General features: G+C 39.9%; 3 protein-coding genes across 3 annotated transcripts; 1 reads left to right on the forward strand and 2 right to left on the reverse strand.

Moving 5' to 3' along the window:
- Window positions 1–16,144: 16,144 nt before the first annotated feature.
- On the reverse strand, window positions 16,145–37,029 carry CYB561D1 (cytochrome b561 family member D1). Its single transcript, XM_075195966.1, has 4 exons — window positions 36,946–37,029; window positions 24,599–24,737; window positions 18,911–18,948; window positions 16,145–18,474 (listed from the first exon to the last, which is right to left on the reverse strand). Exons 2-4 carry the CDS (start codon window positions 24,732–24,734, stop codon window positions 17,971–17,973), a joined length of 678 nt encoding a protein of 225 aa, XP_075052067.1. The 5' UTR covers window positions 24,735–24,737; window positions 36,946–37,029; the 3' UTR covers window positions 16,145–17,970.
- A 4,197-nt stretch (window positions 37,030–41,226) lies between these two features.
- Window positions 41,227–51,755, reverse strand: SYPL2 (synaptophysin like 2). The gene is made up of 6 exons (XM_075195965.1): window positions 51,146–51,755; window positions 50,989–51,057; window positions 46,055–46,185; window positions 44,373–44,571; window positions 43,270–43,461; window positions 41,227–41,648 (listed from the first exon to the last, which is right to left on the reverse strand). Exons 1-6 carry the CDS (start codon window positions 51,209–51,211, stop codon window positions 41,517–41,519), a joined length of 789 nt encoding a protein of 262 aa, XP_075052066.1. The 5' UTR covers window positions 51,212–51,755; the 3' UTR covers window positions 41,227–41,516.
- A 14,056-nt stretch (window positions 51,756–65,811) lies between these two features.
- PSMA5 (proteasome 20S subunit alpha 5) lies at window positions 65,812–71,642 on the forward strand. The gene is made up of 9 exons (XM_075195967.1): window positions 65,812–65,942; window positions 66,429–66,495; window positions 67,421–67,547; window positions 69,672–69,739; window positions 70,009–70,116; window positions 70,244–70,302; window positions 70,430–70,532; window positions 70,913–70,999; window positions 71,432–71,642. Exons 1-9 carry the CDS (start codon window positions 65,914–65,916, stop codon window positions 71,507–71,509), a joined length of 726 nt encoding a protein of 241 aa, XP_075052068.1. The 5' UTR covers window positions 65,812–65,913; the 3' UTR covers window positions 71,510–71,642.
- The last annotated feature ends 447 nt before the right edge of the window (window positions 71,643–72,089 follow it).

Genomic DNA, 72,089 nt, shown 5'->3' on the forward strand with positions numbered 1-72,089 from the left:
GCGAAGTCTTGGATACGCGCATGGGAGGAGGTGATCAGGGGGGAAGAGAGGCGACGGTCATTGGCCGAACGGAGAGGGCGGGATGGAGCATGAATAGAGAGGAGGGTGGAGATGTAGGGTGCAGTGGAGTTGGCAAGGGCCTTGTATGTAAGAGTGAGAAGCTTGAAGAGGATTCTGTAGGGGAAGGGGAGCCAGTGAAGGGATAGGTAGAGGGGGGAGACAGACGAGGAGCGGCGAGAAAGGAAGATAAGCCTAGCAGCTGCGTTAAGAACAGATAGAAGGGGAGCGAGATGAGAGTGGGGGAGGCCAGTAAGGAGGAGGTTGCAGTAGTCCAAGCGGGAGATGATCAGAGAGTGAATAAGACACTTGGTTTCATCTTGGGAGAGGAAGGGCCGGATGCGAGCGATGTTACGCAGCTGGAAGCGGCAGGATTTCGCAAGAGAGAGAATGTGGGGGCCGAAGGAGAGAGAGGAGTCGAGGATGACACCGAGGCAGCGAAGTTGGGGGACAGGGGAGATAGAGGTGTTATCGACAGTGATAGCGAGGTCAGAAGGGGGCGAGGTGTGAGAGGGAGGAAAGACTCCCTCTCACACCTCCTTAACCATCTAGGTGCCTCATCCATGTTAGCCATTTGAAGTGAGTACATGGAAAGCTTTTGTGAAAATCAGAAACTTATGCTAAAAAATAAGAACAAGCAGTCCAGAATCAGCTACCTCCCTTCTCTCATCTAGATCCCAGCACCTGCAATCTACACCCCCAACACCTTCATAATCAATATCCTCACAAGTGATCAGAGTTAGTCCTGCATCCAAGTTTCTAAGGTGAGATTACTCCTCCCCTATCTAGGACTCCTCAGAAGAATCCTTGAGCGTTAGACCCACTGCTGCTGCTCCTGCTGCTGGGGGTGGATCTTCAACCCAGAAGCAGACCAAGAAGAAGACTATTAGTAGTTTACAACAATTAACTGTTAAACAATCCTTTGCAAGAGGAAGCAAGTATGAAAGCTGTCACCCAGTCGCAAAGCGGATCACAGATGTCATGGCGAATATGCTAGTATTAGATCTGCGCCCAATATCCACTATTAATGCAGCTGGTTTTAAACAGTTACTTGAGGTCTTCTGTCCCCGTTATCAAATTCCATCACGACACCATTTTACTAGAAAAGCTATTCCTCACCTCTACCAGAAGGTTCGTAAAAATTTAATTATTGGGCTACAAAATACCATTCTACCCACTGTACACTTAACCACAGATATGTGGACAAGCGGAACTGGGCAAACTAAAGATTATATGATTGTGACAGCCCACTGAATTGGTGATTCGCCTTCACCAGCAGGGACAGCAGCAGCTTGTACACAAGAACATCACATTTTTCAGAGGCAGGCTACTCTGTGTATCATCTGCTTCACTAAGAGAGATATTATTATTATTATTATTATCATAGATTTGTAAGGCACCACAGTGCTCCACAGCGCTGTACAGTAGGGAAAACAAGGACATATATAAAACAGGACATACGTAAAACAAAAACAGACAAGGCAGACAAAATTAATGGAGACATGAAAACCAAGGGTATGGAGGACCCTGCTCATTAGAAAGCTTAAACAAGAGGAGCAAGTGTTGCTCAGAGTGGAGATTGGGATAGTTGTGAGGGTGCATTACTGTGAATAGTGTTATCGAGGATAAGGTCACCTCTAAAAAAAGAGATGAATTTTCAAAGAGCATCTAAAGATTTGAAGGCTGTGGGAAATTCTGATTGAGCGTGGTAGGGGATTCCATAAGTGGGGAGCAGCACGGGAGAAGAATAGAATTTAGGGGGAATATACTTTAGTCCAGCGCAGTGGAGAATACTTTCCGTGTTATGCAAGGTGCTGAAACCACTCAAAGTAGACACCTGTGAAGAGAATGCAGACACTGTTAGCTTGAGTCAAGTGATTCCCCTAATTAGACTTTTTGAAAAGCAGCAAGATAAATTGAAGGAGAAAATTAAACAAAGCAATTCCGCTAATTATGTTGGACTTGTAGATTAAGAACTTTATTCGCTTCGCCAGGATCCAAGAGTTATCGACATCTTGAAATCGGATCATTACATTTTGGCAACTGTGCTTGATCCTAGGTTTAAGAGCTATGTCTTCTCTTTCTTTCCAACTGACCCAGATGCAATGAGCTCCTGGTCAGCAAGCTGACAGCACAAGTGGTACATGACACAATGACGTCTCCTCCTTCAGTTTCTCTGGAAATTGCTGCTAGGAAAAAACTTTCTCAAGACACCCAGTGGTGATGCAGATGAGTCTGCACAACGTTTTGACATTTGGTCTGATCTAAAAGAATTGCCCAAAAATCGTGACAGTTCTGTCGTAAAATGACCTACAAATTCCATGAGGAAGTCCATTACCGGCAATTACATTAAAGTACACAGACTTCTGTGATGGTGAATTCCAGCGGGGATGAATTAGTATTATTTGAGGATGATGTACACATGGATGAGGGTGAATATGATGAGAGTGTAGATTGCAGGTGCTGAGATCTAGCTGTGAGAAGGGAGCTAGCTGATGCTGGCATTCTTGGAAATATTTTGGGTAGTTACCCTTTACAATGCAGCGCCGCTTGAAATTTAATCGCCGAACACGCTGAACACACGGGTGTTGAAGAACCCGCATGTTCATACATTTATCCCTGGGTGTCAGGGCTGGAAATGGGTTACAGTTACGACTGACTGAAGAATCGGACTGCTACTGAAGGACTGTGAGGATCAGCAACTCTTCTTCATTCACCTGGAATCCCTATGGGTTTTGTGGATCTCCGTGCACATCAAAAGTGGGTTGACAGTGAAGCAGGACCATTGCTGGCAGCATCAGGAGAGAAGCAACTGCAGCCCAGCATCAAGCCCAGAGTGGAAATTCCAGGGTTGGCTTCTAAAACACCAGTATAGGGATGTACTTGTAACCTTGTGTGGTCTGTGCCACTTGTTGCAGTATGACCCTGTTAACTTTTGCTTAACTTAGTATTAAGTATTTCTTTATCTGGATATTTGCCTGGGTGTGAAACTATGTTCCCACGTCCATGGTTCTAAGAGCAGGTGATAGACTGAAGGTAGCAAGGTAAGTGCTCAAATGGGGGCCTTTGTCGGAATAACTCGGTAAATAACCTGTGGGTGTCCCAGTACCGTGTCAATGTGGACGCTCTATGCAAGTTGCAATGACTCATTACACTTGGTGATGAATGTCTACTGCGCATGGACCGGCTGGAGCCTCCCCATACAATGTGACTGTCCATCGGCTGTTCTGCTGTGTGTACAGACCAAACTCAGCACTCGCCATGGGCCGAATTGGCGTGTGTGCATTGCAGTCATTGCTCAAAAAAAATCCTTATGGAAACTAGTTCTCTGTTATAATATTACAGGGGTTCAATCCTTTCCTTAGCTGATGTCTTTCTTGATTTAACCTTGTGGTTGGTCCTCCAGCACCCTCATTTTTTGTCACTGGCTGTGGGAGAAATGGAGAAGATCCAAGAAATACTGCATGGAGCAGCCCCCAGGGAGAGCGGGCACATTAGAAAAATATTTTTGTAGGTGGCAGGGTGGCTTTAAGGCTGTGACATTTTTTTGTTCATGGAGTGTAAATATTCAGGTGTACCTATGCCTAAGGCTCCTTTGTGTTCAAGTTTTCCAAGAAAAGTCCACTTTCTTTACACATGAAATCTTTAACTCAAAAAACTTATTTTCACAATATTCAGATTCCTGGTGGATCTAAATGATAGACAAGTTAGAATAGCTTCCTATAACTATCTTGGCATCCAACACAATGTATGGGGTGTCCCAGTTTTCCATGTGAAAATTATGGAAGCCATACTTATAACAGATCAGTGGATAGGCATTGTTGCAGAACACCTGGTAAATTTAATGCAGAACACAAAAAAACACAAAAAGTGTATTATTAGGAATGGATATTAATATTCCCATATTCATACAACACTATATAGTTAGAGGACTAAAAGTAAGTTCTTCTGTCCGGCTAGATATATTATAGTTACAGCATTGTTTCAGTTATGTTGCATATAAGTATTAATAATCTTAATAAAGAAGTGACTAGGTGGTTCATGTGTGGCATGAAGCTGAATTTCTATAACCCACTGTTTTTCTTATTCTCTGGGATAAAAGTCAACTCCATACACATAGCTGCCAAATCTAAATGTAAGATCCAGGGACACTTTGTTGTTGGGCAGAAGCAGCTAAGCACATCATAGTGACTTTAAAGTGCTAACATTATGTTCAATAAACATGATTATGTTGTATTTTTTATTTTAAATATGCCTCCTCAATAATAACAAAATCCAATATAAAAAATAAGATTTGTAGTTTACACCTAATCAATAGTGAAAAATAGGGATATTTGCTGGAATAACAATTCAAAGAGACAAATATTTAAAACCTGGCACTATCTCTGGATGTAAGGAAACTACGCAAAAACTACAGGGAAGAAACTCAGCTGTGTCCAGATCAGATTCATTTTAATTCATGAAAAAAAATCAAGGAGGGTCAAGCCTGGGAAATGTTTAGGTTGTTCCATACAGGAATGATCCTTTGTGCAGGGCAGAGTGCCGATAAAGTTTTACATGCTCAATCCCAGATATTGCATGAAATAGTGTCCGACACAAAGAATAACTAGGTGGATGAGACTGTTGTGGGTGCCAAAGAACTGTGGAGAGACAAAGTAAATCAAGCAAAGCAGCTTCAATGACCACCCACAATCTAGTGCCAGAGTGAGCATGCATCCAAATGCATTGCCTAAGGTGGGTAGCATAGCAGTATATATATATATATATATATATATATATATATACACATACACACACACACACTATGCCTTCCTGTTTTTCCAAGTTCACAAAGCAACAAGCTCCAAAGAGACTTCCATGAGCATTAGTCCAAGTGGAGCAGTGACCCTAGTCATTAGTCAAAGAAGTATTTGAAAACTGCAACAACTCTGATGGATGTCTGATCAAGAATAGACAATCGGCTGAGAAGGGTTGTCTGCCATAGCTAATCAATCAGGACAGGATATGACTAGGCAAATTAACACATCACTGTGAGCACATACAGCTCATTCCTTCCTTGAAGTTCAGCGGGACATATCCCTCTTGTTTAATACACATGACAGTGTATGCACAATAAAGAGTTATTTTATAAGATCCCATCAATATACAACACAAAATATGCAATAATATTTGATCTTTTAAACTTGCCATGTGCTTCGCTGGCAAACACCAATATAGTCTTTGCAGCTATGATGCTGATCCATTCACTAGTACTAATAATATGGGTACCTTTAAATGATCATCACCTGGTGGCATTTAATAATATATAAAACACCACACATCAAAATCCATGTAATACCACCCATTAATCCATACAATTACTCCATTAATGCTGTGGAAACCTTGGTTGGTCTTGTAGGGTATCTTAGTAAGTCTGTCCAAATGCTGCTCAATATTTGTGATTCCTACATTATCCCATAAAGTAAAGGGGTAGGCTGCCATACCCGGTTAACAAGGACTTGTGTAGGTACCTCATGATTATGTAGCCAAACGACGACAGTTAAACTCAACTCAGGCAGGACATTTTGCTCAAAGTATGTATTGGTAAGCATCTTCGTTACGTCAGCAAATTTTGAGTTTTAGATTGTTGTTCCCAATACAGATGCCCAGTCACAATGGCCATTCCTAGAGGAATAGTATTAAATGCCAATTTAAAGAGCAAATGGGCATGGGACACCACTGATCACCCCTTGATTTTCCCCCATTGACCTATTGATAACCATGGAGGTAGTAAGTGTTTTGGAGAAAAATCTCATCAGACCAGTAAAGACCTCACTGAAATCCCTGTGGTCTAGTATGTTGTATAGATAGGGCCATGAGACTGTGAAGAAAACTTTTTGTGCATCTAAACTGAGGAGCATATAGGGGGCTGTAGGATGTAATGACAATGTCACCAACTCTGCTAGTTGTGACTTCCCACAAAGCCGTCTAGGTGCACTGTAAGAAGCAAGGGAAGTATGGCCTGAGGCCTCCTGCCCATAATTTGGTTAATATTATTAACTCCGGTTAAAAAGAGTGATTGGGCATATGATGTCATTAATTTGAGGTCTTTACCTGGTTTGTGTATGAGAGTAGTACTTGCCTTGTTAAAATGTGAGTGGTATGGTCGCGACCTATGGTTTTTTTTTAAAATTCAAACTATTTCTTATTGCAGAGTTTTATAGTATTCATGAGTGAAGTCATCTGGCCCGGGAGATTTGTTTGCTTGATTGCTAAAAACATCCACGGTTTCCTGAGCAGTTGTGTCTGCTCCAACGTGTTTTTGTACAGTTGAAATTTTAGGAAGTTGTGCTTCCTCCAATAATTTCTCCATTAATAAGGGAGTTGTGGGCTTCTCTTTCTGTAGGTTAAAATAATATTTGTGAAACATGTTCACTATTTCTCCCAACTTTGTGTGAAGTCTATTTGATTGGTCATGTTTAATTGCTACAATATGATTTTTATATTTGACAGTATATGTCATATTGGGCAGAAGTTTTCTGGCATGGTTTCCCCACCTATAATTTTATTTCTATAATCCAGTTCAGTTTATGCCAAGGAAAACAAAAAGCTCTCCAGAAGCTGGCGTGCATGTGTGTATCTTTCCAGAGAATTGTTACTTGGACCAGTGGTGTATACAATGGCTATAAAAGGTATCCACCCCCTTGGGCTTTTCACATTTTGCTGTATTACAACATGTATTGTCCCGAGTCTGTTTGGAATGTTCTTTTGTCTTCGTTTTGTATTCTTTGTTTGGAAAAGCTCTGACTACCTGGGGGAGGTCATAGAGACAGGTGTATTTATGCTTTAATCATTTGACACACTATAACTGCACACAGGTAGACTCTAAAAAGCTGCTAATGTGACTAATGAAGAAATTTGGTTACTGCAGCGCAGTAATTAATGTGGTCAAATGGTTTGATTACATTTTTTTGGCACATTATCGAGTACTTTGAGTTGAGTACTTTGAGTTGAGTACTTTGGTTGATTACAATTGCATCTCTTGCCCTACTTGAAAAACAGTAGTTAATCCATCTATCTTTGACATCCCAGTGAGTATCCTGGAGATATATAATATTTAGTTTTCTTCAGATATGTAACTTTTTTCCTTTTAATTGTAGTATTTAGTCTACATACATTCTATGAAGGGAGTGTGATATATTGAGGTGTATGTATAAGCATGTTATATTTTTTATGGTAAACTGCATGGCTAACCAACCCCTTCAGCCATATGTTTGATACTATTTACACTGATCCAAAAGTCAAGGTCTCTCTCATTCGAACATTCAGTGTGGCCTCTGCAGCGGCTAGCTGAAAGACTTTAGCCCGGGGGGCAAGCACACAGCACTGGCCAAAAGTAGTGGCACATTCTATAAAAAGAGATAATTTATTATTATAAATCTTAAAAGAATTAAAATAAATAATACATCAAAAAAACAAACCTTACTTTTATTGCATTTTATTTTAAATGTTTCTTTTTCCTACAGCACTTTTTTTCAAATACATAACCGGCTGATTATAATGGGGTTTATCAAAATGCAAAAAGCCTGTTTGCTTTAAAAACTTTGTTTGCCAGCAAATGGGCTTGTTTTTGCTTCACCCTATTTACCAAGAGGGTATTTATTTGTTTTAGGGTTAACGAAAACAAATAATATTAGGGGTGCTACTGGGAGGAGGAGCAGCACAATAGGTGTTAATCTGACACCCTTGCCCAGAGCTGGATTAAGGCTCTGGGGGGCCCGGGGAACTTTAGACAGGGGGAGGGGCCCTATGTTGTAACATGGTTATCATTTCAGACAAATACACAAGCAAAACTGTGTGCACTATAGATGCACACAGCTCCGACTTCACAAGCAGTACAGTGTGAAGCGGAACATACCTCCCAACTGTCCTTACAGTCATACCAAATCCTGACTAAGCAGGACAGTCAACAAATCTGCCCCACCAGATTCAGGACAGTTGGCAGATTGTCCTGCTCTCTCCTACCTGTTCTTGCCACTTTCATCATTTGTGGCTGCTGGTATCTTTAGCTCAGATGCTGCTTGTCTGGATCCTGGAATGTTGGATGCCCGATATGGAAAAATAATGGGTACACGAAAATTAGAAAACTCCAACCAGCCCCAGTATTAAATCAATAGCACTCAAGTTTTATAATTAGGTCTCCCTCCAGCCCCAACATTAAAATAATAATATTCATATTTGCTAAATAGATATATTTCCCTCCAACCAGCCCTGACATTAAATTAATAGTATTCTCATTTCATATATAAACCTATTTCCCGCCTTCCAAACAGCCCCAGGCCCAGCAATAAATTAAATAGTATTTACGTTTAATAAATATAACCATTTCTCACAACCATCCCTGGCATTAAATAATTCATATTCACATTTAATAAATAGCCCTTCTCCCCAAACTCAGCCCCATATTAAATAGCCCCAAAGCACCCCAGCATTAAATTAAAGCTCCTGACACCTCACCTTAAATTAATAGGCCCCACTAGTAATTGAAATAGTCTCACCTATAGCCCCACAAATAAAATAATTAAATGGGAGCTATTAGCCCCCACCTGCACACCACCATTAAATAGACTACCTCCCACACTATATTAAGCCCCCCCTCACAAACATTATATTAATATGCTTACCCCCTCTCACACACATTAACATACCCCTCATACATGCCTTCTATTAGCATATCCCCACCTTCCCATCACACACATACACGCACATTATATTAACATTCCAGCCCATTACACACACACAAACATATTAACATATCCCCCATCCATTACACACACACACATTATTTTAATATACTCCCCCTTCTTATTACACACACACACACACACACACACACATTATATTAACATGCCCCCCTCCCCACTTACCCTGTTCCAATCATGCACGCTCTGTAAGTCTAGCTGTTCGTAACACACATGGGATGGCACCTGTCATGTGGTGCTTGTCCCATGTGACACTGGTGTTCCCACAGATAGGCAACTCATAGGGGAGGAAAGGGATACGCATCAGAAGGATCCACGTTCAATATTAACGTTGCTGCTCCTGGAGGAGGGGCCAGCCACCAAGTAATAGAGACTTGGGCCGGTCCCTACACCAGCCCAATATAGTTTTCCTTCCGTCTGTCCGACCAGTGGTATCTGCTCCCCGGCCCAGACTTCCCCTGGGTCTCTGCCGTGTCTCCACCTCTGTAACCCAAGAATAAGAGAAGTGTCCAAGTGGGCAAATAAGCACTGAAAATTATTGGATTATTAAAAAAAGAAATGCTTCAATACATTTTCTTTTCTCTTTCCTACCAAACAAACATTAAGAAATGCTATAATGATCGATCTAGACTTCACAGTGAACTTATTGAAGATTTTATGATTTTACCATAACAACTTATTATCTCAGGAAAAGTAACAAATTAAATGTAACAATATTGAGCCTTAGAGATAGGGGTAATAAAAATAAGGCGCACATTTCTTCCTTTACAAACCATGTTGCAATGCAAGCAGTGCAAATGCATTTATTTTATTTTGCATGTATTGCATATAGTGGTTGCTTTTGCATGTAGCAAATAAATACTGAACAGGTTTATTTTTACACTACAATTTAGAGTTGAGCTAGGATACGATCCGACCTGTAAATCTGTCTGCACATTTTAAATGTGCACCCCCCCAATGCCCAATGTAGTGTAACTTGGCATTGCCAAAGTGCAAATTCGCTTTTATTTATTTTTTTGCTGGGTTCCTAAATCCATGAGTCCCATAATATATAACCTGACATTCAACTGAACTGATTATTATTATTATCGTAGATTTGTAAGGCGCCACAGTGCTCCGCAGCGCTGTACAGTAGGGAAAACAGTACATACATAAAACAGGGACATGCAAGGTAGATAAAAATAAACGCAGACATGAAAACAAAGGGTATGAAGGACACTGCCCATTAGAGGGCTTACATTCTAAATGGAAGAGGGCACAGCTGAAATAAGAGAACCAAATGTGGCTCAGAGTGGAGATTGGGACAGTTGTGAGGGTGCATTAGTGTGAATAGTGTTAATGAGGATAAGATCACCTTTTCAAAGAGCGTCTAAAGATTTGAAGGCTATCGGAAAGTCTCATTGAGCATGGTAGGGGATTCCATAAGTGGGGAGCAGCACGGGAGAAGTCTTGTAGGCGGGAGTGAGAGACGGTTACCAGAGACGAGACAAGGCGAAGGTCAGAGGTAGATCTCAGTGAGCAGGAGGGAGAGTATTTTGATATGAGATGAGATGTAGGTAAGGGTAAGTAATTTGAATTTAATTCTGGAGGACGCAGGAAGCCAATGTAGGTATTTGCAAAGTGGTGCATCAGATGTGGGGCGGTAATAGAGGAAGGTCAGTTTTGCAGCAGCATTTAGGATGGATTGAAGTGTGGATATATGGGTATCAGGAATGCCAGATAGGGAGGTTGCAATAGTCAATATGTAAGATGATAGGAGAATGGATAAGAGTTTTGGTAGCATGTTGAGTAAGAAAAGGGGGTATTCTGGCCATATTTTTAAGGTGGAGTCGACAGGACTGGGAAAGAGTCTGGATGTGAGGAATAAAGCAGAGGGTGGAGTCAAGTGTGATACCAAGACAGCGGGCTTGGGAGACTGAGGAAATTGTGGTGTTATTGACAGTGAGGGAGATTTCAGGGCAGGTGGTAAGATAATAAGCTCTGTTTTGAACATGTTGAGCTTTAGGTAGTTTTGGGACATCCATGTGGAGATAGCAGAAAGACAGTTGGTTATATGAGATAGTAAGAAGTAGAGTGGTCAGGGGAAGACATATAGATTTTGGTATCATCAGCGTAGAGGTGGTATTGGAGGCCGAATGAGTGAATTAATGCCCCAAGAGAAGAGGTGTACAATAAAAAAAGTAAAGAGCCAAGAACAGAGCCTTAAGGGACCGCAACAGATAGTGAGAGTGGAGGGAAGGATGTGCCAGAGGTAGAAACACTAAGGGAGCAGTTCGATAGGTAGGAAGTGAACAAGGAAAGAACTGTCACGAAGGCCAATGGAGTGAAGGGTGTGTAGGAGGGTGATCAACATTATCAAAAGCAGCAAAGAGGTCCAGGAGAATGAGTATGGAAAAATTACCCTTAGATTTGCAGTAACTAAATCATTGGTCACTTTTAAGAGAGCAGATTCAGTGGAATGTTGGGGGGTGAAGCCTAATTGCAGAAAGTCGAGAATGGAATGAGAGGAGATAAAGTGAGACAGGCGTTTGTACACTAATCGCTCAGGTAGTTTGGAGGCAAAGGGTAGGAGAGAAATAGGGCAGTAGTTGGAGATAGAGGCTGGATCGAGTGATGGTTTCTTTAGAATAGGTGAGATGAGCGCATGTTTAAAGGAGGAAAGGAATGTGCCAGTGGAGAGAGACAGGTTGAATGTGTGAGTTAGAGGTGGGCATGCAGTGGAGGAGAGGGAGCAGAGAAGTTGGAAGGGAATAGGGTCGAGTGGACAGGTTGTAGGGTGAGATGATAAAATGAGTTGAGACTTGGTCTTCAGTTACTGGAGAGAATGAATTAATGGTGGATTGGGGAGTTTAGGTAAAGGTGGGTAGAGTGAGTGGAATTTAGCATGAGGAAATATTTCATCAAATGGTGTAAATTTTGTCTTTGAAGTAGGTGGCAAAATCATGGGCAGCGAGGGAGGAAGGAGGAGGAGGTGCAGGTGGGCAGAGAAGTGAGCTAAAGGTGGCAAAGAGGCGACGTGGGTTAGAAGACTGGGTAGATATTAGAGATTTGAAGAATGTTTGTTTGGCGATTGAAGGGGCAGTGCTGTAAGATGAAAGGATGCATTTACAGTGGAGGAAATCGGGATAGAAACGAGATACTTTCAGTGGCGCTCTGTGGTACGGGAGCACTTTTGCAGGTAGCGGGTCTGTTTGTTGTGCCATGGCTGGGGTTTGGATCGTCGGAGATTATATCTAATAAGATAAGAGAGAAACCCTAAAGTCCATATAAATGTGCAAAGACGTAGTTCTCTACCGTGTAGTTGAAGGTTTGGTTTTAGTAGCTGGTGAACTGGGGGGAGTAGTGGAGTTTGACTGTTAGTGACCTTGTGGACTACGACATTGTATTCTTGTTGCTGTCCAATGAGAAATGTTTTTGAGTCACTGCGACTGAATATTCTTCGAAGATTTAAATTCTGTTGTCAATGGTCAGATGTACCCAGTTAATCTGTGGGGTGTCTATTTCATTTTGTAAGATTAGGCTATAATTAGGTTTGTCTTCAGATAATTAAGGCTCATGCTTTCATTTGTTCTGGTATGCATATAAAAATGTAAATTATTTCTACATCCTGTGGTGGTCAGGTGGCAACTGTGGGGGAAAGAGAGCATAGTGACGCAATCGCTTCAGTGTTGCTCTGTCACTCGCTGTGCAGTGCCACAATTTTCAGCATTGCGCAGAAGAGGGAGGGACACTGATGAGAAAAATTGTGTCATCCGGCCCTGCCTCATCTCATTTCAGTAATGAAGTGTGTGGGATCTGGGAGGGAGGCCTGCTCTTCCAAAGTGAAGGAGTCTCTGGGAGAGTAGGCAAATGAACCTTAGAGACCTCTCTTCCAGCATTGCTATTTGGCAGAAGCCTGCAGCACTGTATGTTTATTCGTCCAGCTGGAGTATATTTTAGACAGTCAGGATGTTTAGAGGCAGAGGGCAATAAGAAGCTGGTCAACTGATTTATGTGCCTTGTTCCTACCCCTTCTTGGGTGGTAATCGGTATCCCGATGCTTGGGATACATACACCGACTAAACCCACAAAAAAAACCAGAACAGTCAAATCACGACATAATTAAAATCTACACTTACCTTTACACCGCCGGAGGACATTACCGAAAGAACTGCTACGTGACTGCTGGAAAATCCGAAGATGCTGGATTTACATTTAAAGAGATATGTTAATGTTAGGGTTAGATTTAGACAAACACCGCTGTTGTCTGTGACGTCAAAATAAACCTCCGACATCCAGCATCTTTGGATTGTCTAGCAGTCGCATAACAGTTCTTTTGGTAATGTCCTCGGTCGGTGTCAAGGTAAGTGTATATTATAATTATGTCGTGATTTGACTGTTCGGGTTTTTTGGTAGGTACAGTCACTGTCTGTATCCCAAGCATTGGGATACTGTACCCAACCCATTCTCTCCTCCCATTCAGAAGGACCTTTATCTACTAGCATCCATCTGCTTGTGGAGGGTACATTTGTATTTGATGAGCTCTGCTCAAGATCTTTTCTCTCACCACAAAATTGCGGGAGATTCGACTCAAAATGCCTGCATATTAGCTAAGCTCCTAACCCATTCCCAACGCTTGGTTTTTTAATAACTTTCTGTCGTAGTAGTAAAATTACTTTGTATGGGCTCTGTAATGTCCCTTTCCCACAGAATGGGCTGGGCACTACATACTGATTATGAGATAATGGTCTGCATTGCAAACTGGTAATCTTATACAGCTCGGTGTTGACTATAGATCATGAGATGTGGCCCTGCACTGCATATTGGTCGCTTGAAAGGAATGCATTTAATGCTTGCCACACTGGCGAGATTGGGTTGTTTTATTTTTGTATGGTCACAGCTCTTCAAAGTTAGTTTCTCATAAATTTCACGGAGTGTCATTTAAAAAGCAGAATGTCCTCGTTAGTAATGTTGCACACCGTGATTTCCGCTGGTGCACTTACATTTATGAAAAACTACAAGAGTTTGACAGTAGAGATGGGCGAGATTCAGCCAATTTGTGAAGATTTTTTAAAATTTTGCCCAGTATTTAACACCAATTGGGGATTAAGGCAACCCCATCCCCATGTAAAAAACAGCATTTGGAACAATGCCACTCTACTCTATTATTTCTTATGAAAGTTGGTCCCGCACTTAGGTTTATGGCAGAGCCTATGGTCCTCTTAAGTGCTGTTTCACAAAATCATCTGTTTAAAGTAGATAAATAATTTAAAATAACAGGCAGCATGCACCCCTTCCCAAATCCTCATCCTGCCCCAGTGCTAGACAACCAGGGCTATTACCGGGAGACCACAAGTATAGAAAACAAAAAACCAAATAAGACAGCAAAGGTCTGGAGTCTTTATGGCAGCCCAAAAACCAGCGTAGACGCCAGAGGCTACCAATTTCACTCCTAAAAGTTGTAGGGCTCTATCTGACTACCCCTGTGAGGCTGGCCTCTAAAACTGGCCATTGTACCCAAAAAAAATAAAAAAACACAGACACAATTTTGAAATAAACTTTATTTGAAAAACAAATATTCCACACACTGTTACAATGGGACAATTCTTAGTCATTTAAGCTTTATATTCTTTTCTGTTCAATATATTATTCAGAGAAGAACACTACACTACAAAGTGCAAAATACCTAAAATTGCCTCATAGGAGAAGCTGGGTGGAGCGAGGGTATTCCTTGTTGTGTATGGAGTACACAAACTGCTACAAACATAAGAAGACGCAAACGCCCTCCATAATTTGAAAGCAGCAGTTATAGCCTGGCTGTTTACAGCTTATGTGGGGAGACAAGCAGCATATCCCTCTGAAATCAGCACCAGGCTTGACAGGTTACATTGTAGCAGGGAGCCTTGGCTTGAAAACTATACATTGTACACAAAACCCTTCAGATGTGATAGATGAAGATTTATCACAGTCTCCACAAACTCTATGATGTTGTGTTTTGCTCATGCCAGACTGCCAAGGTCTCTGCACTGATGCAAAACTTGAATCCTTCAACCAGATCTGCTCCCAGAGGCAGTCGACTGGAGTACCTCGGGTAACTAGCTCAGTCCTCGGTTTACACACAGATTGTGCGTTGCGGAGACCAAAAAGAAGGGAAAGCCGCTGCAATACAGAAAATAACAAAACACTACCTGACCTACCTATACTAGAGACAGGAAAATATGTAGGGGAAGAAATGGAGCTGGCTTATGTATACTGTCTCTAACTAAACTGGAAAGGGAACCTACCATTGAAATGACTACCATGGAGGATTGAAGAAGAAAAAAAAGCATAGTTTATAAATAATTTACTTGTTAGCTGGAGATTTAAGCTGACATGTATAAATTTAGTGTTAAATGATTTGAGCCTCACCTGTCAAATCCTCCTAAACTCTGTTTTCACTACAATGAAACTTGGCAGGCAGTCACTTTACTTTGTTCCAATAATGTACTAACATGATGCAAAACATTTAACACCTGTGCTACAGAGTCCCTGGTAGGTTTAATAAGAAAATAATAAATGTAATATAATAAATTAGATTTGCAATCTCTTGTCTTGCTAGCTCGGTTTTTCAGGTATCATACTGTCCCTAATGGTCATTCCCTTTTCCTACTAAACACTATCCCTAACTGCTTCAAACAGACAAAAGTGGGCTATTGATGCTCCAGCTTCAGTGCCACTAGTTAGTGATAGAAAGCCTCTGCTGACCGACACGCATCACCTCCATTCCTTCCATACTTCAAATCAAATCTTGTGTGTGCTGACATCAGCATGTATGTACAAGAGAAACCAGGGTTGATCAAGCAAATTAATCAGTCATTTTGATAAGACCAGCACCTTTAATCACTGAGCCTCTTTCTTTTTTTTTTTAATCAAAGAAACTGGTGACTGCTGAAACCTGAAACATTTTGGTCCAAAATTATATCTCTCTATGTATATCTATGGGAGACCAATGTCATTAATCAAATGCTGGCTACACACACCTGCCTGTTCTATCAGCAAACTTGATAGATTTTCATTGTGCTATTATGATTGAAAACCTGATTATATTAGGGAGGATGAAAAATGTATTTGCAGTCATCAGCCAACCACATTGTATGCGAGTTCCCTGTAATCTGGCAATTTGGAATGACACCTGAATGTGTGTAATTTAACCCTCCACATTCCTGCAGGTGACCGAGTGTAGTAGGATATCTCAGATGTCTGGAATGAAAATTAAAACCTCCTTGGTAAAAGCTATTTCAGTTATTTCATCTACCAGCGATTGAAACGAGAGCCTCTTTTTAGAATAACAGATAAACACATTAAATGTTTGTTTGCGCACGAGAAGATAATTCATAAAGACAATTTTATTTTGATGATAACACAGAAACCCATAGACATTATAAATAAAACAGCTGGTAAAAGAGCTAAATAAATAACAAGTACTTATCAGATATAAGAAACATATTGTAGCCTCTTAGCGGAATTGCTTTAGAACACATCTTGTGCTTTTATAGACAAACACACATCAATATCCTCATAAACAGTACTGTACCTGAATACATCAGACATAATGCATCTCTGCACCTCGCTGTATGCACCCGAACATACATTCGTACACCTGCAGAGCTGCGTCAGCAAGTCAACCGCTGTCTTTCAACATGTACTTACCCTGCTCAAAGTAAAATATGTACCATTATATATACGATATATATCACTTATGCAAAAACATTGGATTATTTTTGTAGAGCTACTACCTATCATATTTGCAGTGCACCGAATTAAACTCAAATAAATTTATAAAGTGAATTACAGGTATGGAATCTATTATCAGTAAACCCAATATTCAAGCGTTCTGAAACCAATTGCTGGTGTTTGATTATAATGTCATACACCGAGACATTATCACAAAGTGGTTCCTCCGACAATCACTATTATGAGCTCTGATAAAGAACCTAATGAGGGGGGCAGTGTAGGGATGTATAAGACATGCAATGCAGTATATTTGAGGCATGGTGCTCCAAATTACAGATACATCCCATATCTGGAAAACCCCACATTCTAAGCATTCTGGATAGATCCCAACCCTGTATACACAGCCACACTCATGTGTAGCCAAAAGTTTGGTAATGGTCATCAAATAAAATATGTAAAATTCACCTATATGATCCATTCTACTAGATTATAAAATATCTTATATTCATATCCTTGTAAATAAACTTTGAAAGGAACTGTATTTTAATTAAATCAGTGGTGAATGTAATATAGACTCAGGCCCAGGGACAGGCTCCCATATTTGGCTGCCTTGGGCTGAGTGACTCGGATACCTGCATTTTTTTTCCTTTAAAATGTTCCTAATAGGCTGCTGAATCGAGTCTTGCCCCCCAGGCTAAAATGTGTCAGCCCTCCCTGCTCAGGCCTAACAAAAAGTTAGACAAATCCAGAGTCATATCATTAAGTGCTTAATTATTAGGTCCACCGAGGACGGAATACATTTTTAATCAGCCGTTGCAAAGGTAATACTACACTTGAATGTGATAGTATTCTGAATGTAAAACAAAGGAATAACTGTTCACTCACACACACACACAAACAGAACAATAACAATTTAGTCAGTAGTATTACCCGATCATCTACTGCAGAGAGCACACACTTAATCTTTGAAGAAACTGCAGACATTATCAACATAACAGTGTTTTAGACACCAAAACAAAAATAGAGTTTACATACGTATTACGGGAGATGAGGGAAGAATTTGAGGCACTGCCAAATATACAGCAATCTTCTTTTTGTTCACATAGCTCCAACTTTTACAGTACTATAGTGTAAAACTGAACACATTAAATACAAACACTAATATATGTGTATATATATATATATATATATATATATATATATATATATATATATATATATATAGTAGTGGTAATGTAAGTGGATGGAATTTAATAGTTCTACAATGAAGGCCTTAGGAGAAATAGCGGTATGGCATACCCCCGTATACACCACCATTTGGGCCACTGCATATACATACACACACGAGTAACATAGAAAACAAATAGCATTGGGAAGAATAAAGGCCTGTATTTAGTTGTGTGATGTCTCAATTTGCCGTTATTTCTAAAACTGCAAATTTTATTTGTCTCTGCCTTGTAAAGAAAGGCACTTCCACAATTCATATTTGAACTTTCTTCTTTGGTAGGTATATGTCTAGTACCTGGTTCATGATTACCAGTGCAGGATAGAGAGGCAAGGCAAGGCAAATATACCACACAGGTCCCTTAATCTGTGCCTGAAACCAGTCTGAACACAAACCTAGGAGGACAGTAGATGTCGCCAGCAGGTATACCAAGAGACCACATGTGGCATGGTACAACTTTAGTCGTGATACTGCTGTTACTCGGGCCAGCCGTGGACAGAGCAATGCAAGGCCACACACTGCCTGACAACACGTGGTTACTGAAGTAAGTACACCTAGGATGCTGTGCCAAGAGGTTAGATGTGACTGCTCACTGCGGTTCTTGCTGCATATGATAAAAGCCAGACCTGCTCCTGCCAAAATAGGCACACACAGCTGCACAAGCCAATGCAGGCGGGTCTTCGACTTGCGGGAAAGGGGGCAGAGAGGGGAGGTTTCCGGGGACAACAGTAATACTGCTTCAGTCATACATAGGCAATACTGTAAAAGAAAAGATACACGTTTCAATAGATAACGGGGGAAAGGAAGAAACTGAACATGAATAGAAAAAGTGTGATGACAATCGACATTTAAATCTAAAGATGACCCAAAATGAAATATTTATTATTCCCATATCATTACAGACAGTGTTGTAAACCATTTAAAGACATGGATTAAAAGTTTGATGGGTGCAAGACAAAGGAGCCCTCCATGATCAAATTTTTATGTGAAATATATTTAGTCCTCATTATTATATTACACGTTTACATGTGGCAATACAGTTCAAGATGAAATATTGTTGTGCAACAGAGAAAAGGGTAACAACTAAAGGCAGGTTAGATTAAAATATGGAAGGAGCATATCAATCTCAAAATCAATGAGAGAATTAGAGAGAGAAATATTAGAAACAATATAATAAAGCAAATGTAACACTTACAGCAGCAGCCATGAACACAGGATGCCAGGAGAAGAGACCTGGAGGGAGTAATAACAGGAAGAAACATGAGGTGCAGTAATTCAGTGTTTTCTGGTAGACACCTACCCTGTTTGTCTCTTTCTGTCCTATTTAGGGTTTTTTCCTCTGTTCTAATGTCCAGTTTAGTGAGAAATCATGTTACATCATAACAGGGGCCCTTATTTGCCTTTTGTGATGCTTGGCTGACCAGGTTGGGGTGCCACCCCTCCTCTGGCTTTTCATAGAAGAGAGAGTGTGTGCTACATTACAGGTCTTCTCTGATGGGGCCATGCAGCATGAGGATATCACCACCAGAAAAGGATTCTGGCTGTATTCTCAGCTACTCACAGAAGTGAAATGGGCATCCCAACCTGGTCAGAACTAGTATACTTGCACTCAGTTAGTCAGTTCTCAGGAGCCTGAATGTCTTCCAATCAGATGACCATTTGACTGTAGACAAGCAATCATGTGATGTGGACAGCTCATATGAGGTGAGTGTTGATAGATCAGCCAGCATTTAAGTTGCAAAGTACCAACAGAGCAAACCCTGTTTTAGGGAGGTTAAGAAACACTTGTGTAACAGAGAAAATCAGGGTAGATAAATCAAGAGCATGGCTATGCAAATAAAAATCCAACAGCTGTGCCTGTCCGATTTCAGGATTCCTGTGAGGTATGGACAATGTTTCTGATTTCTATTCCCAAATTTATTTTTTTTTTTCATTTTTAGTGCTGTATCTCTATGAACCAATTTGGTCAGCATTTGTGTGTTCTATCCTTTAAAGCAGGGGTAGACAAAGCATGCTGGGACTTGTAGTTTCACAACACCTGGAGTGCCGCAGGTTGCCTACCCCTGCTTTAAAGCATAGAATGCTTAGGAAAGCAGTAATTCTCAATTTTGCATCTCAGTGCAATATAAAACAACATACCATATGAGTAGTTTTCTATTACATGCTATATTTTATCATTTGTGATTTTTGTCCTTCCTGTATCAGATCGCCATTGTACACTGACAATTTACCTTGGCAGAATGAGAACTGTAGTTAATTGTACATAATCAGTACACATGCGTATTGACTGACTTGAGATAAAACATTTCCTACTCATCCAATGGTAATTCTATACAATCTGACTATATAATTTTGATTAGGTTTAATTGTATGTTTTCACTTACTGAAAGATTTCTGTATAATAAATCAATGTGTGAATATGACTAAACTTAACGTATGCGAGAACCTTAGGGAACCCACACAATGATTTTTTTTCTTACAATTCGGACGTATTCAGTGAGATCAAGACACATGGACCTATGCCGCTGCTTGACCCGAGAGTCAAGTGTGAGGCCTATCATTCAATATGGCCAAATTGGAGAACATGCTGTTGGTCATCTCTTTGTCAAGAAATTAGATCACTTCTGGCTTAATTTGAGCATGTTAGTGCAATCAGAAGTTGACTACATAAATGGCCAATAATTGTCATTTTTTGACTGCATTCACCTCTATGCTTGATAATGAGCCTTGATAGGACTATTATATGCCATTGCCTCGTTTGGCCACCTGTACAAATGTAGCACACAAAACATTGTTCAGAAATTCGATTCTCAGCGTTTGAACATTTTGATTGCCCAGTACTTGAAAAGTTGTATTGCTATGTGTGGTTAGATTACATGATCATAAATAATCTCTTTTTTGCTCATTCTCATTATATAAAGTTTATCAAATTTAGATTGTTCCTCGTCTGTACAAATTGTTCAATGAAAATATGACTTGTGAAAATATCTTTCAATTGAAAGTCATAGAATGCTGTGTGTGTATAACTTTATATTGTGGATACTTTGTAGATTTCTTTTTGCTCTGTCATATCAAGATTGTAGGGCGGAATGCCAAGGACTTTGCCATGTTACAATTTAAGGGTTGCCCAATGACTTTACACAAGGCAATGGCGGTCGTAAGAAAACGTAAGTATCCACACTGCTGGATCAAATCTAATTGGATTTTCATGCTCTAAGACCCACAGACAATGTACAGAAGAGATACTTAAAATTGGTGAATCATTTAGTACAGGAAGGATTAAATAAATAAAAAAAAATTTTATGTTAAGTGGGGCTTATACTCTTAACAAATGTGAAGTGGAACGTAAGGGTAAGATTAAATTTTATGGACATGCTTCAAATATATTAATTTAACTTTTGGAGTAAAATATAATTGGTACTGTTTTGGAGAACATACTTTAATGTGGGCCCCACGTGGTACAATATTACCATTTGGATGCGCAATTAGATCTCTTCCTGCATTATACAGGCAAATTAGAGAGGTCAATAGAGGTCACTTACAGTCACTTTCGCACCTCGTTTACTGACTGTTAAGGGTACAATCAATTTTGATCTTACCATTATTAATCATGGGGCTAAAACACTGGGATCACAAACACTGCAATATCAAGCCATATATGTCAGCATAAAAATAGCTGTGACTCTATTGATACAACTTCCACTGACCTCAGCCCTTTTAATTTGAGGTTTCCCCTTAACAGCTGATACAAATGAGATCGGTTTTTAACTCAAACCTTATTTTCTACAGGGGTCACTGCACTATAAAGCTCCTCTGTCTCACAAAACACTTATTTTCTATTTACAATGCATGAATTGACATAATATTAAAGAATGTTCCATGTCTGAAAGATGAGTTGTTCCAAAGGTATTCTTTTGTCATTTTTCAGGATCCTTCAACCTCTGGCATCTCAGTTCCACAAGGCTCCATTTAAAGTGCAAATAACACAAGTATTACAGAGCATAACAGAAGTGCTTATGTCAAATACAACTGTTCCTTTGCTGTCAGCTGGCATCCTTAGAGATATGCTTAGGATAGTGGAGTTTCTATTTTTATTCGGGAGAGCGACTCAAATGTACTAGAGACATAGATATTTAATCTACCGTCCATACTTTATTGTTGATATTGTCCTTGTGGTAGGTATTACAGTTTTAGCTTAGCTCCTTTTTATCCTATGCTTGGCTCCACATTTAGAATGTGCTATTATAAGACTATTCAAATAACTGTGTTTACTATTATTATTCTAGGTGAATGTATATCGCACACACCACTTTTATGATCTTTTACCCAGTGTTAATAAAAGGGTGTAGGACATACATCAGATGGACAACATGACATTTCAGAAGTTCTGCATTATGTTTGTGGAGCAGCATCAGATCACATTATATGATCACAGCACCAGCATGAGGTGTTCATGCCACTAAAACAGTAGCTTATCTTCTGGCTAGATGGTTAAAGTAGTAACAAAATATGCTACATATCTGTATAAATGTACTGTGCCCACTCCGTGCCACCAAAATCTACAGTACGATTTTCCATAAGGTGGTAATTACTATTGACATGATGGCCCCATGCCGCTTGTGATTTATATGTATGATTTAGTTCACTATATCAGGTTTAACAGATTTATATTATTACATTTGTGTACATATTGTTCAATTAAAATACATTTCAATAGAAATGTATAGAATTGTGTTTGAGTGTGTATGGACACAATCCAAACCATCCCATAAAGTGGGCCTGGCCACCCTGTGGCTCTCCAGATGTTGCGAAACTACACGCCCCAGCATGCATGCCGGTAGATAGCCAGCTGAGCATGCTGGGACTTGTAGTTTCACAACACCTGGAGAGTCACAGGTTCGCCGGGCCTGCCATAAGTTATGAATTACAGGTTATACTGACTTTAGACCTTCTAAGACACGGACTCACTTATCCTTAAAGTGGAACAAAAACAAAAAATGAAATATGTACAGAAAGTCTCCAATATAAGATGAAGCAATGAATGCCTTGTTATAAATTACTAATATACACTGTCCTACATCACTTCAATCTTGACCTTTGCTGACATTATACTTCCATGACCAGACCAATTTTGGCATTTTTAGACTAATTAGCGTTCAGTGACAGACTACTATGAGGTTATACCAAACAAATTTATGAGTTTAGAAACTAGGACAATGTATTATGTCCTAAATAACCTAATAAGTATTAAATTATTATAATGCCATTTACAATTATCAGTTACTTTGGAGATATAGCGCTAACACAAACACTAACACAATCCTATATCTATATTTGAATTTAAATCCACAATGTTCAATACATATAACAGACCAGTATAAGTATTAAAATATTGAGTAAGGAAGAAAATTAGCTAGCCATACATAGAGAACATTTCATAGCCCTGCCCGACGACCGTTTCAATCAGTGTCTGTGACTTTCTTCAGGGGTCCCGATCATCCAGTTAATGAAACTACCTTTGCACCTCTCTAGGTAGATAAATCCAAACCTGACTAAACTTCAATGACTACATTAATTTCATCCTACGGATGCAATCATATTCGTTGGTCACTTTAATTCATTTACCCTTTAAGTGACCATTTAGTTCAAACCACATCCAACCTTCCAGGCATTAGCTGGCATAGCATTAAGACAGAGATGTATTGCTTACAAACAGTGACACGCTGCGAGATATCTGCTACCTTGAGTAAAGAAATATGTGAAAGACCTACATGGCGCTCATTTAACTTGTGAGCATGCATTCAATATATCTCAGTTACACAATTACCATTCAGAGCAAGAATAAGGATGCAGATACATATGGCAACTACAACAGTTTACACTTGTGTTTAAAAAGAAGCTGAATGCTTTAATATGGTCACAGTATTTGCTCAGTGATTACCCATATTTTTTACAGCAGGGGGTCCACTATTCTTGTATGGACAATATAATCTACTATATGCCTCCAACAATTGATGGGCAGAAATGGGATGTCGCAATGCCTATTTTCAAAGCAATGATGGGCAAGTTGCAGTGAACAGAAAGTGAATTGTGATGATCAACTATTACCCATTTCCTCTTTACAACACACTTACAGAATGTGTGCATAAAATATATATTTAATGTGATGATTTCCTGTTATTATATCATGTATGTCATCATAGGCTACTATATGATTCTATATACAGCCATGATGCCCTGTACTACTTTATAAACCATATGCAACCTATCAGATAGCTTAGACAGCCATTGGCGCTTCAGTTTATGTCACTATATAATGTTCACTGTCCTTTTATATTTATACTAAATTACCATTTCCATTTGTGTGTTTTGTTGAAAAATGTAAACGAAGTCAGACCAGAGTGAGCTGCCCATGACAATAGAAGCACATGCCCAGTGTATTCCCAGATGCTGGAAGATCTATAATTTATATCCTGGTACTGCTATCAGAATGGAACTCCAGTTTAGCAATTACTTATCATTGTCAACTTTACCTCCTTGTATGACATATTTTGAGGTGTGCAGACATTTCAGGCACAGTACATAGTAGTTCCCTTACTAACAAGAATATGTAAGTAATAAGGACTATTAAATAATAAGGATTGGTGTTGTATATTCCCTCTTCTTACAGTTAAAAAGGATTACCAGACAAACGCAACTACCTATCACAAGCATATGTAGTAACACAATAAATTTGATGGAAAATGTGGCTTACTGTTTGCATAAGGAGATACAATAATTATCTTTTTTTGAGCTGTTAACAAAACTATGCAACAGGATTTTAATTTATACATGCTTTATATGCTGAATGTTACTGCTATATTTAGCCATGTTTAATACTCACTGGTCCCAGGCCGAGCAAGTATCAGTAAGAAGATAGTGAACCCAAGGGCTAGTACATGTGCCAAGAACCCACTGAATCTTCGCAAACATCGGTAAAGCCAAAAATCTGGAACCCGTGGGGTTGGAACTTCAGGCATCACCTAAAAAACATTTGCACTTAATGAAACATGTACACAGATATTTAGATACAAAGTAAAACTGGCAATCATAGCACAGTGTCTGTATATCATTAATAAAATAGGACAGCATATACGTATAGGAACTAGAGATGGTCACTGACCCCCGTGTTTTGGTTTTGGATTCGGTTTTGGATCTGGATTACCGTCGTGTTTTGGTTTTGGTTTTGGTTTTGCAAAACCTCCATTGCGTGTTTTGGTTTTGGTTTTGGTTTTGTTTGGTTTTGTTTTGCTATTTTTTGGGAAAATCCATGTTTTTGGGCCTAAATTAACCCAATTTAGTGCTCCAACTGTTTTAGAGACAAGTAATCTAATTGTTGAGGTAATAAATCATCCCAAAAAACAGTTTAATTCTTCGTTGGTAGGCCTATTCTACACACAAAACAGATTGTCTTCCTCTCCATCTATGCATATTGGCAAGGCAGCCATCGTCTTTGAATGTATATTACACCCTACACTTATAGTTAAATATGTAAAGAAATGGAAAAAGCCAGTTTGGTTTCTGTCTCTCAAGGCCCCCCTCCACTTGTATAAAATACCAAAAAATTCAGCCATTATAGACTGTACAATATTAATTGACATGGAGAAAGCCAGTTTGGTTTCTGTCTCTCAAGGCCCCCCTCCACTTGTATAAAATACCCAAAAATTCAGCCATTATAGACTGTACAATATTAATTGACATGGAGAAAGCCAGTTTGGTTTCTGTCTCTCTAGGCCCCCCTCCACTTGTATAAAATACTAAAAAATTCAGCCATTATAGACTGTACAATATTAATTGACATGGAGAAAGCCAGTTTGGTTTCTGTCTCTCTAGGCCCCCCTCCACTTGTATAAAATACTAAAAAATTCAGCCATTATAGACTGTACAATATTAATTGACATGGAGAAAGCCAGTTTGGTTTCTGTCTCTCTAGGCCCCCCTCCACTTGTATAAAATACTAAAAAATTCAGCCATTATAGACTGTACAATATTAATTGACATGGAGAAAGCCAGTTTGGTTTCTGTCTCTCTAGGCCCCCCTCCACTTGTATAAAATACTAAAAAATTCAGCCATTATAGACTGTACAATATTATGAAAAATGGACAAAGCCAGTTTAGGGTCACTCTGTCTATGACACCCTACCCTTAAGGATAAATTGCCCTAACAGCAGCCTTTCAAGATGGTATGTGATATGGAAATGCCACAAGTCCCTTTCCTCTTTGGGGGTAGATTGCACCCTACACTTACATAGAAAGTTTTAAAAAGATGTTATCGGCATCATCTTCAGCTTCATCCTCACCCTCATCAGTGTTATCGTCATCATCACAGACTATCAATTCATCGCCGCTTGAATCCGCCATTAGAGAACAGTCAGTGCTTGCATGTCTTGGATGGTGAAGGCCTTCCTCGTGGAAGATGTAGTTCATTTTTATAAACATCATTTTCTCCACATTTTTGGGAAGTAACCTTCTACGGCGATCACTGACTAAGTTCCCTGCTGTGCTGAACACTCGTTCAGAGTACACACTGGAGGGTGGGCAGCTTAGGTATTGCAAAGCAAGTTTGTACATGGGTTTCCAAATAGCTTGCTTTTCTTCCCAGTAAGGAAAGGGACTGTCTGACATTTCCATATCAACTACCTCTTGAAAGTAATCCTCCACCATCCTTTGCATGTTTATACTCATATTGGATGGACTTATGGGCAAAGTGACACTTTTTTTTGAAAAATCCTTCAAACCAGCCCAGATGTTAAATTGTTCTCGTCTGCCCCCTGTGTCTTCCCTGCTTCTTTTTTGGAAATTTAATTTTTTACGAGCAACAGCTTGAGAAAGTGAAGGAGGACACGTCGTCAAGCCGAGGCCCAGTTCAGCGGCCAACTTGCTGAGCAATAGCTCCTTGCAAAAGTTCACATCTCGCTCATTTACAAGTAAAGACTCAATGTAGGTTTTAAACCTTGGATCAAGCACAGTGGCCAAAACGTACTGATCCGAGTTCAAGATCTTAATAACTCGAGGATCATTGTGAAGCGAATTAAGTACTTGATCGACAAGGCCAACATACTTTGCTGAATTGCTTGCTTTCAGCTCCTCCTTCATTTTCTCAAGCTGCTTTTCCAATAGTCTAATTAAAGGAATGACTTGGCTCAAACTAGCAGAGTCTGCACTGACCTCACATGTCACAACTTCAAATGGTTTCAGCACCTTGCACAGCACTGAAAGGATTCCCCACTGTGCAAGAGTGAAATACATCCCCCCTCCTTTCCCAATGTCATGACTTGTGCAATATGCTTGGATGGCTTTGCGCTGTTCCTCCATCCTCTGAAGCATGTACAGGGTGGAATTCCACCGAGTTACCACCTCTTGCTTAAGTTGGTGGCAGGGCAAGTTAAACTGCTCTTGGAGCTGCTGTAATCTCCTACATGCTGTGGCTGAATGCCTGAAATGGCCTGAAATTTTACGGGCCACCGAAAGCATCTCCTGCACCTCACGGTTGTTTCGTAGGAAGCTCTGCACCACCAAGTTGATGGTGTGAGCAAAACAGGGAATATGTTGGAAATCACCCAGCTGTAATGCTCGCACTATATTGTTGGCGTTATCTGAAATGACATACCCTGGGGAGAGTCCGAGTGGTATAAGCCATGCATCAATCACATCTCTCAGTTTGCGTAACAAATTGTCAGCCGTATGCCTGTTAGTGAAGCCGGTGATACAAAGAGTGGCCTGCCTGTGACAAATGTTACGTAGTGGTGTACATGCTGCTGCTGTTCCTGCTGGTGAAGGTGAATGACCAACCCAGTGGGCTGTCACAGTCATATAGTCTTTGGTTTGGCCACTTCCACTTGTCCACATATCTGTGGTTAAGTGAACAGTGGGCAGAATGGCATTTTTCAGCGCAATCTCTACATTTTTACACACTTTTTGGTATAGTTGTGGAATAGCTTTACGGGAGAAATGGTGTCGCGATGGAATTCTGTAACGCGGACACAAAACCTCAATTAACTGTGAAAAACCAGCTGCGTTTATGGTGGAGATTGGACGCAGATCTAACACTAACATTGCAGCCATGGCGTCTGTGATTCGCTTGGCGACTGGGTGACTGCTGTCATATTTGCTTCCCCTCGCAAAGGATTGTTTCACAGTTAATTGCTGAAATGTAGGACTGCTCATTTTATTCACCTGCCTCTGGGATGACGATTCACCCCCAGCAGCAGCAACAGCAGCAGCAGGACTAACGCTTTCTTCAGAGGAATCAATAATAGTGCCGGAGTCATCCAGCCTTAAGTGGGATGCCGGGCTAACTCCGAGCGCTACTGAGGATATTGATGAGGATGGTGTGGTGGGTGTATTTTGTGGCCGTCGGTATGTCGGTGAGCGGAGGGTCTTAGCTGATGAGGGAGTGCTTGTATTCTTTTGGGAAGAACTTTCAGCTTTTCCCAACACTTTGCCATGAACTCTCGTTAAATGGCGTAACATAGACGAGGTTCCAAGATGGTTAAGGTCCCTCCCTCGACTGACTGTGGCTTCACATACACTACAAATGGCTATACAATTGTTGTCTGGATTTGGGTAGAAATAATTCCACACATAAGAAGTGGATTTTTTTGTTTTATGCCCAGGCATGACAATGGCCTTTTTCTTGTCACGTGCCAGAACTGCTGCCACTGGTGCAGGACTTACACAAACAACCTCATCCTCATCAACATCCTCATTAGCGCCCTCGTCGCCTACACAAATCTCCCCCTCATCCTCTTCTAATTCCAAAGTGGCATCCTCAATTTGGGTATCACCGGCTACACTCGGGCTATTAAGGCACACATCAGCAGAATGCTCACGATTAGACATCCCACTGTTGGATGGACTCTCCACAGGGATTGTTGTCATTTGTGAATCAGAGCAAATATTCTCCTGTAATGCCTCACTGGTATCTTGCAGCTCAGCTTTGACGCGTAACAGTAGTTGTGCACCAATTGTAGGCTGGGTAACTTTTTGGGATCTGCCACTAATAGCCAAAGGTGAAGGCCTCATTCTCTCTTTGCCACTGCGTGTGTAGAATGGCATGCTTGCAATTTTTTTTTTATCGTCACTTAACTTTTGCTCAGTTACACTTCGTTTTCGCTTCAATACAGTAAATTTTTTTTTGGTTTTTGTTTTTTGCACTAATTTGAAAACACTCTGTTGTTTGACATCGCCTTGGCCAGATGACGTACTGGGAACACTAACATCAGGACTGGTGACAGAACCTGGTTGCTCATTTAGATCATATGTGGACTGCTTTGAATCCATTGCGTAGATACTGCTGACAGATATGACTTTTGACAGCCAGAAATATTAATGCACAATTAGGGAGGACACCCCAAAAACACTGAGGAGTGCTAAAATTTATTGAGTAGATACTGCTGACAGATATGACTTTTGACAGCCAGAAATATTAATGCACAATTAGAGAGGACACCCCAAAAACACTGAGGAGTGCTAACATTTATTGAGTAGATACTGCTGACAGATATGACTTTTGACAGCCAGAAATATTAATGCACAATTAGAGAGGACACCCCAAAAACACTGAGGAGTGCTAACATTTATTGAGTAGATACTGCTGACAGATATGACTTTTGACAGCCAGAAATATTAATGCACAATTAGGGAGGACACCCCAAAAACACAGAGGAGTGCTAAAATTTATTGAGTAGATACTGCTGACAGATATGACTTTTGACAGCCAGAAATATTAATGCACAATTAGAGAGGACACCCCAAAAACACTGAGGAGTGCTAAAATTTATTGAGTAGATACTGCTGACAGATATGACTTTTGACAGCCAGAAATATTAATGCACAATTAGAGAGGACACCCCAAAAACACTGAGGAGTGCTAACATTTATTGAGTAGATACTGCTGACAGATATGACTTTTGACAGCCAGAAATATTAATGCACAATTAGGGAGGACACCCCAAAAACACAGAGGAGTGCTAAAATTTATTGAGTAGATACTGCTGACAGATATGACTTTTGACAGCCAGAAATATTAATGCACAATTAGAGAGGACACCCCAAAAACACTGAGGAGTGCTAACATTTATTGAGTAGATACTGCTGACAGATATGACTTTTGACAGCCAGAAATATTAATGCACAATTAGAGAGGACACCCCAAAAACACTGAGGAGTGCTTAAAATTATTGAGTAGATACTGCTGACAGATATGACTTTTGACAGCCAGAAATATTAATGCACAATTAGAGAGGACACCCCAAAAACACTGAGGAGTGCTAACATTTATTGAGTAGATACTGCTGACAGATATGACTTTTGACAGCCAGAAATATTAATGCACAATTATGGGGGACAACCCAAAAGCGCTGGGGAGTGCCAAATATGAAGAAAAAATAATAAACCTCTATCCTCCTCTCTGCACTAGCGATTTTGGTTAGAGCAATTGCAAGAACAATATTGTATTCTTTCTCTGTCCCTGCTCTAATTAGCCTATGACTACACCCTGCTCTCTCCCTCTGTCAAATGGCGATGGATTGCTGTGGAGGCGTGTATTTATAAAGTTGAAGTATCGCGAGAACCGAGTCCCGAGATCCGACGACGTCACAATGACGTTCGGCCTCGATTTGGATTCGGAATTGGCGGGAGAGTACCGAGCTGCTCAGCTCGGTACTCGGATACCCAAAGTTCGGGTGGGTTCGGTTCTCGGAGAACCGGACCCGCCCATCTCTAATAGGAACCCATAAATCAGTGGCAGTGAAGGGACTTTATGGCAATGTTAAACTAATAAAGAGCATCAAAAACAAATGTCAGTGATGAGATTTGGGCATATTTTTAATTTATAGGGAAATTCTCAAGCATTATCTTTGACTTTATTTTAATGGCTTGAACAAGCTCTGCTGCATCTCCTGCAGAGTTGTTTAAATGTATTGTTCTGGGAAATGACGCCTACTGTACAGTCTACATTTGATACAACTATATCCAGAGAGAAGTTTTGTTGCACATTCCAATGCAACAGAAATAAACAACTCAGCCTGATTATATAAGGGAAAACTAGAAAGAAAAACATTTAGTAAACATTTCAGTTGCAGAGGACATGGTATACCAGGACAAGATAATTAAACAATTGTTCCCTTTCACCAATCCATCCACATGGTAACAGACACCAATGCACTAAACCAAAGCATGGTAACCCCTGGAGAAAATGTTCTACTGTAGCAAGCTTGGAGCCTAGATGGTTCTGCTAGATCTAGTTTACAAGAGCCCAACTTGATGCAGTATGTGATACTTTTGGAAATTGCAGTCTTAAAATTTGAAACCTTCCTTTTCCCTTCACTGCAAAGTAGCAGTACTTTTGATTTCCCGATACTCTGAACTAGAGATGTTCACTGACCCCCGTGTTCTGGTTTTGGATCTGGATTAAGTTCGTGCTTTGGCAAAAGCGCCCATGCGTGTTTTGGATCCCTATTTTTTTACTAAAATGCCTCTTTTTTTTTTTTTTTTTTGCTAAAATCACATAATTGTGCTCTTTTTCCCCCATACATTATTATTAACCTCATTAACACTAATTTCAAGTCATTTGCCATCAATTTTGACCACCTCACAGGTCACAATATTATTTACATACACTTTGAAACAAAGACTGCAGCAACCTGGCTGGATGCTAATCGACAAAGCAATGACACAAACAAACGGAAGTTCATAGCACATCTAGGAAACATTGCCAAACAGCAGTGGCAGAAAAGAAAAGTGGTGCAAGATGAAATTGTACTTGGGCTCTCCCACCCACCCTTATGTAAGATATTGAAAAGGTATTGACCCTTAGTTTTTGTAAGATTGTCAGCTGTATGCCTCTTAGTGAAGCAGATGATACACAGAGTAGCCTGCCTCTGAAAAATGTGACGTACTTGGATACATGCTGCTGCTGTTCCAGCTGGTGAAAGTGAATCACTAACCCAGTGGGCTGTCACAGTCATATAATTTTTAGTTTGCCCAGATCCGCTTGTCCACATATCTGTGGTTAAGTATACAGTGGGCAGAATGGCATTTTGTAGCCCAATAATAACATTTTTACCCACCTTCTGGTAAAGGTGAGGAAGAGCTTTTCTAGTAAAATGGTGCCGTGATGGAATTTGGTAACGGGGACACAAGACCTCAAGTAACTGTCTAAAACCAGCTGCATTAATAGTGGATATTGGACGCAGATCTAATACTAACATAGTTGCCATGGCGTCTGTAATCCGCTTTGCGACTGGGTGACAGCTTTTATACTTGCTTCCTCTTGCAAAGGATTGATTAACAGGCAATTGTTGTAAACTACTAGTAGTCTTCTTCTTGGTCTGCTTCTGGGATGGAGATTAACCCCCAGCAGTGGGACTAACGCTCAAGAATTCTTCTGAGGAATCCAGGATAGTGGAGGAGTCCTCTACCCTTAGCAACTTGTATGCAAAACTAACTCCGATCACACTATCAGAAAGGTCAGGCTTACACATAGCTAAGCCACGTAAAAGTTTAAAATAGCCAACTACCCGAATAAATCATCTGGTCTTACCAACAATAAAGCAGACATTATCTCCTTAATTATATTTGGACTGAAAACTTGATCAAGGCCAGACTGTGGTAAGTACTCTATCTCCAGTGGAAGCTTCATGACAAGAATGCTCTAAAAACCCCACACCAATTCTGGAACACTTCACAATTCTTGCTGACGTTTTGCATGCTTCCAAAAGAGTTTTGATAATGCATTGAGTTAAGTCTCTTCTTTCCATCCTTGCTCTTTCAATCCCTAGGATGTAATGCTTAAGAGTTGGTCCCGACATTCAAAAAAGTTGAGCAAACCATGGTCTCTACTGCCAGTCTGGTAAAATGCCAATCTTCCCAATTTTCTAAAAACTTTCCGATGACCCAGAAATGCAAGTGCGAGAGCAATAAGCAATCCTCTCACATTCCCTGATGAAGCCCGCCCAGTGCGGGGGAAACGCGTCGGATTATTCTACACATTACTACTGTGACCAGCCCAACTTTCGGCAATTATTGGTCCCACACTAGAACTGAGATCGGAGTTCCTTGTCCGCTAATACCACACTGAGCATTTTCGTGGATTTGCAGCACTGCAATACACTGTCCGAGTGTACATCCACAATAAACAGCTAGGACGCCAGCGATGCTCTGCGTATGCACGCACTGAAGGAATCCAATCTACCAGCACTTCACTGTTCATATACATACCGGAGAGGACTTCTCTGTATCAACAGGAAACATCAGGAGCTGATTGCTTCAGCGCAAAAGTAAGTCCACAGTCGTCTCACATCTGTGAATCCAGCCGATTGAGCTGGTTGCCGAAACGGATATTATTTACATATTGTGAGAATACGAACTGCTTACTACATTTGCATTTATTATAGGATTTATCTGCACCTAGGGGAGGATTTCCTTCCAGAGGAGGATTGCAAATCCTCCAGAACTATCCGGCTGTTTACACCGGTCATTGACATTATTGACACTCATGCTATTCATTGCTATGGCGCTTATTGTGACTCCGTTCATTATGTGATCATATGTATTTTCCCTGATTGTCATTTACTGTATGGGTCTGGCTAGACCACGTTTTCCTGTTGTGTACCATTAAACACATTATACATTTCAATGTTCTAGCGCCGAGGTACTTTCTACAAAATCCTCTTACTTTGTCTGGATGTCATCAATTCTCTCATAGGCAAATTCTACAGGTCTTGAACATGTAGCGATAATGCTGAAACACTTTACTCTGCTCAATGCAGAACCACCAAGGTCATTAATAAAAGGACCCTATTCCAGGTTCCCCCTTGTTGTATGATGTATGTTACGATGGAGTTTTCTGAGAAAACTAACAGGTTTTCCTTTCAACTGGTTGTGAATGGCTACTGCTTCTAGTTGTCTCCAAATGGGCAAAATATTTCCCAGAAATATTTTTGGTCTGCATGAGAAGAAACTTTGACTTCTGTGGTTTCTGAGGTATAAATGCTTACTTGTAGTTGATGAAGCCTGTCTCTGTCTGCCTTGACCAGGACATCTTTGAGATAAGTAAAGATATATATTCCCTTAAGTCTCAGTTGTGCCACCAATACTATGAAAACCTTGGTGAATGTTCTTCGTAAAACTGCTAGACCAAAGGGCAGGGTCTTTTATTCACCACTCTTTCCTAGAAGAGCAATGCTGAGAAATCTCTGATGGTGAACATAAAACATGAGTCTGATCGGTAACAATTTTCTTCACCATCCTATCTTTGTGGCTTACTTGGTGAGCAATTATTTTAAACAACTTGAAAGTAATTATTGATCTTTATCTGTTAATGTTTCTCAGGTCCAGAATGACCTGAAAATCTCCCTAAGTCTGCGATCAAATTTAGAGGAGAATAGACACCAAAGCCTCAGATTTTTGGAGGAACCTCTTGAATAGCATTTTTGGGTTCTAGTTGGTGCAGAATCCTGGAAAAGGCTTTACTGTCTTGTCTAGTTCTTGAAAGTCTGAAAGAAACAAAATAGTCGAGAGTGGGTGATAACTTGAATTACAGACAACAGCTCTAATTGAGGACCGTAAAATAACTTTGTCTAAAGTGATTTCGGTCCAAACAGACCCAAATTTTGAATTGTTTATTCTTGAAACTTCAACATTTCAATTTTGCCTTCATTTCCAGGACAATTGTCCAGAGTAAGCTATTCTAGTTCTGCAGTTTTTCCCAGCTGAACATTGAACCTTAACAATTTCTACTCTATCTTCTCTTCCGAGGCAAGATTTAATTTTTATCAGTAAAGGCCTTTGAAATAATTATATGCATTTTTCAGAACATCTTTGAAGAACTGTCTGAATGCCATTGCTTAACAAATAAACATCATATGTAGAATTGACTGTCAGTTTAATCGACTCTATACATGCCTCATCCACTATGTTATAGGCTTTTTTAACAATGGGCATTGATTCAATTATCTCTTCTCTGACTTTTGACATTAATGCTGCTGCAGTGTCACAAAATGAAAACCGTGTAGCCCTGGTCAAGTGTTGACTTGCTTAGCCGGCGTACACAAAAGCATTTAAATTCTGTTTATACTCCATGGAATACATAAGAGTGACTCATTCACAGACCAGAAAACTTATTGCAGCTAATGGCTCCATCAGAGATTTGTGGAGAAACCTACTGGGCTAAATCACCATATTTTAATAGATATACCCTTACAGCTCTTTTGTGAGAAAAACATCAGGTTTAGCGCATTGATACAGAATGGTGTTTTTCATTCTCTTGTGCATTAGTAAAACCATATTATTGCTGAGGATTTATTTGAACATCCTGTCTTCTTCAACAGCAATATGTTCCTTTTTATCTCCCGCATGGCTTGCAACAAGGATTCGCCTATTTCCACATCAAAGGAGGAAGAAAAGAAGGCTGTCATTATTCTTCTACGGATCGTTCAGATAAATCTATGGCAATAGCATCTAGATCCAGTGACATAGGTTTTCTGAACAGAGAAGTGGGTGATGGTAGATTGCATATAGGTGCGGGTCTGACAATTGAGCCAGGACCAATCTCAATACAAACTCTGTAACTGTGGTAGCAGCTACATCTATGGATTCATCAAAATATGTCTTTATCCAACAATCCAATAAGAGGAGAAAGTGTATCCATCATAGTTTATTGTGCTTTAGCAGCCATGGGACTACTGGAAACTCACTTGACACAAGTTGGATTTAATTTATGCAAACAACCAGAAATGGAGTGCACGAGAAGTGGGACTTACATTATAAAAACAAGTAGACATTGGTCCTCTGCACTCACTGTGTACAGACTGGGGTTGTCCACATTGTATAAACAAAGAAACAGAGACACATGCGTGGGTTGCTTAGCGTAACATAGATTGCAATATATGGAACATTCCATGTTTTTAATATAGAAAAGCAGTTAGTACAGCATTAATTGTGTTAGGTGACTGCAGAGTGTGTTTAATCTATACATTGTTTTATAAAAATATCTATGAAATGTAGATTGGGACTCACAGAAAATGTTGTTGAATGATTTCTGTGTGCGGTTACTGCTCAACCACACTTATTATACCTTATATACTATATATACTCTTATCAACCAGATACCCACTTGTTGCAAGCATTTAGAGATTTTCAATTGCTAGTGTACAGTCAGTCACAAAGAATTTCATTGGCAGTTAAGTAACATATTGTTAGCAAGCCAGTTTAGTCACTATTTGTCTCAGAAGCATTTTGTCGGTATTGAGATGTCCTATTAGTCACAATAGCTGGTAATCCACAAACTGACTATTTTTATCTATACGTCTCCTCCCTATTCTAATATTTGCTAGTTCAATGTTTGGGTTGCTCTACAGGGGGCTATGGCATCTGTATTTCAAGTTATTAGAGGACTATATATATTTAGCATGGAATTCTGGAACTTGTAGTTTGAAGAGTTTTGGAATGCCAAGTTTGCCACCATCTGCTCAATTGGTTTTGTCCCTCGTCTTCCCCTTGTTCGTTAATTGCCATCGCTCATTCCAAGCACTTACAAATGGCGACATTGATTTCCACGAAAAGTCGATTTCTGACAAGCAAGATCTTTTCAAGTACGCCAACACTTTTCATTGGTAATGTTGGTATTCACCTTATATAAACCAGCAAATAAACAAACTTTATAATTGTATAACATTATCATTGAACAAATATATTTGCTTCATGTCTAATATTAAAATAAGGCACATTATATAGAAAACAAACTGCATCCAATAAATACCAAATAAACTATATTAATCGATCTAATGTCCTACACGTAGAACATTTCCTACAAAATATGAAAAAATAACAAACATGTAAGGCTTAAAACGCTTTCACCTTTACAAGCGTCATTAAGGGTGAACAGTGTATAAAGTCTTAAATGGTACTCTTTTTAAATAGTATCATTAAATATTTAACTGGTATAAACTTAATTTAAAGGTCAGTAAATGTTCTCTTTATACACACTACTTATAATAAGTAAATATTTTAACTAAAGGTAGACAATAACATGTGGAGGTGCTGTCACGGTAGGAGACAATGGAGGGAACAGCCTTGTCATGTGATCATGGTGACTTCTTATAGCCACCAACGTGACACAATACATACTACCATTTACAATACTGGATATAGAGGCCCACACGCCACATAAACTCTATTTATCTATACCGTGAATAATGCCGGAGCCGGTGTTACCGGAGAAGCGCCGGATACCAGTGTCTGTCAAGCACTTCCTCCTTCTTCCAATAGTTCCTGGTTGTCTTATCTGATAAAAATCTACCGGCGACTACAGCGGCACCCAGCGCCCCTCCCAGGTATGGCACATACGTTATAAAGCAAAAAAATAGTGGTATAGTAACATTTTCCTCTCTGCTTCAGCTGCTATGGAACTACAGATCCCAGCCAAACCAGCCGGCTTCTTGTAGGTCCACAGCAGCCCCTGAGCCTAATATAGATGTTTGCCACCTGAGTGTGAAACAGTAGTTGTAGTAACATAGCGACATATTCTCTCGGTTTCTCCCCGACACAATCATCATAAAACTATGATCATTTGGTCGTTTTCCATGGTACACCTTCAGTATGCTATTTTCATATTTATACGAGTTAAGGGATAATGTGCTGGAATAACATTTATGTAGTAATGGTTCCTTTAAAGAGAGACTAAACACTTATATTTTGCTCAGAATAGTTAGAATTGATTTAAAGAAATTTCAGCTACACTTCAGGAATATGCAGTATGCCAGGGGTCAGCCCAGGGGACAGGGTCCGATTCAGCAGCCTATTAGGAATATCTTAAAGGAAAAGAATGCAGGTGGCCCAGTGACCCAGCCCAAAGTAGCCCACTATGGGACCGGCCCATGGGACAGATGCCCCCCAGCCCAGCCTGCCCCTGCAGTATGCACAGCCCACACTATAGTCCATGGTTTTTGGCCTTTATCATGAAATGTTTATTTTCTAAGAACTCAAAAACATTTGTAGTCTTCTGTTCAGAGCCATCTTAACAGCATTATTAACCCCTTTGCAAAGCAGTTCACTGAGGCCCCTATCTACACAACCAATCACAGGAATAAAAATTTAATTATCGATAAAATTAAGCTTATATTTATTGTTACCTGCAACAGAATCAGTAATTAAAGATTAAAAAACATGCTGCTTTTGCTCCCCTTCTGTCTCCTATTTTTCACTGCTATGCTCCACTTCACTTACCTTTCTATCACCATCTTCTCCTTTGTTTTCTTCTTTTCTGTTTTGTCATCTTCTGTTTTCTTTATTCCTTGCTTGTCCATTGCAATTCCTCTCGGTGCACTCCTCACTAAAAATGTTGGGCATGATGATGTCATGTCCAACATTCAGTGCGAGCGCAATAGGGAGTAGGGGGAGGAGGGAGGGAGCTGGTTCGCTGCTGCAAACAGATAAGATTTTTATTTTTTTCCGGGCCCTGCCTTTGAACCCCCAGGTAATTGCCAAGCGTGCCCTTTCGGAAAGAGCCATAGGGTGGCCTGGCCAACCTGTGGCTCTCCAGCTGTTGTGAAAGTACATGTCCCAGCATGCCTTGCTAGCTATCGGCTGGCTATCTACTGACAGAGCATGCTGGGACTTGTAGTTTCACAACACCTGTAGCACCACAGGTTGACCAGGCCTGGCTTACAGTTTCAGTGGTGTGGAGGTTGCCACTGGACCCTTTTTCCATTTCTGGGAGCTCTTATAGTCCTCTCAGCAAACTGGGGCCCTGTACATGCATATTTGACAACAGTAAATTTTGTGTAGTGAAGTTGCAGCAAGGATTAATTGTTATTGGGTAAGGAAAATAAATACATTATACTTTATTTAAAGCTGCAATCTTTATTCATCAGCACACTTGACAGTAATAACCCTTGGCTGACATTCTTCTATAGTGGCACTGTCACTCTGCTCTTACTTCTCTGCTCTGTCACTGCTGCAGTTACTCCAGCTCACTAACTTGTACAGTGTAACTGCTTATCTTCTTCTGTCCTCAGCTACCCTCAGGAGACAGGTAAGAGCAGTCCTGGACCTCATGGGTGTTTCTCAGAGCAAGCACACCCACTCCCACCACTCAATTCAGTAACTGAAATAGGTAGATCATACTCTGGACTCCACAGCATCACTGGTACTGGACTCTGGAGTCTCCCTCTCGGAACTCAGCTGCACACACTAAAGCACTTTACAGCACCTACACACGCAGTCATCTCAGCAATCAGTCTGATTGATCACTCATTTGGGTTTGGGTTGGTACATGACTCTTCGTAGCAAACTCTTTGGCTCTCCCCCTCCGCCGAACCAGTTAGAGCTAACTAAAGGTGGCTCATGATTTTTTTCTCTGGCATCCAAATCATACCATAACTCTGCAGTCTTGGAAAAACTTCTTAATAACACCCATGAAAATGGCACATACATAACCACACATCACAGGGACATCACTCACATGCAGTTAAGGGAGTTAAATGTTTTTGACAGAATTGTAATAAGTTGTTTTATTAGATTTGTACCCAAAAGGAAGAACAAGGCTACACAACAATGGGTATTGATAGTCACAAGGAAATTCACATGTTTGTACTTCTGTCTTACTGAGCTCTACTATACTTAGGATCCACCTTATGTTAATATTTTTCCCCTTTTTTGAGTGTTGTATATCAGTTGTGCTCTGTGCAGGTAGTTTTTGTTCATTTGCCAGTTATTTTATAGCGACATTGTGACGAAACGAGTTTGATAACACTTTAACCAGCCTGTCACTCGTTTCTCACAAAATGTGGATTATAGCAAGTACTTTTGATAACCTTTGCTTTTGTTCCCCAGCTCAACAGAGTACAACTGCAGTGTCTAATTACATTTGGATAAGGGGACATTGTAAATATGTATATTGTTTATTGTATATTGTTGATATTGCAATGAAGTTGTTATTCATTGTTCTTAAAGTAAAGCCAGGTGGGTTATGGGTAAGGATGAGATTCCAGGATACAGATGAGGGGGCTGTAGCTACATTCATTCTCCCCCTCCTTTCTCTAGAGGAAGCATGGAACAGCTGGGGACCCTGTGACATCACAAAGTAGTGTAAGGGGTTAATTTCAGGAGGAATTAACTGTTAACTGATATTTGGAGGTGGGGAATGCCAATTAGTACCCATTGTCTTCCACAGGACTTCCTGAGATATTCTGTCTGAGAAACTGCTAGGGAGCTTCTGTGAAGCACAGCTCAACTCCATTCCCCCTCCAACCCCCTGATCCAGCACCCACCAATGTTTAAAGAGGGAGAGAGCCAGGGGTTTGCCCAGGGAGGGAGGGGAAAACACTATGGAAATTTGAACCTAGATATAAGGAACCACTCCAGGGGGGAGAGATGATGTTCATTCTGTAGATTGATTACTGGAAGGTGCAAGGTCTGGTGTTGAGTTGCCGTTCTCTACCAGAGACTACATATGCAGCTGAGAGAGATCCATGGATTTGGATTCTGCAATGCAGGACAGCCAGGTGACTAACTCCTAAAGCTAGTTGTGTAAGAAACAGATAATGTGGTGAACCTGCCTGGCATTTATTTACTATGTGTATATAATATTCTAGTTATTGTTTTTATTACAATAAATTTATTGTTTTACTTTCTAACTGCATTTGCCAGAGTGACTATACGAACCTTAGAAGGCACTGGGGTAGGCTTCCCTGACATAGTAAGGCACCCCTGGGTGGCCAGCCAGTGTGAAATGGGTAGAATTGGGGCAGAAAACCCATTATCTTCACAGATATATTTTCAAGATTAATTTTAAAAATAGGTCCATAAACTAAACAGAGTATATGAAAATGATCTGTCTACTAAGATGAAAGCCATATATGTGGCAACCCTTATTTAGACTGGCCACATATGGTGTCCTTTTATCATAGGTCCCAATCAAAAAAATGTCCGTGTTATATTTTCTAATCTTTCTAAGCCCAACCCATGTTCTTCCATGCCTCCTCCAATTTCTTTTATATGGTCATTACCACAATTGAATGCTGTACTTTTCATCTTGTCCCTCTTCTTCCCTGCATCTTGACTATTATTTCTTCTACCCTGCATCTCCCTAAATGCCCACTGCTTCTTTTGCATGTATTCTTCATCCCCAATGTTTCCTGTTATGACCCCTTTTGAAGCTCCACTTATTGTCTCAGTGCCTCATTTTATTTGTCCCTATTTCTGTGGTATAATAGAAATTACAGTGGTTGTGCAGTGTAGGCACTCTTGTGTCACAGGAATTCCAAGATTCCTGATGAATTGTAAGTGTCAGCAAATAAGCTTCTCAATGTTGCATTTCATTAGCTGGAAAAACACAGGAGACCAAAGCACCTGTATGACACCAACCTTAGTTTTGAAAGAAAAACCTCCACTAAGTTTCTGCACATGTGTAACTAACGTGGCGATCGAAGGTAACATTTGCTTAAGGAAAAATATTGCTACTCAAGAGAAAGTGGACATTATTTTATTTAATAAATAGCACCAGACGATGTAACAACTTTTAGATGTAGTAACAACTTTGGAAAATAGAACAGTGGAAAAAAAACATCATTACAATGGAGTGGATTTTCTGTCGGTTTAAATGACACAGGGCCAGCACCAGGACGCAGGGCTGTAATATGTAATTTGTGAATACAAGACAGAGCCTGATGGGAACTGGATGGGAAGTCCACTCTCCCGAACAAGTAGAGTCACTGGCAGAGAAAGAGTTGCTGATCCAGAAGGTAAATGGTGAGAGATCACTGAAGGTCTTCAGCCTCTCCACGCTCAGCAGACTCCTCTTTGTTGGATGCTTGTTTGCTCCATGTAGTTTCCTTGAACACAAACCACACATTGGCCGCCCAGATGAAGAAATTCAGAAACCCAAAGAGCTGGTGGTGGAAGGAGAAAAAAGTGTGATTAGGTACAGCAAGGATGGGAGAAAAATAGTTTTAGATGAGTAAGTCATTGGATATATTAAAGTGTTATTGTCACTGCGAATTAACATGTCTGATTCAAAAGTTCAGACCAAATGTTTTGCTATTTTTCTAGCCCGTTAGGGATTGCATACCTATTGCCCCATTATCTATGTGTAAATGAGAGGGAGAATACAGGTTTGGCACTAGTCTAACAGTGTAAAAAGAAAGACAGCCCATGCCTATCTTTGATGAGGAATTAGGAAGTGAATATTGACACAGGGTCTATTATTCAGAAAGTTTGAGACTTCGGGGTATATTTACTATACTGTGAGTTTGAAAAAGTAGAGATGTTGCCTATAGCAACCAATCAGATTATAGCTATAATTTTGTAGAATAACTAGAATCCGATTGGTTGCTATAGGCAACATCTCCACCTTTTGAAATCAGCTGTTTAGTAGATATATCCCTTAGGGTTTTTCTGATAACTGATATTTTTTAAATTATAGTGATTTACATTTAAAATTATCTACAAATCCTCAGCATTCCTTTTTTCATTACGGGCCTGATTCACAAAGTGACCGTATTGTGCTTTTTTTTTTTTTTTTTTAAAAGCACATAATGCAGACATAAGCATGTTCGTATTCAACTACAGGCGGATTTGAAGAAACAAGTTGTTAAATATGGGTCTAAGTACGCTCTGCAAATACGGCACTTGCTGTATTGAGACACAATACATTGCAGGATATGAACAATACATATGTGGAATATAAAGTCCCAGGAGAACGCACACAAAAAAAATACATATTCAATTATTGTCACCTGTTAGTAATATAGTCATTATTGAAAAAATATTAAATGTATTTCTTCCATGAAATACATTAATCATTTTGTTATTCCTATTTACTGTACTTAGAATGCATTTTTACAGTTGCTCTTGATTGCAAACACATATTCTAGCATGCATACGCGACTGTCATCAATATCACTTGGCACTTACACCAGATCTGTAGCTGGTGCACATAATAACACTGAAATATCAGACGCTGTAGCGTGCTCTCTACCTAGGCATGTCCTTACTGTACATGGACTACATGCATATGTCCCTTCCCCACCCTATTCCGCCCCATGAAATCGTAGGCTGTCCAAAGTATCCTTTGCGTTCGAAGATGAATTGGATGTTCTTGTGTTCACTTACGAATAGTCCTTTTCTGGGCATGCGCAGTGCAATTTAACGCAAAAATACAGAACGGAAATTCAGTTACGTTCCTTAATGAACCAGGCCCTATGTTTTTACTGTACAGTGACTGTACAAGGAGGTACTTGGTGGTCATGTCTGTGTGTGACATTATCAACCGAACAGAGCAATTATATACTATGAAAGCCTGATGTCCCGAAGGGTTTTTAAAACTTTCGGGACATCAGGTTTTCAGATAAAAGATGGTATACCTTTATAACAATTGCTTTCTGTGTTTAACACAGTCATTTGGACAATTTATAATTTGATTTATAGATAACAATATAGATTGATCGGGGATGTCAGATTACACAAGGATTTGCAGCTTAATGTTCCATTGTACTTAAAGATCATCCTTACCACAGATATGTTGGCAAGTCCAAAATATGGAGTAATGCTGGCACTGCACGTTGCTTTCTCTAGCTGGCACACTGGCATTGTTGAGAGGAGGCTAGAAGGATGAGTGGCTAGTTTCACATCCATGAGACCTTTCCCCCATGCTGAAGCAGCCACAAGCCACAGGAAGGTAAATCCACCTGTCACACACAAATCCTGCAGAAACACAGCGGATTAATAATTGCCAAATACACAACATTGAGAATACAGCATTATTGAGCATTAAATGTACATAATACTGGAAAACAACTTATTTTCAAATAAACATATACATGCCAAAAAGTGATCTACCATATTTCATAGAGCATTAGTTATTCCAGAACTTCTCAAATCCTCTCATTGTATCCTAGGCCATCTTAAACTAATTTACTTTTGCATAAAGCTTACCATATGAATTCAGAGATAAGTATTCTAGCCTGTGAACTCAGTTTGATACAACTTGTACTCTATTTCTAAAGCTGGCGACTCAAAGGCAAATACAGCTGCTCTGCTCACGGATCAGTGTCCAATGTGGATACACTAGTGGGACGCAAAATTGGATGAAACGCAGGTGTTTAACATTGGCCGATAGTAGTTCTCTTTTAACTGCATTTACTATTATTGCCCACTGCTTATATTTTGAGACCATACACGTGGTAATATCAGGCCGATTTCCCAATATTGCAGCATTTGTGACCAGCATAGGCTGATTGATTTTTGGATATCTTGGGAGAGTTAATGTCCTACTTATCTCTTAAATTGTATGCTCATTTGGGCAGGGTCATCTTTATCTTTTGTTTGAATGTCAATGTATCAAACACAATCTCCTGAATTAACAGTGCTGCTTAATATGTTTCCACTTTATAAATTGAGGGTTATAGCTCTATTGCTGCTCTCCTGCCCTCTATTCTCTCATTTGGCCTGCGTGTGGATTACCCATCTGTCACCTGCCCTCTGGGTGTTTACCACTCCTTGTTCCCTGATCTCAACACTGGATGTTATCCTCTGGTCTGTCCAGTTGTTCATCCCTTCATGTTTTGTTTTGCTTCCTAGCACTTGTTCTCTTTCTTATTACTGAAGTCACTTACCACAATTGGCACTCTCCGGATCTGAGTGTATCGCTCATGGAAAAGCAAGTAAATGGCCAGTGCCAACATGGAATAGAGGAAGGCAAAGACTGACAAAGTGACAAAGAATTCAGCTGGTGCAGAAAAATCCCCTGAGAGGTGCAAGACACGGCGTTCAAGTTCAGCACAAGGTGGCATCTCATAGCGCTGCCGATATAGCCTAAAATGAAGGAGACATACACAATACAATAGACAATATATATGCTGGCATAGAACAATGTTTTTAGGTATGTGCCAATTTCCTTGTACAAATGAATTAAATAATATTAATTAATTTGAATGTTTAATTTGAAATTCAACTACATATGAGGTTTTAGAATGGAGTAAACATTTTGGATACAAGTAAACTTTCATAACGGTCAGTTTAAATCTCAATGATATCTAAATATTGGAAATAAGGGTAGCTTTAGGGGTTTGTCAATGAGTGGCAGTTGAGCATGTAAAATTAATGTAAGTGGACATAGTGGGGCTGATGCAGAGCAAGTGCTGTTATTAGTGTAGCGTATCTCGTGAGAAATGGCTCTGTACATAACCAGAAAGTGGACGTATACATATGCGCTCATACATATTTGCGTGATTCTGCTACTTATGCCAGCCTGCACCTGGATAGACAGGACGGGGGCATTCTAACATAATCCGAGTACAGTAAGGGTGCGTTACCGCAACTGTGAACGGATGCTGACTAGAAAAAAGACAAATATATGCCTAAGAAAGCTGTATTATTTGCGGGTAGGCAGGTGTAAACAGAGGATGATGATGGCCGTCTCTGGCACTAGCGGACCTGCTTTTAATTGGCTGTTTGCAATTGCACCACTGAAGTTAATTGCTGTTTTCTTTTTTGTTCAGGCATATAATATACACGTATATATATATACAAGTTAACCCGTGCATGATACTCATGCATTCAAATCAAGCTACTTAAGGTGTTAAAAAGGTTCTTGTCATGCATTTGGGCCTAGCCCAGGCCTCCTCAGGGGAAGAGCGTTACTTCCCCACGCAAGTGCCCTTTTTTAACGTGGTTTTGTCCACATGTCACCACCTCATCATTTTTCTCCATCACCTCATCCTTCATCTTCATCGCCATATCCTTCATCAAGCTACTTAAGGTGTTAAAAACTCCCCACTGTCACCCCCGGCAACCACCAACCACTCCCAACTGTCACTTCTCCTTCAAGAAATATATAGGTCAGTGTATAACTCTGCCCAGTAGGTGGTGCTGCAGCTTGGTTTTTTTTTTTTCACACACGCCACTAGGCATTTATATAGTAGATATATATATATATATATATATTATAAAATGTTTTCATGTGTGTGTGTGTTAACAAAAAAAACATTCAGAGTTTTTTTGTGCATGAGATGGGGAGTTGTTTCTGCAATGTTAGGAAGGTCTTTTAAGTTTTATTTATGCTTAATAGCAATTGTTGCATATAAAACAAATGGATAAAAACATGGGTGCGAGCAAGACATTAATGTCTGTGATGTGTGCCCGACATCAACTAGGCGCTTATGCTACTGATGCAGACCTGCACATACCTTTTTACCATAAATTAAAGGCATTTTGCATCAAAGAGAGCGAGTAAAGGGTGCAATTTTGTTAACCCTAAGAAATGGTTATAAATGTAGATGAAATGCCTTGGTGTTACCTGAAGGGGTACGAAAAGGCTACAGAGATAAGATCTGTGTCTGTCTGTGTTTCCGAAACCGCACACATCACGACTGCTGCTGTTTCTCCACTGAATGAACCACAAGTTCCAAAGGCAAAGATAGCAAAGAGCTGAGAGACAGAAGAAGAAGAAACACAGTGGAGAGGAGATATAAACATAAAAGAAATAGAGTAAGAATGGAGTTATACAAGTAAATATGTGCATGTGAATACATGATGCTATTTGAAAGGTGATTTAATACAGGGTTATTGATACCAGATGCCATGCAACAGATTGCTGCCTTTACTTTACAGGTCAACACTGACCATGCATGGATCAATCTACTGTATGTTGATTCAAATTCAATGTAATATATCACATTATTATTGAAATGGTAACTAAGATGATGGAAAAGAAGCAGTATATAAATGTGTGCAGATATGGGGTGGAAAGAGCATGGGAAGAATGTAATTCATTTAATTCCATCTGGCTGAAAAGTAACATAATAATGCTATTGTGTTTTCTTATATTTCTGAACATAAAATACATAACAGTGACTATGCAGTTTGAGTTGTGACTAGTGCTACTGGATATACCTGGTGTCCCAGAGCAGTACATCTTTTTATCACTGTTTAATGGGGTTTTCCACTTAAAAGGGGTTTCTCACCTCCTTCCAATTAAGCAAAATGAGGAGTTCATTCTCTTGAATACCTGAAGCTGGTAACTGTGTTGAACTCAAAGAACAATAAGACTCAATCCATCCAGTCTTCTTTAACAGAGTTGAATAGAAGCAATCTATTCTTTTTTTTTTTTTTTCTTTTAAGAAGTAGAAGAAGACTGGACAGATTAATTCCACCTGTGGTCTGAGCTCAGAGAGATCTGGCTCCAGGCTTCAGAAAATTGGACTGGTCCGAGAAGAGCAATCCCCACCTATTTGTTACATGGCTGGTTGCAGGTGAGGGGGTGGTTGGCAACATGGAGTCAAAACTGGACAACCTTTTTGAACATGGTGGAAAGTATTAAAGCTGCATTACAGTTTGTAGCACATAACAGTAATCCAGGAGAGCATGGGGTAAGTCAAAGGGAAACTGAACCAGGTAGGATCATCAAAGGCCTGAGTTGTGCAGTTGTCAACACGGACAGAAACAATAAACAATAATATTCTAGCAAGCCTAGATTTAACTTGTTTTCCCCCACAGGCTGCTTTTATTGACCCCTTTCACTCTTCACCTCCCTTCATTGCTTCATGACCCCAACTTTCACCCCAATGTCCCGTCTACAGAAAATAAATAAATGCATTCTACCAGTACATTTTTCCTCTCATTTTTGAAAAGTGTTTTTTTCTGGTTAGCACACATTTCTCTAGTGAAGAAAAAGTAAAAAAATAAATACTACAAAAAAAGTGGGTTCAGTTTTATTTGGGGGTGTTTCTGCATTTTTTTTAAAAAAAAATATCTTTTAAAGGGTGTACACATGTATTGGTTATCTTAATATAGCACACCACACCTAACAATGGCTGCATTACCATGCACAGCAAATGATCGCCACTCAACAACTGATCACCATTCCTCCATAGAGCAAATGACCTACATTCCCTTACTGATCAAATGTGCCCCTCCACTACACAACAAAAGGATGCCATTCACTTATCCAGTCAGTAGACAACATCATCATATGTGGTAAATTTTCACCATTGTCATACATACAGAACAGCCACTGTCATCGTAACCAGTAAGCCTTGCCCTCTCTACACATTAACTAAAGGATGACTATATTTCCATGATAGGAATATGATGATTCATCCTTTAATTAATGTGCGCAGAGGGCACACACCCACCATTGACAGCAATGTATTGTGCAGATAACCCCCCCCCACCCCCAATATGAACCATACATATCACAAAGGAAACCTACCATTTTCAGTCATATATTGAGATACACCTATTGACAGCCATATTTTACCAAGTTAAGAATTCATTACCAACCTCGCAAATATATACACCCGTTGCAAAACACACATATTGCACATATACCCTCTATCTCACCAGCTATGTGCTGCAGAGATATCCACCAATGATGAAGATGTGTTGTACAGATTACCATCATTGTCAAGCATATATTGCAGAGTGATAGCCACCTGCTGCACAGAGACCATCTATTAGAACTTAAATCCCTTAACTACCTTTCATATGTCATGCATTGACCCACCTCAAGCAATTAACTGAAACCAGATACTCCTAGCTTCTCCACTTAATGCTGTAGATGTTTCCGGTTCATTCAAAGCTATAAACAAGCCCTCATGATCCAGATATGCAGGCCAATGACTTATCGTGGCGATCTATGAGTTTTAGCACTTGGTCTGGATTATACTTGCACATTACAGTAACAACAAAGATGATGGCAAGTGTGCCCTTCACCTCAGCTGGCACCTGATAGCAACACATTTGCATATCCTTTGAATTCATGCATAGCTGCCAAGAAAAGGTAGGGGGGGGGGGGGCAGCAGCCTCACACCTTAGTAATTAGAATGATAATTGATATCTATACTGAAATTTATACAAAATAAAAACATAATGTGTTAAGATGTACTCTTTCTACCAAGCAATTTTCTTGTATTGGCTTTGGGGTACAACAAACAAAATAATATTTAAGTAGAGGACCCCTTTAACTTATGCTTGAACCTTTGCTACCAGGATCATTGTGAATAGTATCATTGTACACTTTTATGCACTAGTCACCAAATAAGGATTTTATGGTGGCTTTTATTAGTCTAGCAGACTTCATGTCATATGGGTGTCCTCGTTTTCGACAACACAATTATAATAAACAATAAATGACAAGTTAACATTGACAATATTAATGAGCTGTGCTTGAGGACCACAGCGTAAGAATTGTGTTACAGGATTGTCTATAATTATTGCATCATCTAGTCAGCCTATACCATGTGCTTCTTGTCTATACTTATGGCTTGTAACGTCTGCAATATCCTGTGTTGTTTACTGGCTTGTGGTGTATTGTACCTGCTATGTGAACATATGAGGGAACCCACTCATAATTCAATGTGTCTTTCAAGAGTAATGAATCAATACCTCAGAATGAGTCGGAGGAATACTGCTGCTAAGCAATGTCAACATGGACTATATTTAAAATATTCCTATAGGCTTTAAACCTTTATGCTGCCCTTTGATGTTGGCATGTTTCACCTTACACTGCCATATTGCCTGGGGAATTTTTCTGTGCATCTCTGTAATATCATATTTGCCTTCTCTCTCCGAATGTCCAGGAGACTTCAAAATTTTGTGTAGTGTTCCCAGACACCCAGAGGAAGAGTAGGCCATGCTCCTTAATCCTCATTGTGAAGTGACGGGCTATTATGACATGATTCACTGTGAAATGCGTCATCATCCCCAACCTAAAAATCTGTGCAGCAGATGTATCCAGATAACCATATCTGAGATAGCAATCTCTACATGTGCACTAAAAATGTAAAATGTACATTATGTTTGCTTACTCTTCTGAATTGTTTAAAGATGAATGTGTAATGTGAGCACCATTTAAAAAAAAGCTGCATAAAAATAAATAATTAAATGAAGAATGTAACCTGACCATGTCAAGAATATCCAGAACATGGATATACAGGGGATGGCTTATATGACCATAATAAGTTATAGTAATATGATTACATTCTGACATGACATACAGCAGGCATGATATAAAACTATGGTAATAATATAGAGATTACAAGTCCTACATTTATATCCTGTAAACTTGGAAGTGATATGTCTTAAAATCCACACAAGACACAAATCACAAGGTGATATGACCTAAGGGCTATGGGACTAGTGGACTTGGTAATATGGTGCATTGTTTGAATTAATATAACTGCTAATATGTTTAAAGTTATTTCATGCCATGGAGATAATTAGATACTAAATGCAGATTACAGATAATTTCCATTTAAATGTTAGTAAGGTGGTTTAATGTGTTCCTCTACACATAAAACAGTGCATGAATGTGTAACATAAAATGTATGAGTGAAACTTGAACACACTTTGGCACAGGTTGCGTGCTGAATGATCCCAAGCATGTGGGGCATGGAGATGGTAGAAAGGTTACTGACTGGGACAGATTCCTAAACTGCAGTGAAATGTGAGAGCAGCTATTTGTGAGGGGCATCCAGAGCAATCCAATTTGGGGGCAGGGAATAGAGCATACAAAAGTCGGATAAAAAAGGCATGTTAAAGGAAACATAGAACCGAAGGATTGGTAACAGGTTAAGCTCATGGGTTAGGATGACATTAAAGAGATGTAGTCCTCAAGAGAAGGCAAGATAAGTTTACAGAAATATGTGTGTGCATATATAAAGTAGTTGTAGGCGATAGAGTGCGGAAACACTTAAGACTATCAAAGGTGGGCAACCATACATTTTTCTTTGTGGAGTCATTAATACACATTTATCTGTATTGTAACCATATGACATTGATGTATTCAGAAACATAACACAATCTGACAGGAGTGAGACATCTCTCATGATGTAACTGTATATGAGAAGGCAAAGTACAGTCATTTTTTCTGGAGGAGATCAATTGTTTAGTAGTTAATTATAATATATTTGCCAATATTGTCTCCTAAGCCCTGAAATAGATAAACATATTTGTTTTAAGTGCTGATATTTTAAGATATACAGAAGTATAACTGCAGTATTAAAGCTTGGTATTTATGTCGAGTATGGTGCAACATTCAACATCAGTGAGATACTACAGGGTGATATATAACTTTCTTCTACTTCCTCCTATCTGGTTAGGTAATACAGAGCTAATCATTAGCATACAGCTTAACCACTTTGAATTGTGTGACTTTAGTACACCCAACATAATTCTGCGTAATAGATGTGTAATGAACTATGAGACAAAATAATCACGAGCTTTTCTTACCCATTCCAGTAATTTAATAAATCCCAATGGTTCCTCCAGCCGCTTCAAGCGCAGACCTGTCAGTGGGTTCTAGTGAATGGGGGGGGAGAGGTCAGTATTTACCTCCTTCACAGTGAATAAAAACCACACCTGCCATATTGATCACCCTTCTTGCTACCTTGAAGGCCCAGCCTGTGCGTCCCCCTTCTCTGTCCATCGTTGCGGAGGCCGCTGCTGTAGACATGCTCCTTATTCACGGCTTTGCAGGGTAGGTGAATGGAATCCAAGTATCCAAATAAAAGTGCTACAGGTTCCCAAATAATTGTGTTTTGCAGATCCTCTTGTAATTCCGGTTCTTTAAGACCAGTTACCTTGGTGTAGCTTTTCTTATAGCCTTCTTGATCTATATTTATCCTTAAACTTACCTAGCTAACTTTCTGTCTTCATGTGTGCTTTGTGCATTTCTACAAACCCCTGTTTGTTTTCCCTCTACACTTCTTTATTCTATTATTTAGCACTTGTAGCATCCACAGACCTATTCTTTTAGTACATAGGTCTATATTCATATAAATACATTCCTTTTGTCTCCACTCTTATTGTATTTGTCTAAGTATGTTTGTCTATATATTTACTGCTATTTGTAAACGCTATATTTTGTCCCTGTATTCCTGTCCCTGGCTCTTTGCCCTTGCTGTCTGCCTGTCTTTCCTTCTGCCCCCTCCCTACTCTCTCTCTCCCACACTCACCTCTTCTCTCCCTCTTTCCCTGTTCACCGACAAAAAAAAGACTAATTCAGAGTGGAGCAATGTGGATGCAAAGGACACCTGATCCCTACACACACCCCATCCCAAAACAGGACATGAACAGTCATCAGTCCAACTAGTGGGAGGTGACACACAGGACTCCTCTACTTGGAACTACTGCCAAAGGCAGGCTGCAGGATCATAAGGTTTTAACATCATGATATTATCATACAATATTATCAAACAGCTTTTTTTCAGAAAATCAAGCATAGTGATCTCTTGTAGTAGTAATGAGTACCTGGCTGTTATAATAATTAAAAATGCAATCACAAGAATATATGCAAATGAACTGCACATGTGCCCAGATTGTCCATAGATCAATGGCCTATCTCTACGTGATGTTAGTACTTTGTGGCTTTTGATAAATTTGGATCTGTATAGTGCAAATAAGGCTGTTATTGTGATAATACAGAACACGTGGTATGGACAGCTATATATACATATGATAAAATTAAAAGTCCTAGAGGACCTAGCCCCCCTTCCTACAACTAGCAGCTATCAGCTGTTCTCTGATGCATTGTACTGAACAGTTTCTCCTGTCTCAACCAACAGCTGCTGAGCTCTATTTGATTGACATAGTTGAGAGTATTAATAAAAGCATTACAAAATAGAACACAAAAAAATGCAATTTTAAACGGTTTCACAATTAGACTTATTAACGGAGAACACAAGCAAAGTCCTAAATAGGATGCAGGCATACAGACAAAATAATTGTATCATTGAGCAATAATTACCTTCAGTGACTTGAAGCACCGTCTTAAGGCTGCAACATTTCTGTGTATGCAGTCTACTTGTCGCAACTATATTCTTGCACACTTGTGACATTAACATGTCACACTTCCAGATGGTGGATCAGGGAACACAAATATTACAAGATACTTAAATACAAGTGACAAGAATAATTAAAAGCACTAATTGCTGCATCATTGTTGAAAGGTTGTTTTCGACTATGGTGTAAATGATAAAAAGCTAAACAAAACCGGTAGACCTAACCACTGAACAATGTACAAACTGGCAGAATTATGATTAATTGTATGCGTTCTTATTTCTGTGCATGGTTGCTTAGTGGTTAGCACTTTTGCCTCACAACACTGGGGTCATGAGTTCAATTCCCTACCATGCCCCTATCTGTGTATAGTTTGTATGTTCTCCCCGTGTTTGTGTGAGTTTCCTCCAACACTCCAAAAATATACTACAAAAATAGGTTAATTAGCTGCAATCAAATTGACACTAGTCTCTCTGCTCTCTTTGTCTGTGTGTGTGTGTGTGTGTGTGTGTGTGTATGTTACAGAATTTAGACTGTAAGCTCGCATTGCGCAAGGATTAATGTGAGTGAGTTCTCTGTAGAGTGCGGAGGAATTAGTGTCACTATATTAATAGCTGATGATGATGATAGCGTTGATGTTCCCCTATATAACCTAAAAAAAAGAAAACTGAAAATAACAATGGACACACAATGTAGTTAAAAAGTTATGTTTTTAAAATCTCTCTGGTCATGAAAGTATATACACCTCTGTTCATTAAGGGGCTTCACTTTACTTGTGGTAAAATATGTTTTGCATCAGCCCTCAAATTTATGGTCAACATTAATTATGTACTATGAAATGATACTGTTGGGTCAGTGTATACCAAGATTAGAAAACTGTAGCATATTTTATTTAAAGAAAGTTGTTGTTTTCTTTTCTATTTTTTACATTTTAGTAAAAAAAAAATATGGAACTGGATACCCAAGTCCAGGATGCCAGCCCCAATGCGCATGCATTAGCTGGCTGAACTGACCTGTCAACCTATATACAAGTCGACCCATATGAAGAGGAATGTGTGTATATATATATATGTATATGTGTATATATATATATATATACACAGTGCATCCAGAAAGTATTCACAGCCTTTTATCCCTCAAAATTCTACACACAATACCCCGTACTGACAACGTGAAAAAAGTTTTTGGGAGATTTCTGCAAATTTATTAAAAATAAAAAACTAAGAAATCACATGTACATAAGTATTCACAGCCTTTGTCATGGAGCTCAAAATTGAACTCGGGTGCATCCTGTTTCCACTGATCATTCTTGAGAGGTTCCTACAGCTTACTTGCAGTCCACCTGTGGTAAATTCAGTTGATTGGCACACACCTGTCTATATAAGGTCCCACACTTGACAAGTGCATGTCAGAGCACAAACCAAGCATGAAGTCAAAGAAATTGTCTGTAGACCTCCGAGACAGAATTGTCTTGAGGCACAAATCTGGGGAAAGATACAGAAAAATATCTGCTTCTTTGAAGGTCCCAATGAGCACAGTGGTCTCAATCATCCATAAAAGGAAGTAGTTCGGAACTACCAGGACTCTTCCGAGAGCTGGTCAGCCGTCTAAACTGAGCGTTCGGGGGAAAAGGGCCCTAGTCAGGGAGCTAAGAACCCAATGGTCACTCTGTCAGAGCTACAGCATTCCTCTGTGGAGAGAGGAGAACCTTCCAGAAGGACAACCATCTCTGCAGCAATCCACCAATAAGGCCTGTATGGTAGAGTGGCCAGACAGAAGCCACTCCTTAGTAAAAAGCACATGGCAGGTCACCTGAAGTTTGCCAAAATGCACCTGAAGGACTCTCAGACCATGAGAAACAAAATTCTCTGGTCTAATGAGACAAAGATTGAAATCTTTGGCGTGAATGCCAGGTGTCATGTTTGGAGGAAACCAGGCACCGCTCATCACCAGGCTAATACCATCCCTACAGTGAAGCATGGTGGTGGCAGCATAATGCTGTGGGGATGTTTTTCAGTGGCAGGAACTGGGAGACTAGTCAGGATAGAGGGAAAGGTAAATGCAGCAATGTACTGTAACGGATTTAAGTGAATCCTGAACTATTCTTGATTAGCGCTAGCTTACCTAAGGTGCGGAGTCTAACGAACTCCCCGGTGTTCACCAAGAACCGCCGCAAGGTGGGATGGGCTTTGCTGCCGGCAGACGCAGGTCGCGGTCCTCAGGCTCGCCTCAAGAAATAGTGTAGCGCCAGGTGCAGTGGGAGGATGCGAGAAGGTAATAGAGGCGTCAGACAATCCGGGTCAGAGCACAGGCAATTAGAGACGTCAACAAGCCGAGTCAGTACACAGGTATGGCAGATATGCGAGTAGAGAGAGGAACGTCCACAAGCCGGGTCGGTACACAGATAAAGGAGATCCAGAAAGGTCTGCAAGTCGGGTCGGTACACAGGAGATCAAATACACTGGGAGCAGGCACTAGGAGGAACAGGGAACAGGAGCTAGGAACAGGTAAGTTGCTATGACACTCACCAAGTGTCAGAGCGATATTTTTATAGTGAGCCCTGTTTGAATTCCCCGCCCTAGGTTTAGCGGTCGTGTGACCGCCGAACCCGGAAGTGCGTCTTCCGGGTCCGACGGAGCGGCGGGGGAACGCGGAGGGGTAAGTATGCGTTACATGTACAGAGACATCCTGGATGAAAACCTGCTCCAGAGGGCTCTTGACCTCAGACTGGGGCAACGGTTTATCTTTCAGCAGGACGACCCTAACCACACAGCCAAGATATCAAGAGAGTGGCTTCAGGACAACTCTGTGAATGTCCTTGATTGGCCCAGCCAGAGCCCAGACTTGAATCCGATTGAACATCTCTAGAGAGATCTGAAAATGGCTGTGTACCGACGCTTCCCATGCAACCTGATGGAGCTTGAGAGGTGCTGCGAAGAGGAATGGGCAACACTGCCCAAAGATAGGCGTGCCAAGTTTGTGGCATCATATTCAAAAAGACTTGAGGCTATAATTGCTACCAAAGGTGCATCAACAAAGCATTGAGCAAAGGCTGTGAATATTTATGTAAATGTGATTTCTTAGTTTTATAGTTTTAATAAATTTGCAAAAATCTCTAAAAAACTTTTTTTACGTTGTCATTATGGGGTATTGTGTGTAGAATTTTGAGGCAAAAAGGAATTTATTCCATTTTGGAATAAGGCTGTTACATAACATAATGTTGAAAAAGTGAAGCGCTGTGAATACTTCCCGGATGCACTGCACAGCACACACACAAACACACATTGTCACTCACCGGACTGTGAGTGCCATTTCTCCTGTGTTCAGGAACCGTGGCCGTCCGCCATCCTGAGGGTCTGCGCATGTGCAGCCCTTATGAAACCTTCAGTACCTGTTGCTTTTAATTAATTGGATGATCAGGCAACCCTCCCTATTTAAACCACCTGTGATCATTACCTCGTGGCCTGATCTTGGAGTCTCATTCCCCATGAGCCTCTGAAGGTGTTCCTGTGTTTCCTCGTGTATTCAGCTCCAGCTGATTCCTGTCTACTACGATTGTGGTTTCCAGACCACTTCAACTCTCCTGTGTTCATCGTGTCTGCACTCAGCTGATTCCTATCTGCTACTGCTGCCGGATTCCAGACCGCCTCAACTCTCCTGTGTTCAGCGTGTCTGCTCTCCGCTGCCGCCGTTACTACTGCCGGGTTCCAGACAGCCTCAACTCCCCCGTGTTCATCATGTTTCCAGTTTTACTTACTACTGCTTCCTGAGTATTGCTCCTTTGATTACCGGTTACCTTTCGTGCGCTGCACCAACCTGATTACCGCTTCCATCCTCCAGTGGTCTCTCCTCCTGCCGGCGTTCAGCCATTCAAGTATCCCTGCACTTCTCCTTGACAGCCTACTCTCCTGAACCGCGGTATGCATACTTTCCATTGACTTTGCTATTGTGTTGCATATCCGTCTGGACTGTGTTGTGTTCATCTCCGGAGTCTTCCATCTACTGAAGCTATTGTTACTATTGACTTTGTTTCCTATTACCTGGATCTCTATAGTGACTTTGTATACTTCAAGCAGCGCTTGTCAGTTATTATTGTATTTGTGGTTATCATCGTGGGATCAAGTTCCGTGTGCCCCCCGTGTATCCTCTGTATTCCATTCATCTCCTCGTGCCCCTCCTCACATATATATAGCAGTGGTACAACTTGCTGTACACAGACCACTGACTTTCACTACCTCCTCTCTACTCCTGGACATTCCTCCTCACTATAGCAGTGGTACATCTTGCTGTATGCAGACCACTGACTTTCACTACCTCCTCTCTACTCCTGGACATTCCTCCTCACTATAGCAGTGGTACATCTTGCTGTATGCAGACCACTGACTCTCCTCACGTTTACTTGTCCATCTGGTTCCTCGTGTTCATACATCTAGTCATTACCAGTTGCTGCTAGTCATAGACTTTTCTTGAGCATTCTCTCACCATCTGCTGATTCTCCTGTTCCATTGTCACCCTGCTACCAGAGGACCATAGTACCAGCTATATTACTCTGGTAAGAACATCATCTGGTGATATCCTGGGCAAAGACTCCTAGTGCCCGTGACACACACATGTATATGTATATATATATATATATATATATATATATACACACACACATATGTGTATATATATATAGTGACTGGATCACTATTAAATAACTTTTGGTAAAAATGTATTTAAAGCGAATAGCGCAGGGCACATATTTATGTAATTGCATTTGTACTTTTTATATTGTGTATATTGTAAGATAGGAAATCGTTATTTCTGAGACCAGGGGAAGAAATTTGTCTCTTGTTTAACGTTGCTATAGGATATGTCTATTTCTGATGTATATATCTGATACAATGAGCCTGTGTTTACAAAGCCTCTTGTGTATTGTGATGTGGGAAACTAGCTTGTTTTGGTTTTTGTTGTTCTGTGTGAAAATGTATTCTGAACGGTCTGATGAAAGGCCACATGTTAATTCGATCTTTTGATGTGTGAGGTTTAACTTGAAGACAGGAAGGTTTAATTTAAAACGTGCTGCTACATTTCCTGCATCTCAAACAAAGATGCAGGATATCACAGCAAAGTTTTTAAGAATTTCATAGTGAAGTATAAATATTAGTGGCTTTCCAATGCATGTAAATTTATGTTTGTGTAAATAGAGTATATCCTGATGCTAAAAATAGCATGTGTCTGAAAAGTATAAATGCTCTGACTTGTACATTCTGATGTTCCATCTGACCTGACCACTGATACCCTAAATCAGTGAACCTGTCCTTGTCAGGACACTTGAGCAATAAGACATCACTCTGCTTCAAAGACCTGCTTGAGAACTTCTTCAATATCGCTGTAATCCTGTGACCTGCCGATTAGACCCTAAAATCGAATCCGCTCTCCGGCTGATTCTGAGGTTTGGACCCAAGCTTTTCCAGTACCACAGCTATACCTGCTACCTGCAGCTCTGGTCAGTGTGATAGGCCAGGAAGGATCCATCCACAGCAACCTGGATCCATAGTAAGAGGGGAGTTACCGGCCCAAGTACAGGAGTACCCTAGCAGTGATAGTTACCCAAAAGGAACGTGGTTCTGAGCGCCATAAAGGAGTTCAGTGGTGGCAGCAGGCCCCTCCCACTGCGGCAGGAGGGGCGTATTCAAAATAGCGAAAGGGAACGGTGGCAAAGCAAGCCCAGCCAGTTCCCAGCAACAACAGACAATGTGGCATAGGCGATCCATCCTGTCACAGATATATATATATATATATATATATATATATATATATATATATATATATATATATATATACACACAGTCAAGTCCATGAATATTGGGACATCGACACAATTCCCATATTTTGGGCTCTATACACCACCACAATGGATTTGAAATTAAACTAACAAGATGTGCTTTAACTGCAGACTTTCAGCTTTGAGGGTATTTACATACAAATCAGGTGAACGGTGTAGGAATTACAATGGTTTCTATATGTGCTTCCCACTTTTTAAGGGACCAAAATTAATGGGACAATCGACTCAAAAGCTATTTCATGGACATGTGTGGGCTATTCCCTCGTTATTTCATCATCAATTAAGCAGGTAAAAGGTCTGGAGTTGATTCTAGGTGTGACATTTGCATTTGAAATCTGTTGCTGCAGACTCTCCATATGAGATCCAAAGAGCTGTCACTATCAGTGAAGCAAGCCATCATTAGGCTAAAAAATCAAAACGAACCCATTAGAGAGATAGCAAAAACATTAGGTGTGGCCAAATCAACTGTTTGGAACATTCTTAAAAAGAAAGAACGCATCGGAGAGCTCAGCAACACCAAAAGACCCGGAAGACCACGGAAAACAACTGTGGTTGATGACAGAAGAATTTTTTCCCTGGTGAAGAAAAACCCCTTCACAACAGTTGGCCAAATCAATAATACTCTCCAGGAGGTAGGTGTATATGTGTCAAATTCAACAATCAAGAGAAGACTTCACAAGAGTGAATATAGAGGGTTCACCACAAGATGTAAACCATTTGTGAGCCCCAAAAACAGGAAGACCAAATTAGAGTTTGCCAAACAACATCTAAAAAAGCCATTACAGTTCTGGAACAGCATCCTATGGACAGATGAGACAAAGATCAACTTGTACCAGAGTGATGGGAAGAGAAGAGTATGGAGAAAGAAAGAAACTGCTCCTGATCCAAAACATACCACCTCATCAGTGAAGCATGGTGGTGGTAGTGTTATGGTGTGGGCATGTATGGCTGTCAATGGAACTGGTTCCCTTGTATTTATTGATGATGTGACTGCTGGCAAAAGCAGCAGGATGAATTCTGAAGTGTTTCGGGCAATATTATCTGCTCATATTCAGTCAAATGCTTCAGAACTCATTGGACGGCGCTTCACAGTGCAGATGGACAATGACCCGAAGCATACTGCAAAAGCCACCAAAGAGTTTTTTAAGGCTAACAAGTGGAATGTTATGCAATGGCCAAGTCAATCACCTGACATGAATCCAATAGAGCATGCATTTCACTTGATAAAGACAAAGCTGAAGGGAAAATTACCCAAGAACAAACAGGAACTGAAGACATTTGTAGTAGAGGCCTGGCAGAGCATCACCAGGGATGAAACCCAGCATCTGGTGAAGTCTATGCCTTACAGACTTCAGGCTGTAATTGACTGCAAAGGATTTGCAACAAAGTATTAAAAAGTGAAAGTTTGATGTAGGATTGTTTAGGTTGTCCCATTACTTTTGGTCCCTTAAACAGTGGGAGGCACATATATAAACTGTTGTAATTCCTACACCGTTCACCTGATTTGGATGTAAATACCCTCAAATTAAAGCTGAAAGTCTGCAGTTAAAGCACATCTTGTTAGTTTAATTTCAAATCCAGTGGGGTGGTGTATAGAGCCCAAAATATGAGAATTGTGTCGATGTCCCAATATTTATGGGCTTGACTGTATGTGTATATATATATATATATATATATATATATATATATATATATATATATACACAAGTTAACCCATGCATGATACTCATGCATTCTAGTCAAATCAAGCTACTTAAGGTGTTAAAAAGGTTCTTGTCATGCATTTGGGCCATAGCCCAGGCCTCCTCAGGGGAAGAGCGTTACTTCCCGACGTAAGCGCCCTTTTTTAACGTGGTTTTGTCCACATGTCACCACCTCATCATTCTTCTCCATCACCTCATCCTTCATTTTCATCGCCACATCTATCCAGATGTCTATCCAGACACAGGGATCTCTCTCAGCGGTCCTGAGTATCACACTCCTCTCACTCTGTCACCCCTGGCAATCACCAACCACTCCCAACTGTCACTTCTCCTTCAAGAAATATATATATATTTTTTTAAAATCTTTATAAACACTTTTAACAATTAACAAATTAAATTAACAAATTAAAAACATCTTAGTATACCAAATTTCAGCCCTTTCTGAATTTTTTTTCCCACACACACTAAGAATTTAGTAGGTCAGTGTATAACTCCGCCCAGCAGGTGGCGCTGCAGCTTGGTTTTATTTTTTCCACACACAGACAGACTAACACACGCCACTAGACATTTATAATATATATATATATATATATATATATATATATATATATATATATATATATATATTGTGTGTGTGTGTGTATATATCAAAGAACTGGTGATAAAACCAGCTGATAAAGGGGAAGGAACGCTATTGATGGATAAATCGCAATATTTGAAGGAAGCATATAGACTATTAAACAATCAAGACACATATGAAATTTTGAAGGTAAACCCCACTAAAAATACAAATATGAATATTTAAATGAAAGAACACCAAGACTTCCAGTCATCTATTTCCTACCTAAAATTCATAAGGCCCTGACTAATGTGTGCCAGGGGCACAGATGTGATCAGAGGACAAAAGGAAGAATACATACGAAGGAGGGAGAAAGGGGCACTTGAAGGTAAACATATAACACAAACACCTTTACACACATATATATATATATATATATATATATATATATATCTATAATATAAATGCTTAGTGGCGTGTGTTAGTCTGTCTGTGTGTGTGGAAAAAATAAAATCAAGCTGCAGCGCCACCTGCTGGGCGGAGTTATACACTGACCTACTAAATTCTTAGTGTGTGTGGAAAAAAATTCAGAAAGGGCTGAAATTTGGTATATTAAGATGTTTTTAATTTGTTAATTTAATTTGGTAATTGTTAAAAGTGTTTATAAAGATTTAAAAAAAATATATATATATTTCTTGAAGGAGAAGTGACAGTTGGGAGTGGTTGCCGGGGGTGACAGTGGGGAGTGGTTGGTGGTTGCCGGGGGTGACAGAGTGAGAGGAGTGTGATACTCAGGACCGCTGAGAGAGATCCCTGTGTCTGGATAGACATCTGGATAGATGTGGCAATGAAAATGAAGGATGAGGAGATGGAGAAGAATGATGAGGTGGTGACATGTGGACAAAACCACGTTAAAAAAGGGCGCTTACGTCGGGAAGTAACGCTCTTCCCCTGAGGAGGCCTGGGCTATGGCCCAAATGCATGACAAGAACCTTTTTAACACCTTAAGTAGCTTGATATGACTAGAATGCATGAGTATCATGCACGGGTTAACTTGTGTGTATATATATATATATATATATATGTGTGTGTGCACTTATATACAAGAAAAAGTGTGTTTTGGGCCGGTCTCTCCTGCTCGGTGGCTGGTCCTGGGGAGAGACCAGCCATCGATCAGGAGAGAACGGCCCCCCTCCCGCTCATTGATAGGCCAAACATTCGGCCTATCACTGAGAATTCTTCTGTCACATTTGACACACACCATGTGATTGGTGTCGTCCCATGTCGGAAGAATGAGAAGTGCAGAGCGCGCGGCGCGGATGGAGAAAGGTAAGTGCAGTGGGGGGGTTATATTAATAGTCTGTGTGTGAGTCAATATACTGTGTGTATGTGTGTGTGAGGGGCAGATATACTGTGTGTGTGAGAGAGGGGCATATATACTGTGTGTGTGTGAGGGGCATATATACACTGTGTGTGTGTGTGTGAGGGCCATATATACTGTGTGTGTGTGAGGTGCATATATACTGTGTGTGTGTGTGTGAGGGGCATATATACTGTGTGTGTGTGTGAGGGGCATATATACTGTGTGCGAGTGAGGGGCCAGTGTAGTGTGTGTGGGTGAGGGGCCAGTGTAGTGTGTGTGTGTGTATGGCCAGTGTATTTTGTGTGTGTGTGTATTGCTATTTTATTTGTGTTTATGGTGGGGCAATTTAATTTAATAGTGGGGCCTATGAAGTTAAGATGGTGTGATTGGACCTTTAATTTAATGCTGGGGTGGTTTGTAATCTATTAATTGAATGTTGCTCTGTTTGGGGAAAATTAGGTCTATTTATTAAAAGTGATTATGAATTATTTAATGCCTGGGATGGTTGTGGGAAATGGTTATATTTATTAGACGTAAATGCTATTTAATTTATTGCTGGAGCTGTTTGGGGGGAGGGAAATAGGTTTATTTATTAAATGGGAATACTATTAAATTTAATGTCAGGGTTAGTTGGAGGGAAATAGGTCTATTTATCAAATGTAAATACTATTATTGGTTGGAGTTTTCTAAATTTCATGTACCTATTTTTTCTCTCCAAATAGGACCTCCAATATTCCAGGATCCAGACAAGCATAAAATGAGCTAAAGAAAATTACAGCCACAAGTGGTGACAGTGACAAGAACAGGTAGTAGAGAGCAGGACAGTCTGCCAACTGTCCTGAATCTAGTGGGGCAGTCCTGAATTTGGATGACTCTTTCGCTTAAGACAGTTGGGAGGTATGTCCCGCTTCACCGTGTACTGCTCGTGAAGGCAGAACTGTGTATACCTAACAGTAGTGCACACAGTATTGCCTGTCTATCTGTCTAAAATGATAACCATGTTACATCATAGGGGGTTACCCTGTCTAAAGTGCCCAGGCCCCCCAGAGCCTTAATCCAGCTCTGGGCCTGGGCATAAATACATATATATGGAGCTAAAGTCTGCCAGCTCTCCCCTGTATGTATGTGTGTATATATATATATATATATATATATATATATATATATATATATATATATATACACACATATATATATATAATGTGTGCACTTAGGGTGGGTTCTCAGTTGTTTAGAACCACTCCCAGTCTTTAACTCTCCTCTTTCTGCCAGTGTTGTGAAGACAGGAACTGTATAGCCTATTACAGCAGCATATGGCCCCACTTTCTAACAGGCCGCAGTTGGACCCACAATGTTGAAACCTACTTATACAGCTGTCAGTCAGTCCAGTAATAGTATTTAGTCAGTCAGTGTATTAGCACTCTGCCCCACCTCTATTTGGGTGAGTGCTACCACCTTCCTTGCTTCCAATAAACGTGTTTGTGTTATATGTTTACCTCTATGTGCCCCTTTCTCCCCCCTCCCCTTCGTGTGTATGCCTTCTTTTGTCCTCTGATCACATCTGTGCCCCTGGCACACCGTTGGAGGAGTTTCCAGATTCCCAGAACCCCCTCTCAATGTGCGAATAACCTCCTCCTGATTATCAGCCATTGTGCAGGTTAAATGAATTAAAATGTAAAAATATTTAATACGGCTTTCCTAAGCAATCATTTGGAAACGTCCCTCTAGAAGTCCTGTGTCTGCCATTGGTATGTTCATGTTTTTCATACTTTTTTCAAAATGCAGTAACTTGAGGCCTGATTCATTAAGGATCTTAACTTGAGAAACTTCTTATTTCAGTCTCCTGGATAAAACCATGTTACAATGCAAGGGGTGCAAATTAGTATTTTTTTTTGCACATAAGGTTAATACTGACTGTTTTTTCATGTAGCACACAAATATCAACTTTAAATTTCAGTGTAGAAATAAGCAATCAAGTCTTTGTGTGCTACATGAAAAAACAGTCAGTATTTAACTTATGTGCAAAACAGAATACTAATTTGCACCCCTTGTATTGTAACATGGTTTTGTCCAGGAGACTGAAATAAGAAGTTTCTCAAGTTAGAGATCCTTAATGAATCCGGCCCTTCGACCCTTCACCGTACAGTGCTGAGAAGTGGAAAGCAATATTTATCAACCTCAGGACCTGCCCCCTTACGGAAATATCCATAACCATACATCTGCCCATGCTTATTTCTATAATCCACTGAATGGTTACCATGCCAAAAAAAAGGACTGGCACTCCACCGTACGGCTCGGCCGCAAGAGACCAATAGGAGGGACCTCGCCTCCACTCCCGTTTGCATTTCTGGAGATCCGCGAGGCGCCCAACCCTAGTCTATTGCAAAAACAAAAAATCAACCTCAAGCATGTTGAAAAAATCAAAGGCCAAATAACGAGCTTGATTGGAACGCACAGATGCCACATTAATGGTGGCAAACTGCATGGGTTGGGGAGTCATCATTAAAGATTATAGGCATGGGCATTACCTTCATTACCTCTCAGCATTATATTACCTAACACCTATAAGGCCTTTGACCCTAGCCCCGGATTCTGTATACCATCACTTCTGGCCAGAGACACTTCTGACCCCTGACCCAACCACACCGTCAATCCCAGGAATTGTCCCCCCATGGTCCTCCCTTTCTGTATATATTTCCTCCCCCTCCCCCCCTGGTTCCATCCCACCCACTTATCCTGCTCCCTATCCCCCCCGATTCCCTCCACTTGAACTACGAACTACCTCAAACATGCTGTCAGTATCCTCAGAAACCTTAGTAGGCTCCTCACCTACTTTAATTACAGACTTGAGATGAAATATTACACCCACAATATTGATCTCCCCACAATTCTCACCCCCTACTACACCACCTGTTCCAACCTCAGCACCCACCCCCTTTTGAACAAAGGGTTCAGCCTGCCTAACCCTAACCTTTTCCCAAGTTCTCTACACTTTGGGCCTCAGGACCATCTCTGCACCAGCAGTACACAAAATTTTCCAACGGCATTTAAACCTTGAAAAACTGCAGCTACTTATTCAAAATGCTATCTGTGCCCACTTTGCCACCTGATTGCAAGCCCAAAACAGTGTTAAGCCAGGCAAAAGACAGATATTTTATATGTAACTGACCACCCTGTGTTGATTCCCACTGTCAAATTGCTGGCCCAACGGCATTTAAGCCTTGAAAAACTGCAGCTACTTATTTAAAATGATAAAATATGGTAACTTTGCCCACTTTGACCCCTGATTTCATGACCATAACCTTGTTGGGTCAGGCGAAATACTAATGCATTTTGTATAAGGGACCGCCTGTAGTGTTAATTTGATGTGAAATCAGTGATCCAAATTGATTTAATCCTTTAAATATAAGCTTTTCTGAATAAGAAGCTGGAGCACGAATTAGAAACGAATAAGAAGCTGGACGAATAAGAAGCTAACTTCAGCCTCGTCCAATTGAGTCTGCCTTAATTCAGTTAAAATGTAAATGGGAAATTCCAAACCAAACTGTTTTTCGTTATATGCCTATACCGGCATGGCTAACTAAATAAGAAGTTTGGGGGGCAGAACCTGATTCTGTCCAAAAAATAGTTGCCCATATTTTGCGCTAACGCCGTTATTGATACATCTAAAACATGCGGAAGAACTGTTCAAACCAGAAGGGTCGGTGCTGCACTTCCTCTTGATCTCTTCTCACTACAATTACCATCATGCATTGTAGCTCCCCTTCCCGTGTCGTTGACGTTCTAGTCACGTGCCGCTATTTTCCTCCAATCAGTTATGTCTGTATCGCGCATGCGAGTTGGGTGCCGGTAGTTGTAGGCCCCAGTGAGTTAGCAGCGCTTGTACCTGGTTTTGTGTCTGAGTTCAGCATCTAATAGCGGCATGTTTCTCACACGGTCCGAGTATGATAGGTGAGATTACTGCGTGATTAACTGTGTGATAATATGTTGCTTAATGGGTTTTGCAGTATGTCGAATATCAAATGGATATGACAAAGACTTCAATGATTATCCATGTCATGCAGACCTTCCATGGAGTGGATCATATATATATATATATATATATATATATATATATATTATTTTTTTTTACATGGGCGATAACTGCTTTATGTGCCCATGGGTGGATATGTCTGGAAGGGTGGGAAGTTATTTACATGGATTGACAAGTGCGGCAGAAGTCCTATGTATATTATTTAAGCATGTCTCTGCTCCTGAAAAAGGAAACTAAGACGTGCTTGGTTCAGGTAAATTGTTCAAAAACTTATTTGTAACTGAATGTAGACTTTTTCTTCACAATTTTTTTTTCTTTATTGTAGATAGTTTAATCTTCTTCAATTCCTTTTTATTTTTCTTTCACTGAATTGTGTATAACCTGTATGTTGTTTTTCTCCTTAGGGGGGTAAACACATTCTCACCAGAAGGTAGACTCTTTCAAGTAGAATATGCCATTGAAGCTATAAAGGTAATCAGAACTTGATACACTCTTACTAAGTTTGCTCCTCCTTCCAGAACAGAAAGTGAAAGTATGTACTTTTGAGCTTGTAATTAAAATCAATGCAGGATGCAAGGGGATCTCTACCTCCATGATTTTTGTTAACCCATTTCTACCCTTCGGATGAAGAAATGTGTTATCAGTATCTATTTGATTGTCCAGTGCAGGGAGTTTTGAATTTAACATCTTTATGTGACTTTGATGCAATATCAAGTCAGCAGGTGAGCATTTGCACTGTTGGCAGTATGTAATAACCCAACAACCTCCATGTTTACAAAAAATAGTGTCAATGGAAAATGCGACAGCTACTCTGCATGATCTTTCTGATGCAGTCCTGCTGCAATATACTGATGGCCTTAAAATGGAAAGCTTAAGGCAGTTATTGCTGCCTGGCACCAACAGATGTACATATTGTGGTGTACTGATCTAGCGTCTTGCTTCTCCATTACATGTTTGCTCACACCTCTGACCACCTGAATTTGGAATTGGCTTTGTGAAGGCAAACAGTCTTAAGCGCTGGCAGCAATTGGAGCTGATTTAGTGTTTATTCAATTTGATCTTGTGATCCATTTATTGCATTTTTCAACTTAACCTCCCCTCCTTTTTACTTTTAACTTTTTCATGTTAATGCACGGCAGTTTTATCTATTTACGTAATTATATTATGGAGCACTACATTAATTTATCATCTTTATTCTTTATTCTACTGTTTATATTGGACTACAAGTTAACTATATGGCCATACACAGCTTATGCATTCATAGGTCCGATGCCTCAACTTTATATTTGTGATCAGAAATTATGCATTAGGTTAAGCATGCTGAACATGATTTTTATTGCATTAAATTGCTCTGCATTTGGGTGTATGTTGACATTGAAACAACAATTGTTTTCAGCTTGGCTCTACAGCCATTGGTATCCAGACATCTGAAGGGGTATGTCTCGCAGTTGAGAAACGGATCACATCACCTCTGATGGAACCCGCCAGCATCGAGAAAATTGTAGAAATAGACGCTCATATAGGTGATGTTCTTACACTGCCATTAAAAATTAAATAATTATGTAATTAAGAAAAATAATAAACTGACAATCTGACAGCACTCATAATCAATTATGGTAAAGAATAATAGTTTTATTGTATTGCATGGTTTGAGCAGCAATTAGACAATTACAGTGTAACAGAATAGTTCCTATACAAAAGTCATGTAATACAATGAATAATTTTTAATCGTTATCCAACCAAGATAAACTATAGTAGAGTGCTGAATGCATAGGCTATTAGTTCATGTGTGGAGAAGTAAATTCATGGCAATTATATACAAATTTGTCAATCACAAGGAAATACTTTTAAGAGTCAGAGAGATTAGTCATGAGTGTCTTAACATCATAAGAAGAGCAGCATTTAAATAATAGTGTTAATGAATGTGGAATTAAACTGCATGGCACAAACTAGTAAATGCTGGCCTTAAATCTATGGAAACTTTTAGGTTTATTTACACACAGGTTGTGTTTTGTTGTTTCATCATCATCATTTATTAATTTCCAATTACATATGGTTCATAAATAATGACCCATGCATAGATTATTTGCTACAATCAAACCACTTTCAATAATTTTATTATTCTTGTGATTAGCATTTATGGGTCAGAATCTGACTAACAGCAGACTTGGTGATTGTAAAGCGTTTTTGTGCTGCGTCCATGTTTCACTGACTTGTTACACAGTGCAAAATTATATGGTTCCACCTTTACTCTTGTTAGAAGTGGATGTTAATAATTGTTAAATTGACAATTTTTCCGAAAAGTCCTTCTTACATAATTCCTTATGCAACATGCATGATTGCAAAAAAAAAAAAATGCAATAGAGCAAGAGACTGCATTTTCTTTATGCAAATAGTGAGACTTGCATGCTGTGTTTTGCACGCTAGGAGTATATTTACTAAACTGCGTATTTGAAAATGTGGAGATGTTGCCTTAAGCAACCTATCAGATTCTAGGTATCGTTTATTTAGTAAATTCTAAAAAAAATACAGAATCTGATTGGTTGCTATCGGCAACAACATCTCCAATTTTTCCAACCCGCAGTTTAGTAAATATGTCCCCCAGGGTGGAGTTTTAGGTACATCGTGAAGATTGTCAGTATTTGTGAACATTATGTAATTATAAATGAAATTCACTTTGGTTGTTCAAGAACTGTTTTATGCGCAATTCTAATTTTATTAATTCCAATATTTAAATTGCAGCGTGTCACCAAAAAACAAGTTGGCATTTATGTTTGTAAGTGTGGCACATCACTGGTCTAAAAGTTGCTGGGGTCATGAGTTCAATTCCCGACCATGGCCTTATCTGTGTGGAGTTTGTATGTTCTCCCCATGTTTGCGTGGGTTGACTCCGGTGCTCCGGTTTCCTCCCACACTCCAAAAACATACTAGTAGGTTAATTGGCTGCTATAAAGTTGACCCTAGTCTCTCTGTCTCTCTCTGTCTGTGTGTGTATGTTAGGGAATTTAGACTGTAAGCTCCAATGGGGCAGGGACTGATGTGAATGAGTTATCTGTACAGCACTGCGGAATTAGTGGCGCTATATAAATAAATGGTGATGATGATTAGTACACTGCCATGGTCACATACGTTTTGTGACTTGCTATACACTTTTTGCATCTGCCTTTTTACTCTGCAACATGGAAGTGAGAAAGTGTGCAGCTGGGACTGTAAAGGATATGGCTAGAGCCATGGAAGCACTAAGAATGGCTACTATTTTACAAACAAATGGCAACTTCCAGGACCCGTGTCCATAAAGGAACTTAAAAAATACTTAAAGGGGTTCTTCACCTTCGGAAAACCCATTTCCATAATTGCCATTTCCTTCCATCAGGACCCACATCATTACCTTCGTTGAGATGGCTGCATATTCATTCAAGCCATTGGGTGGGTCAGCAGTACAGATAAGCATTCAGTCTCGCAAGGCATTCTGTATCTGAAATGGAGAGAGAACCACTAGATTAGTATAGGCCTTTATTATGGTGAGGTATTCTCTGGGAAATAAAAAATAAAATATATAATATATATTTCTAACTTTATATTGTATAGCATATCGTCTTACAACTTTTGACTATCTTCCTTTGTGTCTCTATTGTCCTTTTATACAGGCTGTGCAATGAGTGGATTAATTGCTGATGCAAAGACATTAATTGATAAAGCTAGAGTTGAAACACAGGTATGAAAAAACGCTCTAAATGACATTATTCTATTACAAGATTGAGTCATCCGTGTTAAATAAGGGCACTCTTATTTATAATTATATATTTATATATGTCGCCTACTGCCTTCACTGTATCATATTCCATTTACTTACATTCCGGTTACATTTTCCATACTGCCACTTCTAAATTTCCGCTTCGACTACTGTATGTATAAGTATTCCTTATTTTGCAAGATCCACAGTGTGTTTTGTTTCTGAAATTGCCATTGCTATGCCCCTTCCAGAATCACTGGTTCACATATAATGAAACGATGACTGTGGAGAGTGTCACGCAAGCTGTGTCAAATCTAGCACTACAATTTGGGGAGGAGGATGCTGATCCTGGAGCCATGGCAAGTGCTTTAGCAAAGGATACAGTTCTTTTGGCATGATGTTTGTTTTACTGCATCAATTTTCTATTCAGACAGTAATGTTTTGTGTAGATTTGTCTTGTTTATCCTGTCACTACTTTTACTTTAGAGTCGCCCATTTGGAGTTGCTTTGCTTTTTGGTGGAGCAGATGAGAAAGGTCCCCAGCTGTAAGTGTTCCATATAAAATGTATTCTCTCTTTTTTGTATTTGATTTTTTTTCATACGGCTTCACAAAATCCTGTATTTGTTTTGGCGCATAAGTGTCTCCTTACATGTCCTCTCTATGTCCTGCAGGTTTCATATGGACCCCTCTGGGACATTTGTGCAGTGTGATGCTCGGGCCATTGGGTCTGCTTCTGAAGGGGCACAGAGCTCATTGCAGGAGGTGTATCATAAGGTAATATTAAAGCTTGGTGTCTTGTGTTTCAAGCACACTGCAAAAGCATTTTTTACTCCAGAAATGCAGTCGAGCATTTTCATTATGAAAACAGGTTTTTATATTTTCTAATTACTTTTATAAATCTGTCAGCTGGATATAGAATCGTATGTATAACTCTGTCCTCCGTTTATAAATTCTGAAAACATTGAGCTGCTGAAGACTTTGACCAGACTACAGTCATTAAAATACTTTAGAATAGAGCTAATAAAGTATAGCATATGTATTATATACAATGTGAACTATGGAGAGACACAAGTAGATTGATTAACAAGTTGATGAGTAATGTAATTTTCAGTAATGTAACATAGCCCTTTTGCTTTTTTTTTTTTTCTCTAAAGTCAATGACACTGAAAGAAGCCATAAAATCATCACTCACAATCCTAAAGCAGGTCATGGAAGAGAAGCTGAACGCAACAAACATTGAGGTATAATTTGTGATTCATAGATTAAAATGAGTCAAACAGCCTTTCTCACTCATAGTGCAGGAGTGAAGTGAAAGAATTTAAATTTGTTAATATGCACATATTCTTGCTTTTAGTTCTTAACCATCTGTTTAAACTATCTTCTCTGTTTTATGCTTCCTGCCTTGTGCAGGAAGTGGACACTGATTCTTCTACTATCTGAAAAACTTGGCTCTAATTTTCCAGCCTATTATAGAGCACAGAATTGATCCTCTCTTTCTGCTGTGGGGAGGCGGGTCTGGCCAATAAGCTATTCTGGTTGCAAGTGGCTATATTTGGGGCATAGCAGTGGAAGAGATTCTTTGTTGACATCAATCACACTCACAGCAGCTGCTCACACCATCTCCCCCTGAACTTCCCCGCCCACCCACAACTGTTCTTCTCTACCTTTTGCAGCTTGCTACAATAGAGCCTGGAAAGAAGTTTCACATGTACTGCAAGGAAGAGATGGAAGAGGTTATAAAAGACATCTGAGCATAATCACTAGACTCACCAGAGCAGATCGGACCACAGCTGCCAGTTCCTGCGTTGAGTTTTTTTTTTTATTATTGTGTCTGTATATAGACGCAGGTTCTAGTTGCCTAAAATAAACCTTTTTCTTACTCTTCAGAGTTGTACTGTATTAAAATTCATGGGTAATGCAATATGTATAGCTGAAAACTTCAAATGGGAGTGGAGCAATTTGAAAGTTATGTAAACAATGGGATAACTTTATTAAAGAGCATGTGAAGCCACTACTTGGCAATAATATATATTGGATGCTGTGTATTACTGGATACAAAAATATACACAAAATACTGGAAGCGGTTATACTTGACTAAATGTCAGTAATGCTCACAGCTATGTTTGGAGGTTGCTGATTCTGTCTGAGCAATCAGAATGTGAGTGGCAGAGTGTGTGGGTTGGTGGCACTGGCTAGTGATACCACAGCAGCTTAATTGGTTTCAAATCTTAGCACTGGGACCTATATAATATCATGTTAGGAGAGTGAGGGATGTGGGAAGGGGGCTTCAGCAAGAGTTGGAGTGGAATTTAAGAGGAATATTAGGGTAAC

The sequence above is a fragment of the Mixophyes fleayi genome, chromosome 2 (genome assembly GCF_038048845.1).
Source record: "Mixophyes fleayi isolate aMixFle1 chromosome 2, aMixFle1.hap1, whole genome shotgun sequence".
In the NCBI taxonomy this organism is placed as follows: domain Eukaryota; kingdom Metazoa; phylum Chordata; class Amphibia; order Anura; family Limnodynastidae; genus Mixophyes; species Mixophyes fleayi.

Coding starts and splice junctions, on each gene's coding strand:
- CYB561D1 (XM_075195966.1), bottom strand. CDS start 24,734: ATGCCTGAAGTTCCAACCCCACGGGTTCCAGATTTTTGGCTTTACCGA. Junction 18,949..24,598: donor ACTTGCTCGGCCTGGGACCA/GTGAGTATTAAA, acceptor TACTCCCTCCAG/GTCTCTTCTCCTGGCATCCT. Junction 18,475..18,910: donor CTGTGTTCATGGCTGCTGCT/GTAAGTGTTACA, acceptor TTTCTTTTACAG/TATTGCCTATGTATGACTGA.
- SYPL2 (XM_075195965.1), bottom strand. CDS start 51,211: ATGTCTACAGCAGCGGCCTCCGCAACGATGGACAGAGAAGGGGGACGC. Junction 44,572..46,054: donor GCCTTTTCGTACCCCTTCAG/GTAACACCAAGG, acceptor CCTTCATTTTAG/GCTATATCGGCAGCGCTATG. Junction 41,649..43,269: donor GACTTGCCAACATATCTGTG/GTAAGGATGATC, acceptor TTCCACCACCAG/CTCTTTGGGTTTCTGAATTT.
- PSMA5 (XM_075195967.1), top strand. CDS start 65,914: ATGTTTCTCACACGGTCCGAGTATGATAG. Junction 67,548..69,671: donor AGAAATAGACGCTCATATAG/GTGATGTTCTTA, acceptor CCTTTTATACAG/GCTGTGCAATGAGTGGATTA. Junction 70,117..70,243: donor ATGCTGATCCTGGAGCCATG/GCAAGTGCTTTA, acceptor CTTTTACTTTAG/AGTCGCCCATTTGGAGTTGC.